This window comes from Orcinus orca, chromosome 3 (assembly GCF_937001465.1).
Source record: "Orcinus orca chromosome 3, mOrcOrc1.1, whole genome shotgun sequence".
Classification (NCBI taxonomy): Eukaryota; Metazoa; Chordata; class Mammalia; order Artiodactyla; family Delphinidae; genus Orcinus; species Orcinus orca.
The window spans coordinates 85,907,375-85,979,463 of NC_064561.1; the positions used below are offsets into that span (position 1 = coordinate 85,907,375).

The 72,089-nt window shown below is 37.0% G+C and overlaps 3 pseudogenes; 2 read left to right on the forward strand and 1 right to left on the reverse strand.

Moving 5' to 3' along the window:
- Positions 1-11,831: 11,831 nt before the first annotated feature.
- Positions 11,832-12,921, reverse strand: LOC101284905 (nucleophosmin-like; annotated as a pseudogene).
- A 19,674-nt stretch (positions 12,922-32,595) lies between these two features.
- Positions 32,596-43,402, forward strand: LOC101289707 (cytoskeleton-associated protein 2-like; annotated as a pseudogene).
- Positions 43,403-48,774: 5,372 nt separating this feature from the next.
- Positions 48,775-49,033, forward strand: LOC101284650 (bolA-like protein 2; annotated as a pseudogene).
- The last annotated feature ends 23,056 nt before the right edge of the window (positions 49,034-72,089 follow it).

Below are 72,089 nucleotides of genomic sequence, written 5' to 3' on the forward strand. Positions count from 1 at the left end.
GGAAAAAACAATCCTATGTTAAAAACTGAGAGGTACATAAACGCAAAAATACAACCTTATTTTTCAACATACCTCAATATTGTATGACTGTATGACAAGTATGGGTATTCTAGAGATTTGAGCAAAGATATAAGACTGAGTTCTAAGGTAAGAGTAAAGGACAATAATATATTGAGTAATCTGATAGATGAATGTCTTCTGAATACTTAGCATAGATATACAGAACACAAAGCAAGAAACAAAAAAGCAAACAACTTTAGCTACAAATGTAGATGCCATGTGATACAAAAACATTGTGATGATAATATATGGCCATTAGCATGAAGCTTTCAATAAATGTGATGGGTTAAACTTCTGTTTATTTCTGTTTCTTTCTATATTTAAAGGATATAAAGTTACATAGACAAAACAACAAGAAAGAAGTTGACAAAAGATATCAAAAAATGATAGCAGATTAAAGTTTTAGAAAACAGGAAGCAGAATAGCTAGAGATAGTTGGCAAACTCATATACATATAAACATCTTAAGATTTTTTCCCCAATTCCACCCAACACAGGACTACTTATCATCCATCCTGGCAGACACTTAGAAAGTCAGCCTATGAAAGTTAGATCTAGGAATTTTCTGGACTTGGGGATACTGGGCACAACTGAGTATGAGGCAGCTATAATAAAATATGATAATTCATTGTAAATCTAGATTGTAAAAAGGGAAATGTTCCAATTCCCTATGCAACTCCTAAAACAGATTTATCTCCCAGGCTGGAAAATGAAAGATTTCCAAAACATCAGAGTGACCCATAATAGAATAAAAAAATTAAAAGTAGTGTGATTATGTTAGGACCTGGCATGAGAAATTGTACCTCGTCCACTGTGACCCTCCCTATACTGTTGATGGCAATACTGACTATGTGATTTGATTTGTTCAGTAAGAAGTAACCAGAGGTAGTACTTCCCAAAGAAGTAGTTAAAGCCGTTTCTTGATTGAGCATATTTCTTTTTCCTTTGTTGTGAGATCTGGCAGACTAGGTACCACAGTAAAGACAACATTGAGTAGAGCCACCCAAGAGCAGCTTTGGACAAGTGACAGGAGTGAAAAAATAAGGATATGACTTGCAAAAACAAAAATTAAAATAAAAACAAACAAAAAAAATCCAAAAACACAGAGCCACACCAACTCACAGTACAATGATATTTCAGAATCCAATGAAAAATTGAAAGGTATAAAAATTTCCAGAGAGTAAAAAAGGGAAAGAGGTGACTGCTAAATATCATACTAATAATCAGTTTTGTGAAAGGCATCCGATTATTCAACTAACTGGAACATTGAAAGCTAGACGACAGTGAATCCATGCTTTGAAAATCTTGGTGGGAAATTATTTCCAAACTTGATGTCTATACCCAGTCAAATTATCCATAAAATGTGATAGAGAGATACATTTTCAGACAGTATCTCAGAAAAACTCCATTCTTTGGCTATTGAATAAAGCTTGTGCTGTTCCAGTCTCAGAATCAGTTTTTGTCACTGGCTCCTATGAACCATGGAAAGCTTCTAGAAGATGCATTCCACCAAAATAATATAGTAAACCAAGAAAGAGAAAGACATGGTGTTGTATAATAAAGAATTTGACCTTTATCTCTGGTTCCTGAAAGGGAGACTAAATCCTTGGAATTTCTCAAGTAATAGGAATGTCTTTGTTAATCATGAACCCTTAGATCACACCTCAGTTTATGTTAAAGAGATGAGTGCTGGGGGCTGGTCAATAAAAAGGCCAACCATGTAATCAGAGGGTTTGGGTTTTGAGACAGCCCAAACTCCCAGGAGGGAAAGAGTACTGGAAAGTGAATTCAATCATGTGGCCAGTGATTCAATCAATTATGCCTACATAATGAAACCAAAAAAAACACTGTACACCAATGCTCACTGGAATTTCCTGGTTGGCGAACACCTTGATGTGCTTGGAGGGTGATGCACACTGATTCCATGGGGAGAAGGCATGAAAGCTCTGGGTTTGGGACTCTCCCAGACCTTGCCCATTTTATCCTCTATAATTGAAATTTAATAGTAAACAAAACAAACAACAAAAAAAAGCACTTTCCTGAGTTCTCTGAGTCATTCTAGCAAATCATTGAAGCTACCGAATTTGTAGACAGTTGGTCAAAGTTGCGAGTGGCCTGGGGACCCCCAAAGTGCAACTGTTGTCTGAAGTGAGGACAATTGGGAACCACGTCCTTTAACTTTGGGGGTCTGTGTTAACTTTGAGTGATTATCAGAATTGTATTATAGTACAACATTTGGTGTCATAATGGCACCATGGCTGTTGCCCCAGAGTCACACCCCTGCCCCTCCCTTGAGTGGAAACCAATTACTCTTATCTAAGATTCAGGAGGAAGCTGCAAAGAGAATAAAACAAGAATTGGTTAGAACCAACAAGGCCCAAGATGGCAGAAGGTTTGACTTCCAGTAATCTTTGAGCCTCATTAGATGCTCCCTATAATACACTGCCCTGCCAGATGACACACCCACCAGTACCACAACAGCTGACAATTGCCACAACAACAATTGGAAAATCCCATACAAGGACTAAAAAGGAGAGTTGCATCAGTTTCTAGGTTCAAACCACGTCCCTGTTCTCAGATAACTCATGAATATTCCTCCCACTCTTTCCAATTCCCTCCCTTTTACTTTGACCCTCCTATATATTTGGTGTCTCCACCCGAATTGTGTTGAGAAGTTGATTTGTGAACTCACTTCCCACTTCTCCATTCTTCAGCCATTGAATAAAGCTTGTGCTGTTCCAGTCTCAGCATCAGTTTTTGTCACTGGTTGCATGCATCTGATTGGAAAGAGAGGCTCCCTGGCCGAGACAAAGGGTCTTGGCCCAGGCTAGAACCTCAGTGCAGGTCTAGTCAACCAATTTGGTAACAAGAATACAAAGAATTCAGAAAATACAAGAGACAACATAAGAATTCCAAGGTTGCTTATATGAGGAAGCTCCAGGGTTGGCAGCTTGAAAAAGGTTTAAAGAGAAACCATCCCAGAGCATAGGATGAAGGAGGGCTCCAAGAAAAACCAAACTGATAGATGACCTGATGGTTTGGATTATATATAGAGGATATTCTTGATTCCTTGATAAATTTTGATTGAATTGGTGAAAGTTACATTAAAAAAATTAGCAAATAATAAAGGGCAATTATTTACTCCAGGTAAATCCTAAAATTATAGAGAATAAAAATCATATTATGTGTCTCAGCTCTAAATGATAAAGGCATTAAATTTAATCATCTCCCAATCTGTTTTAGAAATATGGGGAGTAAAGCTTTGAAATGACAGAAATAAATGCCCATCTTCCACCTCTTTATTAGCAAATCAATATGTATTGTCCAAAATTAAAAATTCTATAGTATAAAGCACATTAGTTTGAAATATGAAGGTAAAAACCATAAATACTAAGTAAAAGTGCTGAAAACACCACCTCTGGGAAATGAGTCCCAGAACTGTGCTAGAGTGATTTAGAGCCTAGATCTCTGTAAAGATCCAAAATTCATTGGTGATTCAGAATTCAAAACTTAGAAATTTCCCATTTAGAGAAGCGACAAGGTACAAAAATAATAAATATTATGTTACACATCCAAAGGAGTTTTGGGCAGCATCCTATAACCATATATATTCAAACTTCTGAAATAAAACATTTGAATGTTCACAGTTCATGGATTACAAAAAAAAAAACAGGTTATAAATAGCTTCCTGATTCTTTAAGCAAGGTTTAGGTATGGAGTTAATTTTTAAACATCTTGCATTTTTCTAAGTTTTTTGAAAATTAGAATTGTAGAGAGGAATTTCTTACCTGTTTGGCTGAAACTTTTATTTTTAAAACCATGTATCAATACATCCTATCATTTGCTAACAATTCAGATCTTGAAAGACAAATAGGTAAAGAATAAATAATGATACAATTAGAAAAAATGAAAATGGTGTGACTACTCATTTTCAGATAAACATGCAGGCTTATAAAATAGGGTTGGTGAAGAAATGAAAGGAAAGGCAAAGAAAAGGCTTGAGTTTTGTGTCCTTGATGCTAAAGGAGCCAGATAAAGCGTCAGCCCATTTAGTGAGTATAAAGGATAGACAGATAAAAAAATTTGAGTGTGTAAAGGTACATTTTTAGAATAATATAATAAGTTCTATTTATCTTCAAAGAAAATATTACAATAAGTTAATTGCATTATATATATTAAACTTAAAAAAGATTCCAATGATCAATATGTACAGACCACTTGAACAACTTTACAGTGGTTGAGAGGAACCTGGTTTCAAAGAATATTTCTTTAATGATTTTAGTGTTCCTACATTAGGATAGCATAGTGTGCAGGAAAGGGTTAACCTAGCAGGCCAGAGTTGCTCAAACCCTGCACATTCTCAAGAAAGGCTTTCTTTTCCCCCCAGGACTGGCCCTTAACTGGCGCATAACTGCTGAGCTTTGGAAGATTTTGCCTGAGAACAGTGTTTTTGTATGCTTGTAGCTTTGGGCTATTCTGTACAAATTTGACCAAAGTGTTTACGCTAACAATGTGATTTATGGTAAACACCTATTTTTCTTTGAGGTTCTGGAGTCTGAGTAGCAGACCAGCTGCATATATAAGTCACAGGCAATGAATGGCTGCCTACCTGCCTGACCACTAATAAAAAATGGCTGGGCACCAAGGCTCAGGTGAGCTTCCCTGGTTGGCAACACTTCCCACATGTTGTCATACATCATTGATGGGATACACAACATCTATGGGATGATTAAGTGATCCTGTGAGACTTCACTTGGAGGATACCTAGAAGTTTATATCTGGTTTCTCCCAGCCCTTCCCCCATGTGCTTTTTCCCTTTGCTGATTTTCATCTGTATCCTTTCACTGTCGTAAACTGTAACTATGAATACAAGAGCTTCCGAATCCTTTGCGTCCATCAAGTGAATCATTTAGTCTGAGGGTGGTCTTGGGGGTCCCCGATACTTGGGGTGTTAGAGATTATCCTAAATAACAAAAATTTGGCCATGCTTAAGTGTGTGTTTGATTCCAGAAAACTAGGTTAATATGACCTCTTTTTTTTGTTAAAGTTGCCAGCTACTGTTTCTCTTACTATAAATTTCTTTTAACTTTAGATATATTTTGCTGTTGCCTTACATACTAATAGCCTACTTGGAGTCTAAAGCGCTGTCAGTAGAGTAGGAGTCACCCATGAGCTATACCTCTAAGCAGATCCATTACCTCACCAATCTTCCAGATAAAATTTATTCCCGAGTTTTGCTACGATTCCTGATAAGTAATATGTACCACACAGGAAAAACTATTAAGCCTTCCAGCTGGGTTCGAGCAGAATCTCATTTTTGCTACAAGTAAGGTGAAATTGGTAGCAACCAGTACCAAGAACAAATACACATTTCTTTTATCTAACTCATAGTGCTATTTAGAAGAGTGACCAAAATGAAGTATATGAGAAGGGCTTTGTAAACTCAATAATGTTGTTAGTTATTATCATTACTATGTGTCTATGGATTAAAGCAGTTGCCAACTTGTTCAACTGATCTCTTTCACTCACATTTGACTCCCTCTTTAGCTCCATAATGAAGAAAGGATCATCTGAGATTTGTGTTTGGATAATGTCCCAGTGACAAGGAAAAGGATTTTCAGAGTAATATCCTGCTTAAGAAGGTAGCATGGGTTTCCACCTTGTGCTAACAAGGTCTGCAACGAGGTTTCCCAGAGTCAGGGTCAATAAATTCCTCCTAAGCTGTGTGTTATCCGATGGTTGGAATGGCCCATGTTCTCAAAGGAATTTCTAATTTGAAGAGTAGTTAGAAAAAGATTCTGACTAATGGGCCTATGTTTTCAAGGTTGAGCCCAGAGTGTGGGGAGACTAAATTTTTATGTGTAAACAAAGCTGCATCTGTGTGATCATTAATTGAAACCCTTCTCTAATACATAATTGATGATTTATAATTTTTGTCTTTGAGCAGTTGTTTCTCCCAAGCATGCCCTGCCCTTTGCTGTGTTGTCTGGTCCTTCAACATCTTGTTACAGTAACAGGAAGCAAGCCTGCAGGGAGAGCATCCAGTCTTTCCTTCCTGCTGAGCTTTCAAAGCCAGCTTCTATGAAAATGTATGTTACATGTAGAAAAAATTATCGTAAACTGAAAATCATGTCTTGAAAATAATATTCTAAGTGAAATCACTGTTTTATTTTCCTAGATAAAAATAATAAATTGTAATTTGGAAAGGAAAACAATTCTAAGTTCTCTACAAAGCACCTACTCCTTTCTTTCTTTCTTTCTTTCTTTTTTTTTGCTTTACGCGGGCCTCTCACTGTTGTGGCCTCTCCCGTTGCGGAGCACAGGCTCCGGACGCGCAGGCTCAGCGGCCATGGCTCACGGGCCTAGACGCTCCGCAGCATGTGGGATCTTCCTGGACCGGGGCATGAACCCGTGTCCCCTGCATCGGCAGGCGGACTCTCAACCACTGCGCCACCAGGGAAGCCCCTCCTTTCTTTCTTTACCTTGTATCTCACATATAGAAGCCTCTTAGCGTTAAGGGGAGTAGAGTTCAGCCCACCTTCCTCAGGAGGACATAGAAAGGTATCCCTTATAAAGACAGATAAGAAAGTGCTGGCATGAGTAAAATGGAGCAACAGAGCATTTGTCTGATCTTCCTCCTCTTCCCCGTATATTTTCTCCTTTCCTCTTCCTCTCCTCTTCTATTTGCATCCCGCAGGACTTAATTTAAAAAATGAAAGGTATTATTGTGGGAGACACAGAGACTATTACCAATGCAAATTCAGTGAAGAAATATGATCATGGATTGTTTATATCACCTAGGACTATCCTATTACCATGAAGAGTAGCCTAAGAAAAGCAAAAGGAAATCAACTTTTTTCAACATGATTATACAAAGGTGAAAATCGAATGCTAAAAGCAATGTTACTGATTTTATTTTCCTCTGCCAATACTCTGTCATAAATTTAAAATCTTATTTTACTTCCAGAACAAATTCCATGTGTCAATTTGCATCCTATTTCTTCATTCAACAGTAGTGTTTTGTGTTGTGTCTACTACATGCCAGACACTCTTCTATGCACTAGGGATACAGCATTTAACAAAACAGACAACACTCTGTCATGGTAGAATCTGTGTTCTAAGGGAAAGATTAGACAACACACAAAAGGAATAAACAGGTTAGATAGTTTACTTGAAAGTAACAAGTACTTTGCAAAGAAAGAAAGCAGGTTGATGTACTGGAGACAGGAAGCGAAAGAGCAACAGGACCTGAGTCGAAGAAGTAAGGAAGCTCAGCTCACGGTGGGCTTTGCCAAGGAATCCTTATGACTCTGGCTTTTACTGTGAATCAAAGGAAACATCCATTGGGCTATTAAACAGGTGAGTAACGTTATCTCAACTAAGAATTTTTAAAAGATCACTGTGACATGAAATTACAAGAATGAAAATTATTTATAACCACAAGTCATTTTTCCTTTTAGAAGCCTCAGGATCTAAATTCTTTATGGTGTTAAGTTGAATGTCACGGAATGGATCAGCAGACTGGATTCACAAAATCTGGAGGCAAAAGTTTTGGTCCAAAACTAAAGAAGGCTGAGGCAAACAAGTTATTTAGAAAAGTGTCCCTGCAGTATCAAGAAATTGCTTGAGGAAATAAAACACCAGTGGAATCATTCCATCTCTGCTTTCTTCCTAAAAGAGTCTCCTGTATATTTTATTCCTCTCACCTCACACATCCCCCTGGTGGCTGTTGTTCATCCAGGCTTCATAGTCTGAACACACCTGTTATCAAGAACATTCTGTGGGGGGCTTCCCTGGTGGTGCAGTGGTTGAGAGTCCGCCTGCTGATGCAGCGGACGCGGGTTCGTGCCCCAATCCGGGAGGATCCCACATGCCACGGAGCGGCTGGGCCTGTGAGCCATGGCCGCTGAGCCTGCGCATCCGGAGCCTGTGCTCCACAACGGGAGAGGCCACAACAGCGAAAGGCCCGCATACCACAAAAAGAAAATAAAAAAAAAGAACATTCTGTGGTCACGCCACCTTAGAAACACATTATCCCCTCGTCTCTGCTTCAGAACAACTTAATTCATATATTGCAGTTCTCTTGGATGCAGCCATTTTTCTAAAATGCTGTTTTAGACACTTCTCTCGCTTCTATTCCACAAGTGTTTTGAAGTACTTATTGTGCCTTAACCTCTTCATAGATACTCTTTAAAATAGAGGATCTTAAGAAGGCACAATCTCAATTGCTAATATCTAAAGACATGCAGCATGCTTTTCTACCCTTCCTAAAAATGTTATACGAAATAAAACTATTTTATTAATCAACTAATTAAAAAAGCTTTTATGTACTGCTTAATAAATCTACATGCAATCACTGTCCCAGAGTTTTAGACTTAAAAATGATGCACTCCTAGCTTTTTAAAAGCTCACAGTCCAGTGAAGTAGAAAGACAATAAACATACAAATGTGGATCAGAGAGATACAGTCAGAGATGGAACACATAGGATTAGTACAAGTTCCACGAGACATCAGACAGCTTAAAGAGTCTTTGGATTAAATTGTGCCCCTCTCCAAAATTGATAGATTCAGTTCTAACCTCAAATGTGACTGTAGTTGGAGATAAGGGCTTTTAAGGATGTAATTAAGGTTAAATGAGGTCATAAAGGTGGAACACAAATATAATAGGAGTGGTGTCCTTATAAAAATATGAAGACACCAGGCACATGTGCACAGAGAAAAGACCATGTGAGGACACAGAGAGAATGCATGTCTGCAAGCCGAGGAAAGAAGCCTTAGCAGAAACCTAATGTGCCAGCACCTTGACCTCAGACCTCCAGCCTCCCAAACTGTGAGAAAATAAATTTTTCTTCTTTAAGATACAGTTTGTGGTATTTTGTTATGACAGCCGGAGCTGACTAAGACAAGGAGATCAAAGACAGCCAGGACTTCAGTAAATAAGACTAGAGCATAGGATGTGGGGAGACATTTGCAGAATGAGGACTGGCTAGCCTTAACTCTGGTAAGATGGGCAGTTGTCAAATCATGAAGATAGTCTCTAAGTTTGGGCTGAAGACTTAGAGAGAAGTCAAACTAAAACAAGTTTAGGAAAAGAGTACTAGTTAGTTGCAACTGGTTATGGATTGCATGCTTGTGTCTCTCCAAAATTCATATGTTGAAACTCTAACCACCACTGGCCTATTAGGAGGTGGGGGACTTTAGGAGGTAATTAGGTTTAGATGAGGTCATGAGGGTGAAACCCCATAATGGGATTAGTATCCTCTAAGAAGAGGAAAAAGAGACTAGAACTTGCTCTCCCAGCCCTGGGAGGAGACAACTAGAAGGCAGCTGTATGCTAGGCAGGAAGTGGGCCCTCACCCAGCACCAGATCTGCTGGCATTTCCATCTTGAATTTCCAGCTTCCAGAACTGTGAGAAATAAAAGTATTTTTTAAGGCCTCCCAATGTGTGGTATTTTTGTTATAGCAGCCCCAAAATGCTATTGTTATGTGACTGAGACACAACCATTTATAAACATAATGTAAAAAAAAAAAGTAGGTTTATTTTAGATAATTCAGTTCTATAACCTGTGCCCAAATAGACAAGATAATCAATTCCAGTTGTGTTTAACACTATACAATGTAGACTTTCATTTATGAAGCAGGAAAGATACTTCATCTCTTTGAACTTCAATTTCTTCATCTACACTAGTTATCACAAAAGCGTCATTCTTTATTATCTCCATAACAACTAAGCAAATAAATGTATCTGTATACAATGAACAGTATGATTAATATTTTGAAGAACGTGCATAAAGATACAGAAATAAACAACACTCAGACAAGACAGAAACATTAGAGTCATCTGGCTCAACTCTCTCATTTTACAGACAAAACTGAAGTTGATGTAAAATAAAAGGTTAAAGGACCTGCTTAAATGCTGTGAGGCAGCACAGTGATTAGAACTTAAGGGGCCTTATGCTTTCCATATCTGTGACCTGCTTATGGACTCCATAAATGAAAACACATTGCAACAATTCTTATAATTCTTACTGCTAAATACTAAATTATTGCATTTTAGAGACAATATTTTAGGAACTGTGTAATCTGACTCTATGTCACAGATGTAAGAATTGAGACCTATAATATTTAACTGATGGGAGTAATCTCCTTATAAGTATAGAGCTAGAACTGAGGTATATTGCCTAACAGCCCTGCTGGCTAATACAATGCCTGGTACCCAAACTAGTGGTATAGTAAGGACAGGGTGGTTAGAATAGACAATTGTAGGATGAGTTGTCTGTAGAAAAATTAAGAAAAATTAACTACAATTTGGTCTGTTTTTAATTATCACCATGTACCATTAATCCTAAACAATTTCAGTGATTAAAATATATTACCCTGAAAGAAATCTTATTTGTCAACATCCTAAGTAATGTTGAAAATAACATTTAGTTTTTTATAATGTCTATATAAGCTTCAAAATTCCACATATGTATTATTTATCCTTTAATAGTCATCATGTTCTACATAGAAGGAATTTTGGAGAAGTCCCAGTTATATACCTACAGAAGGAGTTTCTGATGCACATGGAATCATTTTATGTATCAAAAGCACTTGAGACTATGTTCAGCTATTAAGATGGTAAAAATGCATCTTGGTTAACAACTCACCTATAAAGATAATTTGAGTATATTCCTTCCTGCTTTTATTTGGCTTTCATTATGTAGCATATATATTATACATAATATATATACATAATAAGTGAGGTTGGGAAAGGAAATTCAACAAAAAATTCACCAAGATTTTGGGGATAGAACATTTTACTATAAAATATTGAAAAAAATACTTGAAAGCTTTCATAAAAAATGGTACCTAGTTTTTTTCTTCTCTGTGTTTACCACAATGGCTTAGTATAAAACCACAAGGGCTTATCTAAGCTGAGCATGGTGAAAGAAATGCCATGACTAGCAACTTGTCTTCTCCCTTGCATTCTCCATATTCCATCGAAGGATAACTTGACATAACACACACACACAACAGCCCCACCACATGCCTGCTGTGTATGAATGTTTGTGTATGTATATATATACATATATATATATGACAGTTTTTCATACCACTTGAAAAATATTTCCAGTTTGACTTCAGGATCAATAACTTACTTTAAAACTTGTTTTAAAATTACCCCACTTATTAAAAATCCCTAAGTTTGAATCTAAACAGTCCAGCGGTCTTATGTTAATACGGATTCACCCAAATTTTAACTATCTGTGTCAATGGACATCCCAAAGTCTATTCACAATGGATTATCCAGACTGGCTCTTTATAGTAGGAGTTTTTAACTTAGACTTTTGTAAAAGTCCATAAATGCTCTAACACTGTATATAAAATGTTATATATGTGCAAATCTTTCTGAGAGGCAATCCATAGCTTTCACCAAATTCTCAGATGCTGGCAATCTAGATGAGCTGAGAAGTCAAAACTACATAAGAACCATTTACTCCTAGATTCAAAGAGTAAGGAAAGTTTCATTTATTAAATCTAGGTGTTAGACACATAGGACTCGTATTTTCTCTAGTTGTCTGTTCAAAATAGTTCATAAGCAAGTTTCTACAGAATGAATTTCTTAAAGACAAAGGCAATACATCAAATTTTCTTTAAATCAAAACCTATCAGTGTTTCAGGGTAAGAGCTTTGTTTGTTTGTTTTACTGTATTAAAATACTGAGTTTATTTCACATGTATATTTTTGCCTCCACATCATTTCCATTTGTCTGACCACCACTAATACTATGCCCTATCATAACATTCCATACATACTTAAAACCAAGCAAAGGGTGGAGTTCCATCTTTAAAAACTAAACAGGTATTTTGGACAATGCATTCTTGGCAATGGAACCTGGATAACATTTATCAGACACGGTAGGGAAAGTTCTCACTCCGTATTATAAAAAGGACAGCCAGATATCAACTGTTACAGAAATGAAATAAGACAGAAAATTTTAACAAACTGTTTAAACTATTTTCTTAAAGAGACTTCCTCCACTGCCAGAGATCTTGAATAGCCTCCTGGTCAGTCATCCAGAAACAATTCTTCACATAATTGATGAATTTGGCTTCCACTTTGGGAAGGGAACCACCTTTTTCTATACTTGCTTGCATTTTTGCTTTAATGTCTTCTACAGAGCTCGGTCCTTTTGGTGATTTAGGAGTTTTTTCCTGTTTTTTTGAAGGATTCTTGACCTTTTGATCTTGGTGTTGATGGAGTCTTTTCCATTCTGGTTTGGTTGGCTGGAGAATCTCGTACAGATTTCTTTACTGTAGCTTTTTCTTCAGCTTCCTTATCATCAAAGTCATCATCATCATCATCTTCATCATCATCTTCGTCATCATCTTCATCTTAATCAGCAGCAAGTTTTACTTTTTTCTGTGGAAACTTTCTACCACTTCCAGGGGCAGAACGCTTTCCAGATATACTTAGGAGTTTCACATCCTCCTCCTCTTCATCTTCTGATTCTGCATCTTCCTCCATAGCTACTAAGTGCTGTCCACTAATATTCACAGGCCCTGAACCATACTTCAACTGTAAGACCAAAGGTGATGTTATTTCAAAGCCCCCAAGGGAAAAAAATTGGCTGCACATTTTCCAAGTTGCTAGTGTTACTTTAATTGGACTGCTTTCACAATTCACCACCTCTGCTTCGACAACGTGCAATTCATCCTTTGCGCCAGCCCCTAAACCGACCGTTCTTAAAGATAACTGGTGCTCACTTTCATCATTATCCACCTTAAAGTGATAATCTTTGTTGGCCTTTAGTTCACAACTGAAAAGATAGTTCTGGGGCCTCAGGGACCTCATGTCCATGTCCATCGAATCCTCCATGGGTTGGTGGCACGCACTTAGGTGGAAGAGAAGGTGGACGGAGATAAAAGACTACCGTTCCAGGGAACAGTTGCGGCAGGACAGAATCACACCTGGGTGAGGAGCTGTTTATTATGTAGAGTTAATTAGACAGGCAGACAGACGCAAGTGCAAAAGATTTTGTACTAAATTAAGTCCTGATCTGTATGTTAACCCCTTAAGAAAACAAAAGACAAGTGAAAAAGCTTTGACTATTTTATCACAGCAAGAGCTGTCATTAACCCCTGAGGCACTGAGTGTGGCTTTTGAGATCATTGTGAAGACTCCATTTCAACCAGGGTAGAATTGTTCTAGAGGCAGTGCTGACTGAGAGTCAGTTCAAACTCTTCAAATTAAAGATATGTTTTTTTCATAATTAATAAAAATTAGAACCATTCTTCCTCTTGTTTGAGTAAATATGCTACTGTTATTTACTTAGTACCTGGACAATTTCATTTGGTTTCTCTGAATGACTGGAAGTCAAAATAAAAGAAAGAAGGAAAGAAGGAAGACTATCATATGATGTTTTGATTAAGGGAAGCAAAATTAAATACCCTACACAGTACAATCACCCTTACTGTTCTATATTTAATCTAATCAGCATAAGTCAATTTACCAATGACTAGGTTCATACCAATTAGAGAAATATAAAAAGGTTTCCCAAATGTCAAAATCACTTAAGTTATTATAAATCTCAAATCCACAACTTAAGGACCTTCCAATTCAATAGAGAGAGGAGTTAACAGCATCCTACACATGAAAATCTCTGGTCTAAACAAGGGGAATAATGCAAAAGTGAATAAGGCATCATCTCTTCCCCTTGAAAGATTATGTTCTAGTGAGAAAAAGCAACAGGCAAGATAAAAGTTTGGTTTTTTTTTTTTTGAACATGGACAAAATGCAAATAATACAATATTCAATCTATCACTCAGATTTAACAGAGGTTAACTTCTTTCTATATGTAATTTATTTTTAAGAAATAAGATGTTAGATATTTTTAAGTCTCCCCCTCCACCCTGTGCTTCCTCCAACTCAATGCCTTCCCACCAAATCATCATCCTGAAGTTGTGCATATCCTTCTATAAATACCTATAGCAATATATAGTATTGCTTTCTGCAGATTTAAATGTACAATGAAAAGCATAGCTCTATTAATTTTCTAGAGAAAGCATCTAGCCTTCTGTTTCAGCCATTATCATTTACCTATTATCAAAATTTCAGTATTTGTTAAAATTTTCTATTTTAGAAAATGAGTTCTTTATTGTCTGAATAATTGATATGGATAAAAGTTAATCCACATAGAGAAAAGTGATTAAATAGTGAACAAAAAGATCAATTAGGATATTACCTTTACAAATCAAACTAAAATTATAAAAATTATGAATTTTAGGTTGTGATTATGATTCTTTAGAGTAATTATTTTGTGATTATGTTTTAGAGTAATTATGGTTCAAATGTTTCCAGGATGTACTTTTCTGACAAATTTTATGATAAGGTAAATCTACACTCATCACTTTGCATTTGAACTTATCCTCTTTATGATTTTGTTATTGACTTTTTATCAAATTTTCAATAAGTCTTCCTTAATCTATTGATACGCAAATCATTCTCTGTTGAAACTCAGTTATATCAATACCCATGCAGATTTTCTTTTTCAATTGTTAATTGCCCCATCTCTGCTATAATTTTATCAGTTTTGTTTGCAATTTACACTTAATAACCACTTTCATTAATTTTCTAAAATGTTTCAATTTACAATTAGTTCCCATTGTTTTTTCTGTTCTACACAAAGTATTACCACGCCGAATTATGAGGAAATGAATCAATGCAGATTATGACAGAATATATGATTGAAATTACTTACTTTATAATCATCAAATTCATCATTAAATAATTTCACAAAATTTTAAGTTATCAAATACCAAGACAGCCGAATGCTCCCCTCAGCTTGACTAAATTTTAGACAAATTTCTTCCTGACCATACGTCCCCTGACCTTCCTTTTATTAGAGCATTTACTTTTAAAAACTTACCATAGCAAATATTTACTCTGCCACCTCTGTAATGTATACACCTCCTTCAAAAGTCTCTAGCCAGCTTTAAGACTGGGAAAAGTCTTTTGCAAGTACCTGGAAACCATCTCTTTAAAATGTAATCATCCAGGAAGATAACACCTCTATCGAACAGTCTTTGGGGGGGAGGGTAGGAGCCTAACCTCAAGGGACACCTTGCTCCAGTTTGTAAAACTCCTGCTACCAGGAAGATACCAGAAAGTACAGCTTACCTATGGTCAAGGCCAATTAGCAAACTCAGGTGGCCTGTATTCTCCACACCCCACTCCAACTCTTAAAAAGTCTCCAGGCCTCAATGGAGTTAAGTTCAAACTCTCCCCTACTGTAACAGTTTTGAACAAAGCCTTCCTTGCCTGTTTAACTTGTGTGGTCCAATTTTTCTCTGACAATGTTTTTTCTATTTCATTCTCTTAACTGCTAGAACTCATAAACATAATGAATACTCAACTAACCACAAATTTCTCTATTTCAGTATTAGGCAATTTGGGAGGGTCCCACTATTTTTTTGTTTTTCTTTTTTACAAGGCAGTCAAGAAACTTTGAAATGAGCAAGGCCTCTTTATTAACATATTTACTGCTTAACTTTAGTAGATATGGTGCATTTTGATCAAATTGCAATGTTGGATTTTTAAGAGCAAGGGCCCTGCTTTACATTTTTGTTCTCCATAATGCTTAACACAATACTGACTGTGTAAAATGTATCTCAAAAATGTGGTGATGTTATATGATTATGGCCATTCGATTCCTAAATTTCTATCTCTGAAAAATAGCTAAAATGTAATCACAAGTTATATTAAATTCAGTGTATTTACTTGTGTTTCAGACAACATAGCTGCACAAGAAGTGAAAAAACCTAAATGGCCAATTACAGAGAACCTAAATGCCCAATTGTAGAGAACTGTTCAGTAAATCATAATAACAAATATATATTCAGTGGGATAACCTGCAATATGTATGTCAATATATTTGATTGGAGAAATGGTAATTACAGACCTGGGGTAGGAAATATACAAGATGAGAATGTGTTATCTTATTACAACTGAAAACAGAAACCACCAATGAATTTGGGTCTTATCCAAATGGCACAGAGCCAAGATAAAGGGGCCAAAGATGGAACAACTTGAGTACACAAATAATATGTTAATTAATGCAAATGATCCAACACACTAGTATTAAAACAAACTTATTAGCTCATAGTAATTTTTCTAAAAAGGATAAGGAAAGATAGAAATCCAAAACTCCAACTAATTTTACAAAGAGTAAACAGCACCAACTCCTTATTCTGAAAATTGACATGTAAAAGGAAATAAACATTTATCCTGACTTTCTTGCACAAATTATTTCAGTGTAACCAAATCAACTTAGTTTATAAAAGAAAATGGTTCTTGGGCTTCCCTGGTGGTGCAGTGATTGAGAGTCCGCCTGCCAATGCAGGGGACACGGGTTCCTGCCCCGGTCTGGGAAAACCCCACATGTTGCGGAGCGGCTGGGCCTGTGAGCCATGGCCGCTGAGCCTGCACATCCAGAGCCTGTGCTCCGCAACGGGAGAGGCCACAACAGTGAGAGGCCCGCGTACCGCAAAAAAAAAAAAGAAAATGATTCTGTACAGATAAATTCCAACCAATAAATGTGCATTGATCAAAGTTTTAAAATCATAATTTTATAACCACTAGTGGAATAATTGATCCAGGCAATGTTTATCAATAGATTATACTAGTACATTATACCAATAGATGTTAGCTGGGATCAAGACACCACCACCTGAACCCAATGATGAATCTTAGTTATAACAAGCAGGCATTGCACGTTGGATGACTACCCACAATATGAAGTTTAAAACACCACCACTGAAGTATTTTGCCACAGAGAAAAAAGTCTAACCTAAATGTAGTTAAGACTCTAGCTGAATTATATTACAATAAATACAAAGGATAGGAAAAGTTAACTTATACCACAAAGAATCAAACAAACCCAGAATGTAAATTCTCTGCAAGACAACTATATTAATTTTCTATGGCTGGTGTAACAAGCTATGAAAAAAAAAAATTAGTGGCTTAAAACAACACAAAATTCTTACCTTACAGTTCTGTAGAAGTCCCACACAGGTCTCACCAGGATAAAACCTAAGTATGGTCAGAGCTGAATTTCTCTTTGGAGGCTCGGGGAAGAATCCATTTCTTTGTCTCTTTCAGCTCATAGAAGTCATCCACATTCCTTGGTTTGTGGTTCCCTGCAACCACATTTCTTGCAATCACATTTCCCTCTTGCAACCACATTTCCCTCTGAACCTCTCTCTTGCAACCACATTTCCCTCTGAACCGCCTCTCTCGTCTTTCTTCCATCTTAAGTACCCTTGTGATTACATTGGTCACACCTGGATAACCTAGGTAACTCTTCCCACCTCAATGTACTTAACTTAATCACATCAGCAAATACCCTTTTTCCCTGTGAGGTAACATTCACAGGTTCTGGGGATTAGGGTGTGATCATCTCTGGGGGCCATTATTCTGTCTACCTCAACAACTGACTCATTTGCTTTATCGGATCAATGGCATTAAAAAAACATGACAGTAGAAATTGTTCTAAGTATATTTAAGAGACATAATAAAATATTATGTATGGTCCTTTTAAATACTAATTCAAATTTTAAAAGATAATTTTGGTAGGTGTGTCGTTTGCATTGTGCTAATATGAGAAAATGTCCCTATATTTTAGAAATATATACTTTATATATAATACAGATACTGAAGTATATAGGAGATTATACAATGTCTAGATTGGCTTCAAAAATACCTCAACAACAAGCCCCTCCACCTCAAAAAAGTGAGAGGTTGATACCCTGATCTCCATAAGGTAAAGGTAAGGTAAATCCCTCAGCATCATACTGTGAGCAAATAATAAATTGAGATTTAAATCCATATCTGTCAGGTTTTGAATCCAATTGTTTTTTGAAATGCCGTGCTAACACTACTCCTTTTTCCCCAGGCTTAGCACAAACAGGCTTATGTATAGATCGAACAGAAAGAGTTCAAGTCACTTGTTCCAGCTGTTTGTTGATCTGGAAAACTGGGTTGCTTCACTTTGAACCCCACTTGTGCTACGGCTCTCATAAGCTTTAACAAAATTGCCATCCACGTGAGAAATAACTATTATTTAAATGAGATTGCCAAACTCGCTCCTTTTTATTCTAGAGCAACTGTACTCCTGGGATTATTCACAATTCCCTCAGCCCTGCTTAATCTCTGCGGTTGCATTCTATACGGCTGTAGACGCTAAGAGAAATGGACAGCAAAAGCCCTCTGCTCCCTACAAGGCATCACACCTGGTTCCCTAAAGGTCTTTTTGGATGCAGAGCATCTAGGTCAATTTCATTTGTCATCCTATTGCTCAAAAGAAAAAATGGCGTCCAGTCCATTTTACATAATCATAAGAGAAAGGATGGACACTGCATGAAAAAGAAATGTTAATTACAGAAAGAAAGCAGGTTGCTTCTACTTATTTCAATGAAGCTGACCATCCTGCCTTACAAAAGCAGCTCCTATCCCCAGATTTCCATGACATGGCCCCTCCACATATCAATACCTTTTAAAAATTGAGTCTATCAACATAAAACAAGCATCAAGCCCTATCCATTAAAAGCTAAAATTTAATAGGTGGATGAAAAAAATTAATAGCAGTGGTGTACTCTGATTTAAAGATCTATTACAGAACTTATTTGAAGTGTTCTTGATCTCTTAAAATATAATAAATTCATGCCATTTGAAATCCAAATTTTCAATGAGCCTGATGTCTTTCACACTGATTGTACAATAGGAGACCATTTCCATAGCAATGAACACATTTAGCACACTCACAAATTTCTAACCTATTAGTCTCTAAGCTCTCTTTTTTCTTTTTTTGGCGTCACAACATTTCCTGAATCCACCCACCTCCTTTGCAACCCTCCTTCCAGAATTCCAGTCTCATCATTTCTCACTAGGGCTATCAAATTAGACCCCTGACCTGTCCACCTGCTTCCAGTCTTACCTCCTTCAAATCACCTTCCACAGTAAAACCAGACTGGTATTCCAAAAAGCAAAACTGCCCATAAACATTTCATTAACCAACAGATATGATCTCAGTGATTTAGCATGACATCTACGGTCCTTTATGATTTTAGCTTTGCCAACTTTTCAATTTCACCTACTACTCCTCAGCTTGTACTCTGCATTGCAATTATCCAAAACCCCTTCTATTTTCCTGAGAAAATTACGTTGTCTAAAGTCTCATAAATTACTCCTTTCTGCCCACTTTTGCAGCTTTCTCCCTACCCATAGACACAAAAACTGATCTGTTTCCACTTAGCAATGCCCCTTGGGACTCTCTCTAGACACCACTACATTCTGTTTGTTCTCCCAAATCCACCACTGTTAATGAGACTGAAATAGGTATTTGATTCTCATCCTACTTTGCTTCTCTATTCTACCTTCTTTCTTCAAATGAGACCCTGCCTTATTCACAGATTCTGTCAAAGTTAAAGTGTGATCTAGTTAAAAGAGACATTCCGCAAAGAAAACTGTTATTGCCTGTCCCAAGAATTCTCACCCCTTTCCACCATCATTGTAAGCTACAGGAACTCCTACAACACATTAAGTCTCGACCCAGATATCATCTTCTCTGGAGCAAAACCCTTGATTCTCTCTGCCTCCAAAGCACTGTTTTTATACTTTTATAATTTAGGTATGTGTTTTCCTGTCTGTCCTTGCTAGACTGTGAACACCTAGAGGTCGAAGGCCCTCTTTTATACTTGCAGAGAGTGGAACATAACTGGTGCTTTCCAAGTATTTCTGGAATTAACTTGAAAAAAATTATGACCATCTTTTGCTCACCATTCTCGTTCTCCTCTTCACCGCAAGTCCTGTGTTAGTAGTACCTTTGGTTCCAACATGAAGAACTATATTTAAATGAAAAGATATATTGAAGAAATCTCTCTGGACTGAGAGGAAGTCAGAGATTGGACAGTATTTGTTTTATAAATGACAATAAAGAGATGATTTCAGTAACTTCTATCATCATAAAAAACATATTACATTAGCATAAACGAAGTTTCCCCCTCTATGTCTCATATATGACAGAAGCCGTCCAAAATGTGGGTATTACCAATATGGAAATGTAAGAAGCATTACATTGAACTACACACAGTTAATTCAATCCTATAAATGCATAGCCCTGAACTGACGCATTATAATATTTGCACAAGAGGTTTTTGTTGTTGTGTTGTTGTTGCACGTTCAAACCTTGCCTCCTTAAAATGTATATGCTGGTAATGTGAGAAACAAATATTTACACAATCAGTTAGCAATTTTTAAATTGCTAGACTCCAGCTGAAGAATGTTTTTCATCTGTGGCATCTGTAAATTAGAGCCTGATTCTTTACCAAAGGAAAACACTTGGGAAAGAAACATGTAAGAGCACACGCCACGAAAGCTGAAAGTTTCTCCCATTGCAGAGCACAGGCTCCGGACACGCAGACCCAGCGGCCATGGCTCACGGGCCCAGCCGCTCCGCGGCACGTGGGATCTTCCCGGACCGGGGCACAAACCTGTGTCCCCTGCATCGGCAGGCGGACTCTCAACCACTGCGCCACCACGGAAGCCCAGCTGAAAGTTTTAAAGGGCTACTAATAACATCTTCACCACTTTGTTTCTAGTCATTCTATATCCCAAACAAAGCAACATAAAAGTTATCAACATTCTGTCAAATAAAGCAGCGGTCCAACCTTTTTGGCACCCGGGACCAGTTTCATGGAAGACAATTTTTCCACGGACAGGTGGTGGGGGGATGGTTCAGGCGGTAATGTGAGCGATGGGGAGCGGCAGATGAAGCTTCACTCGCCTGCCACTCACCCCTCCTGCTGTGCGGCCAGGATCCTAACAGGCCGGTCCACAGCCCTGGGGTTGGGGACCCCTGAAATAAATGGCTTAACTTTGAATTCAAACATTGGTTTGAAATTTAGTATAATTAACAAGACTTTTAAATTCCCAAAAGCCAAGCCAACAGGCTAACTTGTTAAAGTTTCCTTAGATTAAATGATCTCTCCTTTTTTTTCGGACCTCTCACTGTTGTGGCCTCTCCCGTTGCGGAGCACAGGCTCCCGACGGGCAGGCTCAGCGGCCATGGCTCACGGGCCCAGCCACTCCTGCAGCATGTGGGATCTTCCCGGACCTGGGCACTAACCCGTGTCCCCTGCATCTGCAGGTGGACTCTCAACCACTGCGCCACCAGGGAAGCCCTGATCTCTCCCTTTTATTCACTGATATGCTTTTTCCACTCTAAGTAAAATTGTTATCTACCTCTGGAACTCTTGGGAAACACGTGCTGTATACTCTCAAATTGACAATAATGGGTTTTGATCTTCTGCTGAAACAGGCCAAGTGAAAGTGCGCTCTGGAAGCAAAACGCTCCCATATGTGAGGATCACCTATACTGGGGTTATAGAGGTAGATGAGACCCAGACAGATGGAAGCATCTCTTTTCACACTCCTGACATTTTTCTGCTCTGGTAGTTTTACTCGTGCTGTTATTTCTACCAATTCCATTTCTGTGATTTCTGGGTTCTTAAGTCTCATCCATTCTACAAAATGCATCGTAAATGTCACTTTCATGGGTATGCCACTCCCAGAAATGTTTCCCACCTTTCACAGGACTGGAATCTAAATTTAGTAGATATGATCAAAGTATTCATGGTCAAAATTATACTTAAGATACCTCAGGAGGGCACCACTTTAGAGAATGAGATCATCTTTCACAAGTCTTCTCCCACGGGAACTCGAGCTGAGCATGAGTGTAGGGGTTTCTAGTACCCCTGCCCAATACAGGAGTCACTTGTTACATGTGATTACTGAGCACTTAAAATGAGGCGAGTGGTACAGGTTGAAATGATAATGTCTTGGATACATTTGATTCAATGAAATAAATTATTAAACCTAATTGTACCACTTCCAGTTTCCAGCCTGGCATGGAAGGAGCTCAGAAGTCACAAATCTGTCCCAACAAGTAAAAATCTGTTCAACTAAAATATCAACAACTCTTCTTAGATTTGTCAGAGAAGTGAGTTCACAGAACAAACCACTGCCTTCCAAATTGGAGAGACAAACAGGCAAATATAGAGAATCACACCTATTTGAACGGAAACCCCTGAGCAGTAACCTTTGCAGGAATCAGCACCAAATAGGAAAACCTAAACTGTAATTGATGAAATGTTGAAGCTCACTGTGGATAAACCTGAGTTAAAAGCTTCAGGGGCAACAGTCATGGGGAGGCCCTCACAATTTGAGTTTGACCTTCCGGAGTTGACCAGGTTCTCACAGTGAACATCTGAGAAAAATCTCCTCATGCTTCGAGGAGGAGAGGGGGAAAAGGAACCATTTTAAAATACTCCAGAGCATTCTGTTCTTATAAGCCCTGTCCTAGGAGAGATTATTCTACCAGAACCTAACCTACTAGGGTTTTATTAGAACCTAACCTACCTGGAAGGAAGGAAATAGCCAATTCCAGACAGCTCTAGCTTTCCACATATGGGTAAAAGGAAATATCCAACTCCTTGCTCCTTTTAGCCATCCAGTCCCACCTAAAGTAGTGTGTGTGTGTGTTGGGGGTGGGGGAGGGTGGTATAGAGAAGTACTGATGAAGTTCACAGTCCAGAAGCACAGACTTATCAAAATCCTAAGACCTAATCATAGGACTACAGAATGTTTTCCCTACACCCACATCTTACCACTAAATACCAAAGGCCAATTACCCTTTCACTCAGTACATTATGTCCACCTTTCCACAAAAGTTACAAGGCACATTAAAAGGCAAAAACAGTTTAAAGAGACTGAACAAGCATGAGAACCAGAGTCAAATATGGCAAGAATGTTTTAATTATCAAACCAGAAATTTTAAAAAATATATTATTAATATGCTAAGGGTTTTAATGGAAAAAGTAGTTAATGTGCAAGATAAATGATGTAATAAGAGAGATGGGAATTCTAAGAAAGAATAAAAATGAAATGCTGGAGAGCAAAAAACAGAGTGGAGCCATGAAGGATACTTTTGATGGGCTCAATAGTAGACTGGATATGGCTAAAGAGAGAATCTCTGAGTTTCTGGATGTAACATTAGAAACTTCCAAAACTGAAAAACATATTAATTATCATTTTTTAAAAAGTATAAATTCCTTGTTTAGAATGGCTATTATCAAAATAACAAATGCTGGGAAGGATGTGGAGAAAAGAGAACCCTTGTGTACTGTTGGTAGGAATGTAAAACCTGCATCGGTAAAACCAGTGTGGAAAACAGTATGGAGGTTTCAAAAAAATTAAAAGTAGAATTACTATATGATCCAGCAATCCCATTTCTGGGGATATATCCAAAGGAAATGAAATCACTATCTCAAAGAGATAGTACACCCCCAAAACACTCTCATAGCATTACTCACAAAAGCCAAAACATGGCTATCAAGCAAGAAATGGCTAAAGAGTGTGATATAATATAATATTTTTTATATATATATATATATATATAACTCAAATAGTATTCAGGTATAAAAAAGAAGGAAATTCTGCCATTTGCAGCAACATGGATGAAGCTTTAGGACACTACTCTAGGTGAAAGAAGTCAGACAAAAATAAATACTGTATGATCTCACTTATAAGTAGAATCTAAAAATGTCAAACTCATAGGAACAGAGAGTAGATTGATGGTTACCAGAGGCTGGGAGCTAGGGGAAATGTGGAGATTTGGGTCAAAAGGTGCAAACTTCCAGATATATGATGAATAAGTTCTGAGGATTTAATGTATAGCATGGTGACTACAGTTTAAAATATTTTATAATATACTTGAAATTTGCCAAGAGAGATCTTAAAATTTCTCCCCCATCACACAAAACAGGATAATTATGAGAAGTGATGAAGGTGTTAACTAGCCCTAGTTTGGTTACTATTTCCCAATATATACTTGTATCAAATCATCATGTTGTAAATCTTAAACTTACAAGATAATGTATGTCAATACAAGATAATGTATGTCAATTATATCTCAGTAAAGCTGGGTAAAATGTTACATTTAATATTTAAAAAATAAAAAGGCATGTCCAAGATTCAGAACATGGACAACACTAAAACCGGGCAAGAATATGGAGAAACAAACCTCTCAATACTGTTGGTGGGAATGCAAAATTGTACAATCTCTTTGGAAGACAGTGTGTTAGTTTCTTACAAAACTAAACATACTTTTATCATAAGATTTTTGTGTGTCACTGGATTTTTTTAAATACATATATTATTTATATTTTAACAGCCCATATTAAGATTGTATTATTCCACAACAAAACAATAATTTTTGTGTAATAATTGGAGGAAAAAAATTTTGCCACTGTGTTCTGGAAGTCCTTTGTAAAAACTAGTAACCTGTTTGAAAGCAGAACAGTTATAAGTGTAAACATATATACATTTGATATGTTAGTGGGTTGATTAATATTCTTATTAAAATAATATTTGTTCATTTAATATTTCAGTGTATAAATTAATTGAATTGAACTGCATCTGATAACAGTGAAGTAACTTGTTACAAACATACTTATAATCAAAAACAAGTAGAAAACAGCTACCAAGGGAACTAGGACTTGAGGGGGTTAGAATTCTGGAAAGAACAAAATCTCACTGAAGTGAGCTTGGCATAGAAGTAAACTATACTTTTGCCACAGGCATGTGCCAATTCTTAAGTTACATACAGCAGAGAGGCTAAGAAACCAAGAGGAAAGCATCTACTAGAAGGATTAGAACATGAGATAAGCTTCTGGCAGCCTTATGGGGTTGGAGAACCAAAAGTTGAGTTCAGGGCTACTAATCAACCAGGAATTCTGGGGCAATAATTTCTGAGAGAAAGAAAGTACACTAAGATAAACAAACAGAGCCTATGGTGTTGTTAAGGCATTCACTGATTTATAAGCAGCTTTGTGGTCAAGAGGCTAAGAAGGTAAGGAGAATGCTGGCTAAGAACGGAACTTTGGGAAGTTTCATGCAGCAGGGTTAACACAAATTAGAAATTAGAGCCTGTCAAGGGAGAGTGACCTCGGCATACACCCAAAACTTCCACATAGGACTCTGGAAATGTTACAGCTTAGGCATAAGAAGAGACCTGAACACAGATCTACCCTAACAAAAGGCTTGACCCTAACTGCACAAGTTCAATCTCAAGCTGAACTAAAGTAACTTACCTCTACTCTAGCTACATGTCAGAAAGCAACTGGAACTCCATTCTGGTAAGAAATAACATTGTCAAGTGTTTCTAACAATCTCTGCAAAGTTTCATAAACAATGTCAGGCATTCAGTCATAGATTACCAGCTATATAAAGTAAAAAACCAAATGAATGAAACCAAGGGGAAAAAATAAGATCCAAAGGTGATCCAGGCATTAGAACTTCTTACACAAGTATTTTAAAATAATAGTGATTTGGCTTCCCTGGTGGTGCAGTGGTTGAGAGTCTGCCTCCCAATGCAGGAGACACGGGTTGGTGCCCCGGTCCGGGAAGATCCCACATGCCGTGGAGTGGCTGGGCCCGTGAGCCATGGCCACTGAGTCTGCGTGTCCAGAGCCTGTGCTCCGCAACAGGAGAGGCCACAAGAGTGAGAGGCCCGCGTACCGCAAAAAACAAAATAAATAAAATAAAATAAAATAATAGTGATTAATATATTTTTAAAGATGAAAAGACTGAAATTTAACCCAGAAACTAAGTCTATTTTTAAACAGAACTACATGAAAATTAAAAAACTAAAAATATTATACCTAAAGATAACATACTGAAAAATTTGTTAATAGAAGATTAAATACTGTAGAAGAGAGGTGACAAAGAAGACGAGTAAATAAAAAATATTCAGATTGATGCATGGAGAGTAGTAAAGGATAGAAAATATATGATATAGCTGAGAGACATGGGGTAATAAAAATGTCTAACTTGAGACCCAGTAGGAGAGGAGTGGTGGGGTGGAGAAAGAAGAAATATTTGGAGATACAGGTTAAAAATTTTTTTAAGTGATAAAATATGTAAATCACAGATATAAAACTCTCTAGAAACAAAGCAGGATAAATATAAAGAAAACAACACCTAGGCACAGCACAGCAAAACTTTTCAAATCCAAATACCACGAGAGAATCTTAAAAACAGCCAGAAAAAAACTTACATCCTACTGTCAAAGGAATAACAAATAAGACTGACAGTTCTTTTTTTCAACAGAAACAATGGAAGCCAGAGACAATTAAATGACATTTTTAAAGTGCTAAAAGAAAATAATTGTCAGCTTAGAATTCTGTGTCTAGCAAAATTAGATGAAGTAAAGATGTTTTCAGGTAAAAAAATATATATATCAGAATTTGTCACTAACAGATTAACACTAAAAGAAATACTTAAAGGAGACTTTTATGCAGAAGGAAAATATTCCAGCTAAAAACAAACAAAAAAATTGCAGGAAGTAATGAACAGTATATAAAGCACATCCTTGTCTAAAATGATGGTCAGAATGATAATGGTAATGCTGATGAGATTGATTTGGGGAATTTAAGGTGTAGAATTATAATAGTTCATGTCAACAGTAACACAAAAGAATAGTGTGCTAAAAGGAGACAAAATGGCATGTTGTACAGGAAGTGGTAAAAGTACTAATTCGTCTTAGATTCTATTAAGCCAAAATTCAAACTGTAATCTCCTGGGTAATCATGAAAGATGTGTTTATTTTACAAAAAAAAAGCTAATAAAGGGCAAAAATGGAATGATTAAAAACAACAACTCAAAGGTAAGAAAGAAAAAAAAAAAACAAGAGCACAGAACATTAAGGAATGCAGGGGGAAATTTTTGGATGGTAGATGTATACCCAAATATAAGAGTACTTTTTTCATTTAAGGGCTAAGGTTTCCAATTATTTGGCAGTCCCTACTAAAGCTGAACATAAGGATATTCTACAAACTAGTAATTATTCTCATAGTCATAGTCACACATAGCCCACAGAAATCTATATATGTACCCTTGTCAAAAGACACAAAAATGAAGCTTTATAACAGCATTATTTGCAATAGCTGAAAACTGGAAACAATCCAAATAGTCATCAACAATGAAATAGATAAACTGTGTATAAAAATCTTATTTGAATTACTATGCTATGCAGATAAAATGAACAAGCCACTGCTAGAGGAATCACACAGCTGAATCTCATAAATAAAATGCTAACTAAAAAAAAAAGACATAAAAGAGTATATAATGTATAATTATACTTACTTCAAAAAAAGAGTTGAAACTAATATAAGGTGTTTAAAATCAGGATAATGGTTAATTTGTGGAGGAAGGAATGGTATTAATGGGGAAAGTTACCAGGAATTTTTTGGTGTGCTGGTAATGCTCGTTCTTGATCTGGGTGGTGGTCATGTGGGGATCCCTTTATGAAAATCTGTTGATCCCTTTATGAAAATACATATGATTTATGTTCTTTTCTGAATGATGTTATACTTGAATATATGAATTCATCTTTCAATGTAAATAGGTAATGAGAGGCTCTCAATGTAAAGCCAATTTCAATATGTAGAATTTTAGAAGTTAAATAAAATGAATTTAAAACTTTTAGCCAATATGTGAACCTCCTTATTCCTAAAATATTATTTTCTTACTTGTCATCAAAACAATAAAAAAATTAGTCAGGTCTAGTTTTCTAACATGGATGTTTTCCACCAAAATAAATGTGTAAATAACTTTCTTTTCATCTATTCCTTTAGCAAATATTCATTATGTTTTCTGTGGGAAACTTTAGGGGCTTCACAGAATACAAAAATGTAGATAGCATAATGACACTCCAGTTTATATGAAATGGACATGAGAGAAAAATGTGCTCCCAGGTTTTCTGTTCCAGTCTAGTTTAATATGTTATCAAACATCTGCTCCAAGGATGATACATCATGTCAGTCTAGGAACTTATATTCAAAGGGGTCAGCAAATTTTATGTTAGCTGTTCTTGAGTTATAAAATCACTTTTGGAGGTGTAAAAAAAGTATAAAATTCAAAATTTATTTTCTATGTTTTAAATGAATTTACTGAACCAAATCTATTATGTCTTCCTGCTAATAACATTTAAGAAGAAGAAATAAAACAAATTCATATGGTGAAGAGCTCACATGTCAGGAGAACAATCCAGAACATTCTTCATGAACTGCTTGGCCAGATTTCATCTCAGACTTCAGGGGCTGGTTCACATTTGAGTTCAAGACTAACACCTGGATGACTATTTAATGGCAGCCTGCAGGGTCTCCTGAGAGGTTGGAAGAAGTGAGGCTGCACTTCGATTGCACCGTCTTTCACAGCAGATGTTAAATCCAAAATATCCTAGGGAAACATTAAGGTCACTTGTTCCACAGTTGGTAAAGAGAAAAGGTGTACGTTCCATCTCTTTCCAAAGCTCAAGTTCAACTTTTAACCCTTGCTAAGTATTAAAGTACAGCTATATCTGCTTTCAAATCTCTCCAATCATATAATGTGCCTCTTTATAGAGTGAGGAAAGCACTATGGGTTTGTAGAAGAGAAAATGTGCTGGCTTGAAACCTAAAATCTCTTTGAAATTGATTTGAAATGCTTACCAAATGATTCCTGTAGTGAACTCAAATCTGGAAATGGGTATTTATGAAAATTTGAGGATTCATTTAGAAAAGAGGTTCTGTTACATTTAGAAAAGCATATGCTCTCACATCCTACACTATACTCTGCAAAAGATGTTACATTTCATACCTAAAGTTACTATCTTATTTTCAATAAGTCAATTGAACAACATTGGTTGAAGGTCCATTCTGTGTTGCCTCCTGGCTGTTGTATCATTTAAGAAGCTCACAAAATTTGTGGAAGTTATAAAACAATAAAGGCATTAAAGCATCTTAATACCAGTACAATCAATATAGAACTAAATGCTAGACAATAATCACCAAGGGAACCTTGGTTAAGGTAAATTCTTGGCAAGATAAAGAGAACACCAAAAGATCAAAAAATAAAAACATATCTGTAGTATTTGGGAGATAGTGATATAAAAGGCTGTTGGGAGTGAAAGTTGTATGTTTGGGAACTAAGTTGTAAAGTATAATGAAAGCATTAAGGTACAAGGGATGGCAAACCTTGAATGCCGGAATAAGCATCATGGACTCACTCTGCACTCATTCTTTGGACAAGGCTGGCAGCAAAGTATTACACAGACTAACAAGAGATGAAAGAAGCTGAAAATGGATGAGCCAGCTGGAGTTGTTGAGTTGATTCAGGCATGCAGTCTAGAATACTACTAATAAGAATGAAGAATAGAGACCTGTGGAAACTTTAAGACAAACTGCCCAGCAACTGAAAGGAAAGACAGGGATCACAGCCAAATTTACTAAAAATGCATAATTGCCCTTCATTTCTGTTCAATAATATGAATATAATTCATAATATCACAAAGGGTAATTTTTAATTCTAATGATTAATTCAAAGCATTTAACTGAGAAGACTTAGCTGTTCATGTAATTCTGTCTCTATGACCGGACATTCTAAATTACACAGATCAATAGGAAATCTCAACAGTGATAAGAAAGCAGAGAGAAACTAAATGTCTTAACTTCAGTTATTTCACAGAGATAAATGATTTTTAAAGGCACCCACTGAAATTTTAGAATGTTCTGATGATAAACAATAATAAAAAATAACAAATAATATTTATGCTGTACTTACCATGTGTCTATCACATGTTAAGCATTTGCGTAAGTCATTTCATCTATTCTTCAAAAAATCCATTTGGGATAAAATCTGTAATTATCTCCATATTATAGGATACACAATTGACACTAAGAGAGGAAACTACCATAGTCATAGAGTTACTAAGTGGCAAAACCTGAAGAGACAGAAACGGGTCTGCCTATTGACAAACTCTGCCCTTAACTATAGACATGGTCCTGAAACAATCTTTTGTTGCACTCCTTGCTTGTTAGACTTCAAAGACCACATGACAGGATTTAAGATACCTGAGTATTAAACTCTTATCTTTACTACTGTTTCTGTGACTTTGGGCAAGTCAATTCATCTTGATGGCTCACATATATAAAGCCATTCATCTTGATGGCTCACGTATATAAAATGAAGAGACTGGGGGAACTCAGATTCCTTTAAGCAATAAAATTATATGATTAAATGATATTTACCATATAATTAAGTTTTCAGAACTGCAAAGATTTATAAATTGTTCTTATTCTAATTTTGGTATTCAGATCAATAATGATTCCTTGTTTCCATTTAGTCAGAGAGTTAAGGATACTTGCTGCTTGATGGCAACCTCAATTTTAATTACTCAGCTTTGTAGTTGTAGAAAAGTACTTATTTGTTTTTGAAGCATATTATTTTGCCCTGCTCATTCTGTCTGTTGTATTTTTATTCTGGATGGCATTATGTAGAAGAGCTTAGCGTCTTTACTTCAGCATTAATACTCAATCATGAATTATCAGTGAAGCTTCTGATATTACAACAGTAAACCCATTTAGTGCATATACACATTTAGAAAGAACACATTTAGCCTGGATTACACTTGCACTCTACAATTAAGATTCAATCCCTTCCAGAAAATTATAACTATGAGAAAAGTGCATGGTGAGGTTGGAAAAAGAGTTTAAATTATGGTTTTTAGTTTTAAAATCACAGATATGCATACATACACACATATATAAAAGATATTTTTGCTACTCCACTTCTGGTAGTAATCTGAGTCACAACTTGCACTTGTTTGAATTTGGCAGTAACTGTTTTCTTAAAATGTTAAGCATAAGCTCTCTGGATATATTCCAAAAGCTAATAGCAAATATACTTAGATAAATTAATGTATAAATAAATTACTAAGATTAAAGCAAATATCATGGGATTCTGTTAGTCATAATAAAAGTAAGAACTAATATATTTTACATGTACTGATTTTTCTTTTAAGAAGAAAACAAATGCAACAACATAAAAACATACATCTGGTTCAGGTTTTTCCAAAATATCAGGAATAAAAATATTTGATTCTTTCCAAAATATGAGTATCCAACTGGTCTCATTATGATACCCCACAACACTTGTATATCTTCTTCTATTACATATAAGTTGATAGAAAGAATTTTTTTTAACCTCCTTTGAAACATGGGAAGCAAAGTGACATCAAGTTGAACATACATTTCACTGGCACTAATTCAACTCTGTGTGTTTCAAAAAGTTACTAGCAAGCTAAAAATATCTATTTCAATAGTTGGAGCAACTAATCTCTCTTTACCTAAGCTTAGGCATGAGAGGGGGGACCCAAATTTTCTGTTTTTCCTGAGTCTTCATCCCACTGTGTGTCTCAGTAGGAGCACCTCACTGGGTTTAATGCATTGTGCATGTATAAAGGTATATATTGTACAACATGTGTTCAAATAGCAGCCTAATGACTTCAACATAGTGTCAACCAAAAGAAACAAAGAAACAAACACAGTAATCTGATCCCCAGGTGAAGAAATAACTAGCTTTGTTGGAGTCACTAAAACTCTTTGTATCTCCAATGTAGTGCTCTCCCAAGGAGGTTTCAGTGGTAAGCTTGCTAAAAAGCCATTTTTTGGTTTTGTCTACTGGACTTTAGTATAAAATTTGTACTAATGTGTAACTCACCTAGATTGTGTTCTTCAGTTAGGCATGCATTTCAATTGCCACTTTATATAGCAATCTGAGCACACATTGCTGTTGATTTTCCCCCATTCTTTGCTACAATTCCATACAACTAAAATAATCTTTCTGATAAATTCTGAAGATAATATGTATAGATCTGAAGACATGAATTCTCCAGGATACAGGTGCCAGACTATCTGGTCCATTTGGATGGAGGAATATGAAATGTGGATTCGATCCTGAGGTGAAGACCACAGACTCTGTGGTTGCCTGTGAATTCCCAGCCTGTGCATGCCAGAAGACATCTTATGTGTACAGAAAATTAAAGAACTAGTCTCTCTCCTGCATTCAGTCCTTTGGAAGGCTTTGGGGAGACCTACTGGGTGTCAGGAGCTCTGATGGGCAAAATTTCCACCAGATCAAGTGGTTGAGAAAGAGTGGACTCTCCTCTTGCTTTCACCCAGAGACCTCGACAACAAAGATCTCCATGTCTCTCCACCACTTTCACAACCAACCCACCTCTAGCCTTTGCTTCTATGTAACTGAAAATTAACCAAATGGACATCAAAACTCTTCCAAGTAACTCATGACTGAAGATGAAATCAAAACAAACTGCAGATTACTTAAAATTAACACAAATAAACCTATTTCATATCAAAACATAAGAACACTTTGCCCTATGTATTTATTAAGAACTTTGTTCTATGTATTTATTAAGAACTTTGGAACTCAGCAACTGGAGCCAATGGGTACCTCTAAAGACAAGCATCCAGAAGAGAGGTCAAAGGTGAAGATTTTCATAGTCCTGAATCTGGAACATTTTAACCCCTCTTGGACTCCAAAGGAATTCTAGAACAAAGTTTGCTCTCTCTAGAGATGCTGACCAAAAGAGCTTTGAACATGGGGATACCAGGCAAAGCTGATGGAGATGGTGGAGTGCACTATGGAAGAAGATTAGGTCTCTGCATATCGAATGGTAGTCATCAAACAAGACAAGAAAAATAAATTACATACAATATGTTATATATTATAATACATATGTGAATTATACATTTTATATTTTTTACTAATATGGTTAGAGCATCAACATGCTAAATAATATTTCAATACAGTCATCTTTGGCATTGTGCTGACTCTTAGTCATATAAAATTAGACTTTACATATAGTGTTCATTTTGTCAGTATAAAGGTATTTTTGTTGAGAGAAAATATAACTTTTTAATTTAGCAGTTTATTAGCTAGATCTGTAATTTTTAAATATTCAGATTTTGAAATGTGGTCCTCTGTTTGTGTTTTTGTAGCAGGCCTTGCAAATATGAGTGGCAGGCTTGTTTTTCTTATGTTATTTTTCAATCAAAATGTATTCAGAGAAAAGAAAAATACATGTGCTTTACACATGTATTTAAACTGAAGTAAGAACTTTTTTGATCCAGCACCAGTACCAGAACACAACTCAGGATGTAAAGCCAGTAACAGATATAATAATGAAAAGAGTAGAAATCAGTACTTCATCTTTACTTTTATTTAAATATCTATTTTTAGAGTTTGTTCATATTGATGAGCTTTATCCTCTAGTTATGAATGCAGGAGGAATATTTTTAACTTAAACATGTATTTCTTCAAAAGAGAATTTATATGAATGAAACTTAATATTGGCAAATGGGCTTTATTCAATATAGATTTCTAAAATGAGATAGTAATGTTATGTATTACTCATAAAAACAATTTTACATCTACAAATAGTGTTTAAAGAAGCTGTTGTTATAATTGCCAGTAATTTTACTGTAATTGTGATATTGGTAACTTTTTAGGAAGCTGAAGGCACGCTATAAAACTGTGTAATGCCCTCTGTGAAAATGTGTGTGGTAGATCCCCTTGATATATAATTAAATGTGTCCATAAAAATAAAATCATAAAAACCTTCCTCTCCTTTAAAATCAGAACAGGCCCATATGTCAGAAGTACAGTGCTTTTCTAAGCCACATGTGGAAATACCATCTGCGCCACAAATTGTTTAACATCTCTTAAGACATCAGAAATTGCCTATGGTAAGGAGTTCAGTACACCAGCACCCATATGCACAGAGAACATTTCAAAAGGTGTAGTGACCAAGCAAATATTATATATGTTCAACAATTCTACTCCTAGAAACTTCAACTAAACTCATAATTTAGGGATGAGACAAATTCAAATCAATTTGTGTATAATTCAACTATTAATGGATATATTTTAAAAAAAGACTTTGGTTTCTTTTCATCATCACTCACTTGAGAAGAAAGAATGTGGCTCAGGATTAAATGACATGATGAATATCAATTGTTAGTTCAGGAATTTGCCTAATCACAGATTCCTTTGTGGAACACAAATATTACCTTAGGATTTTGCCCATAATTGGATGGCAATTTTTTAATAGCTACTTCATTAAAAATACTCTTTTCTTTAAAATGTTTTAGTCAAACTGGAAGCTGCATTGTTCCACTATCTAACTGTAGTATCTCTGTAATAGCATAAAGTCGAGAGAATACAGCATGCCTGGTGCACCTAAACAATAACTTTCTGTTTCTGTATTTATAGAGAGAAAGTCTCTTCAGTAGCTCCTTGCTGAAAAACAATTTGAAAGATAAATAATGGTTACCTGTTTTGGGAGAGATGGCTTTCCAGCAATACATTTATATGAAATTCTAGAAAATGAATGTGACCAATTTATAATTATATACATATAGCAATTGGAAAGAACTATGAGTAAAGACACATACAGGGTCATATCTCATATTGAAATAGTGAAAAGCAACATGAAGTCCAATGTGAACACATCATACTTCTGGAGAAGCTGATTTAATTTGAATTAACTCTTAATATCTAAAAAGTGTTTGTTCTCTTCCCAACCAGTTTCCTAGAGGCCACAAAATGATGAGTGCTATGCTCGTGTAAACGTGCACACAGTTCATTCTGTCTTCACTAAGTTCATTCTTATATTCCTGTAAATTGCTGGTAGTGTCTTTATTCTTGGTATATTTTAGTTAAGGGAATAACATATAGTTAGAGTTTTATGTGTGCCATTGTTGCAGGTTATAGCACTGTATGTTTAAAAAAAAAAGAAAAAGACAGTGAATATACTTGGATACTTGGATATGTGAACAAATATTTAAACACAGAATGAAAACATCCTTGATTTGAATCTATTTTTTAATGTAACAGAAATAAAATGGACAAATATCACATACAAGTGATAGCTCAGGCCACACTCATGATTCTGCCTGAGAAGAGCCTGTGCCTCTGGCACGAAAGATGCAACTACACAGTGAAAGGGCTCGTGGCTGTTAGATTGATACTCTTGCCACAGATAACCTGCGAGACCCAGGAAGAGAGTGAAGCCAGGACAGGACACCACAGTCAATCCTGTGAGCCTTTCTGTGAGAGGAAAATATTGGCAAGAATTTTAGAAATTGTTCAAAATAACTGGGGTTGATAGAAAAAGAAAACCGAGTGAGCTGAGACAATGTAGTATGGTTGAAAGGAAGTATTTGTAGGGGGTGTGGAGCATGTATGTGTGTGTTTGAGTCTGTGTCTCTGTTTATGGGCATGGTATGTGAGTCTGTCAGATGTGTATTTTCTGTGAATTTTCTACCTTACTGTTAAACACACATTGGGAATTTGTGGCCATGATGCTTTTGGTAATACCAAATTAGTCTTAATGTTTAAGCACGTATTTTTGAAGTCATTCATTATGACTACATGCTACCTGGAAATGAATTTCTTTCAAAAGTATTTATAAAGAAAACAGTCAACAAAATCACACATGCTTTCTTCAAACATCTGGAACAAATTTTTTCCTTTCAATTTGTTCCATTTCAATTAAAAACAAAAAAACTAAACTAAAAGTACTGTGTTCAGGATTTTCTTTTTTAGGGTTGGCATTTTCTTAGAATGGACATGAATATTCTTCAATTAAAGTTCATGCAATTAAAGTATGTGCAAAAAAAAAGACCTGAATCAATGCATTTCCAAAGTGAAACTAAAGGAAGAAAAAGAAATGGAATTTTGTGTGGTTATGCAATTTGGAAGGCAGGAACTGGATCAGAGTAGCCTAACAGAGAAAGAGGTCAGAAAGGCATTCTGGGAAGAAATGGAGACAGACCATGTGGCTGGGCACTGTGTAGAAACTGAGCTAACATAAGGAAGTGCCTGGGGACAGCAGAGGCAAAAAGGAATACAGGGAAAGTAAAATGTCTCATACAATTTTTAAGTCGATATATAAATTTCTCCCCCATTTCCTCTGTGAAACAAGTAACACTTACACACCACTCTGATGCTTTTAGAGTGAACTCACTGGGGGACACTTAAACTGGTCCTAAATTTGAAATATGAGTTTGTAGAGGATGAAAGGCAGAAAAAGGACAAGCAAATAGCAAATATCTAGAATACATATGTTCTACAATGTTCTTTCCAGGTTTATTGTGGTATAATTGACTTAAAATATTATGTAAGTTTAAGGTATACAATGAGATGATTTATACATGCATATATATATATATATATATATATATATATATATATATATATATATATAGCAAAATGTTACCACAATAAAGTTAGTTAGCACACCCTTCAACTCACAAGACTTCCATTTTGTGATTTCAATTGTTATGGTAGGAACATTTAAGTTTGACTCTCATAGCAACTTTCAAAGATGTTACCAGAAAACTACTAGAGCTCATCAATAAATTTGGTAAAGTTGCAGGATACAAAATTAATAAAGAAATCTCTTGCATTCCCATACACTAACAACAAAGGATCAGAAAGAGTAATTAAGGAAACAATCCCAGTGACCACTGTATCAAAAAGAATAAAATACCTAGGAATAAACCTACCTAAGGAGACAAAAGACCTGTACTCAAAAAACTATAAGATACTGATGAAAGAAATCAAAGGTGACACAAACAGATGGAGAGAAATACCATGTTATTGGATTAGAAGAATCAATATTGTCAAAATGACTATACTACCAAAAGCAATCTACAGATTCAATGTAATCCCTATCAAATTACCAATGATATTTTTCATAGAACTAGAACAAATAACTTAAAAATTTGTATGGAAACACAAAAGAACCTGAATAGCCAAAGCAATCTTGAGAAAGAAAAATGGAGCTGGAGGAGTCAGGCGCCCTGGCTTCAGACTATGCTATAAAGCTACAATCATCAAAACAGTATGGTACTGGCACAAAAAGAGATATATAAATCAATGGACCAGGATAGAAAGCCCAGAAATAAAACCATGCACTTATGGTCAATTAATCTATGAAAAAAGAGGCAAGAATGTACAATGGAGAAAAGATAGTCTCTTCAATAAGTGGCGCTGGGAAAACTGTAGAGCTATATGTAAAAGAATGAAATTAGAACACTCCCTGACACCATACACAAAAATAAACTCAAAATGCATTAAAGACCTAAATGAAACACCAGATACTATAAAACTCCTAGAGGAAAACACAGGCAGAACACTCTTTGACATAAATCACAGCAATACTTTTTTGGATCCCTCTCCTAGAGTAATGGAAACAAAACCAAAAATAAACAAATGGGACCAAATTAAACTTAAAAACTTTTCCACAACAAAGAAAACCAGAAACAAAATAAAAGACAACCCACAGAATGGGAGAAAATATTTGCAAATGATGCTACTGACAAGGGATTAAATTTCAAAATATACAAACAGTTCATACAGCTTAATAAAATCTTTTAAAAAATCAAAAAAATTGACAGAAGACCTAAATAGACAAAGAAGACATACAGATGGCCAACAGGCACATGAAAAGATGATTAATGTCACTAATTATTAGAGAAATGCAAACTTCTTTATTCATTTTATATATAGATGTACACCTTAGGTTGTTTCCATCTCTTGGCTATTGTAAATAATGCTGCTATGAATATGGGAGTAAAGATATCTTTTGAGTTAGAGTTTTTATTTTCTTCATATATATTCTCAGAAGTGGAATTGCTGGATAATACGACAATTATATTTTTAATTTTTTGAGGATCATCCATATTGTTTTGCAGGGGCTATATCAATCTATAATCCCACCAAACCCTTTTCTCCTCATCCATACCAGCACTTGTTATCTCTTTTATTTTTTATGATGGCTGTTCTAACAAGTGTGAGGTGATGTCCTATTGTGCTTTTAATATGCATTTCCTTACTTACTAGTAACGTTGAGCATTTTTCCATGTGCCTGCTGGCCTTTCTTATATCTTCTTTGGAGAAAGGTCTATTCAGGTTCTTTGCCCATTTTTTAATTGTTTGGTTTATTTGCTACTGATTTGTATGAGTTCTTTATATATTTGGGGTATTATTCTCTAATCAGATATATGGTTTACATATAATTTTTTCCCATTCCATAGGTTGTCTTTTCACTTTGTTGATGATTTGCTGTGCAGAAGCTTTCTAGTTTGAAAACTTCTAGGGAAGTTTTCAACTATAATCTCTTCAAATATTTTCTCAGTCCCTTTCTTTTTCTCTTCTTCTTCTGGGACCCCTATAATTTGAATGTTAGTGCGTTTAATGTTGTCCCAGAGGTCTCTGAGACTGTCCTCAGTTCTTTTCATTCTCTTTTCTTTATTCTTCTCTGCAGTAGGTATTTCCACTATTTTATCTTCTAGGTCACTTATCCGTTCTTCTGCCTCAGTTATTCTGCTATTGATCCCTTCTAGAGTATTTTTAATTTCATTTATTGTGTTGTTCATCATTGCTTGTTTCATCTTTAGTTCTTCTAGGTCCTTGTTAAATGTTTCTTGCATTTTGTCTATTCTATTTCCAAGATTTTGGATCATCTTTACTATCATTATTCTGAATTCTTTTTCAGGTAGACTGCCTATTTCCTCTTCATTTGTTAGGTCTGGTGAATTTTTATCTTGCTCCTTCATCTGCTGTGTGTTTTTCTTTATTCTTATTTTGCTTATCTTACTGTGTTTGGGGTCTCCTTTTTGCAGGTTGAAGGTTCATAGTTCCCGTTTTTTTTTGGTGTCTGTCTCCAGTGGCTAAAGTTGGTTCAGTGGGTTGTGTAGGCTTCCTGGTGGAGGGGACTAGTGCCTGTGTTCTGGTGGATGAGGCTGGATCTTGTCTTTCTGGTGGGCAGGTGCACGTCTGGTGCTGTGTTTTGGGGTGTCTGTGGACTTACTATGATTTTAGGCGGCCTCTCTGCTAACGGGTGTGGTTGTGTTCCTGTCTTGCTAGTTGTCTGGCATAGTGTGTCCAGCACTGTAGCTTGCTGGTCATTGAGTGAAGTTGGGTGTTGGTGTTGAAATGGAGATCTCTGGGAGATTTTCGCCATTTGATATTACATGGAGCTGGGAGGTCTCTTGTGGACCAGTGTCCTGAAGTTGGCTCTTCCACGTCAGAGGCACAGCACTGACTCCTGGCTGCAGCACCAAGAGCCTTTCATCCACACGGCTCAGAATAAAAGGAGAAAAAGAAGAAAGAAAGAAAGAAAGAAAGAAAGAAAGAAAGAAAGAAAGAAAGAAAGAAAGAAAGAAAGAAAGAAAGAAAGAAAAGAAAGAAAGAAAGAAAGAAAGAAAGGAAGGAAGGAAGGAAGGAAGGAAGGAAGGAAGGAAGGAAGGAAGGAAGGAAGGAAGGAAAAAAGAAAGAGGATAAAATAAAATAAAGTAAGGTAAAATAAAATAAAGTTATTAAAATAAAAAATAATTATTAAGAAAAAAATGTTTTTTAAGTTAAAAAATAAAATAAATAAAATGGACAGACAGGACCCTAGGACAAATGGTGAAAGCAAAGCTATATATACAAAATCTCACACATCAAGTTGATTGTGGAGATTTAATCCACTGCTCCTGAGGCTGCTGGGAGAGATTTCCCTTCTCTTCTTTGTTTGCACAGCTCCAGGGCCTCAGCTTTGGATTTGGCTCCGCTTCTGCGTGTAGGTCGCCTGAGGGCGCCTGTTCTTCGCTCAGACAGGACGGGGTTAAAGGAGCAGCTGATTCGGGGACTCTGGCTCACTCAGGCCGGGGGCAGGGAGGGGTGCGGATGTGGGGCGAGTCTGCGGCGGCAGAGGCCAGTGGGACGTTGCACCAGCCTGAGGCGCACCGTGCATTCTTCTAGGGAAGTTGTCCCTGGATCCCGGGACCCTGGCAGTGGCGGGCTGCACAGGCTCCTCGGAAGGGAGGTGTGTAGAGTGACCTGTGCCCGCACACAGGCTTCTTGGTGGTGGCAGCAGCAGCCTTAGCGTCTCATGCCCGTCTTTGGGGTCCGCGCTGTTAGCCACTGCTCGCACCCGTCTCTCAAGCTCCTTTAAGCAGCGCTCTTAATCCCCTCTCCTCGCGCACCAGGAAACAAAGAGGGAAGAAAACGTCTCTTGCCTCTTGGCAGATCCAGACTTTTCCCCCGGACTCCCTGCTGGCTAGCCGTGGTGCACTAACCCCCTAAAGGCTGTGTTCATGCTGCCAGTCCTCTCCCTGGGATCCAACCGAAGCCTGAGCCTCAGCTCCCAGCCCCCGCCCGCCCCGGCAGGTGAGCAGACAAGCCTCTCGGGCTGGTGAGTGCCTGTCGGCACCGATCCTCTGTGCGGGAATCTCTCCGCTTTGCCCTCAGCACCTCTGTTGCTGTGTTCTCCTCCACGGCTTCGAAGCTTCCCCCTCCACCACCTGCAGTCTCCGCCCGCGAAGAGGTTTCCTAGTGTGTGGAACCTTTCCTCCTTCACAGCTCCCTCCCACTGGTGCAGGTCCCGTCCCTATTCTTTTGTCTCTGTTTTTTCTTTTTTCTTTTGCCCTACCCAGGTATGTGGGGAGTTTCTTGCCTTTGGGGAGGTCTGAGGTCTTCTGCCAGATTCAGTAGGTGTTCTGTAGGAGTTGTTCCATGTGTAGATGTATTTCTGATGTATCTGTGGGGAGGAAGGTGATCTCCGTGTCTTACTCTTCTGCCATCTTCCCCCTCTCGGCTACTGATTTTTGTATGTTATTTTGTATCCTGAAAATCTACTGAATTCATTGATTAGATCTAACAGTTTTTTGGTTGAGTCTTTAGGATTTTTTTATCTATAAAATCATGCCATCTGCAAATAGAGACTATTCTATTTCTTCCTTTCCAATTCTGATACTTTTTTTATTTTTTTCTTGCCTGATTGCTTTAGCTAGGACTTCCAATATTATGTTGAATAAGAGTGGTGAGAGTGGTTTCCCTACCTTAGTGGAAAAATTTTCAACCTTTCACCACTGAGTATGACGTTAACTGTGGGCCTGTTATAGACAGCTTTTATTATGTTAAGAAATGTCCTTTCTATGCCTAACTTGTTAAGAGTTTTTATTGCGACTGGATGTTGAATTTTGTCAAATGCTTTCCCTGTATTTATTAAGATGATCATATAATTTTTGTATCACGTTCAATATCAGGTCAGAGGAGATTGGACATAGACATAGAATGAGAACATTTGTAAAATGTAAAAATATCAGCTGGAGAATGGATAAATAACTTGTGGTATAGTCATATGCTACAATAATATACAGTACTGATATAAATAAATCATGCCTTAACATCAAAGTGGATGAATCTCAGGAACAGAATGGTGAGAGAAAAAAAGCAAGTTAGAAGATACAATATGGGCAGTGTGCAGCTGCGCTGGCCTGAGGGAATCTGTGGTGGTTGAGCTGGAGACGCATTCCCCTGCCTGGAGCTGCGATAAGCATCCCAGCCGTGCCCCAGGACCTGCAGCTGCCCCCGAGTCAGAGGGCCCAGTCTGCTGTTCAGAGAGCAAAGAAGACAAAAACTCAAGGAGCATCTGTTAAAAAGAAAAACTTTTTGCATACAAACAGGAAAATCAGATATTGTCCAGTGGTAGAGACCAGAGAGTGAAGACATCTGAAGGCCAGATTGAAGAAGAGACAAAAGTTCTGAAACTTAAGGCAAAAGTGGTTGATAAAGAGAATGTGGGTAGACTTACAGGGATCAAGAATAATATAACAATGGAAAAAAACTGTATTCCTTTAAAAGCTTCTAATGGATTAACCAATTCAACTATAGCAATTGATACACCTAATTTTGAGGATAATAATCAAACTCTGCCATTGTTACCAATTAAAGATGACCCCCAAAGTCAACATATGATGTTTAGCCAAGCATTTCACCTTAAAAACAACAGTAAAAAGAAACAAATGGCTACAGAGAAACCAAAGCAAGGTGCTAACATGCCCAAATGCCCAAGAAACCTGTGCTTGGATCTTATCATAGCCAAATTGTTCAGTCTAAGATCAATTCCTTTAGAAAACCTCTACAAGTCAAAGATGAGAGTTCTGCAACAATGAAGAAACTTTCAGCTACTGTCTCTAAAGCCACAAAGTCTCAGCCTGTACCTGCCAGCAGTGTACCAGTGAAAAGTGATAGAGCCTCACATATGACGACTGCCACTAAATTTGTGAGCACTACATCTCAGAGCAGTCAACTTGTACAACCTTCTATTAGCAGTCACCACAGTAATAACCAGGATGCCATGAAACAAGGCATCAGTCTGCCAGTGTTACAGTTTGGAAAGGGCCTCGAGAGAAAGAATTATTACAGTTAAATACACTTTCGTCTATTATCAAAACCAGTTCTTCTCAGGACATAAAAAGAAATAAGACACTATCAAGAAGCATGACATCTGAAATGGTAGCCAGACCTGCTTTGTCTTCTAATACTAAACTGACAGAAAAGTCAAAAAGCATTGACCACCACAGACATACCATGGTGAAAGCAGCTATTGATAGTAGATGGACTCAGCGCAGAGAAACTGCAGAGGAGAGGAAGGCTCGTCTGAGTGAGTGGAAAGCTGGCAAAGGAAGAGTGATGAAAAGGCCTCCGAGCTCAGTGGTTACCCAGCCTGAGCCCGAAGCACAAAATGAAAAACTAGTTGGTCCTTCTGGACTACCATGGCAGAAGAAGATGAACAACGATTGTTTACTGGAAAAGTAAACAAGACATTTTCTGAATGCCTACACCTGATTAATGAGGGATGTCCAAAAGAAGAAGTATTGGTTACACTGAATGACCTGATTAAAAATATTCCAGATGCCAAAAAACATGTTAAATATTGGATATGCCTTGCACATATTGAACCATTTACAAGTCTACTGAAAATATTTTTGCAATCTATGAGAAGGCCATTCTGGCAGGAGCTCAGCCTACTGAAGATATGCGACATGCCATTGTTGACATTCTGACAATGAAGAGTCAAGAAAAAGTTAAATTTGGAGAAAATATTTAGGAGGCTTGTGCAACCAAGGAACAAATCCAAGAAAACACCATTGATGATATAAGTGTTAATCTGGGGTCAGAAAAACCAGAAATAGAAAATAAGCATCCTAGGAATGTGGTATTTCAAGGTTGTGAAAAAGAGCGAGATGACAAAACAAAAGATCCAACCAGTGATATTAAAACCCCCAATACAGAAACTAGGGCAGGTTGCTTAATTAAATATAATGTGTCTACTTCTCCATACTTGCAAAGTGTGAAAAAGAAGATGCAGTTTAAAAAAACCAATTCTGCATTTAAAGAGCTAAAGTTTCTCACACCAGTTAGACGTTCACAACGTCTTCAAGAGAAGACTTCTAAATTGCCAGATATGTTAAAAGACCATTATCCTTGTGTGTCTTCACTGGAACAGTTAACAGAGTTGGGAAGTGAAACTGACGCTTTTGTGTGCTGCATGTACTCAGAGAAGTGAAGCTCTGATAGGAGTGGGGTTGTATTATTCCGAGGGCGTTTGGTTGGTTGGTTTGTTGTGTCTTTGCATGTCCCTTAGGTCAGGAGTTGCCTAGTACCTAAGTATTCACAGCAGTCAGCACTCTTACTAATGTCCACTCTAAAGCAGGTGTTGCCTTCTGTGAGTCGGAAAGCTAATCCTACCTTGTCAATCTCAATAGACTGACTTTTTCTCTAACACAGGTAAATTTTGTGAAGACAGAGTTAGCTTGTTTTGTCACCCAATTCTAGTAGCCCAGACTGCTGTGGGCTCCTGTGTCCCTGGGACTCTGCCCCTGGTTCTTCATTGTCACTCTCCAGCAAAGCCAGTGAGTCTGCATCTGTGGTCTCTTGGCCTCTTTTTTATTGTAGCCGAGGTCCCCGAGAGGGATAGTTAACTAAATACTCCATTTCTAAGAGAAGATACTTTGTTGGAAGAAAGAAAAGGTGCCAAACCTAGTGGGCATTCAGAACTTTAAATCTGAGTTCCTTTCTTTAGGTCCTTTTCTAACTTGACTATCTAAAATATTAAAAATTTTAACTTCCATTGCTTCGCTTGATATAGTTTATAGACTAATAGAAGGGAGTTAGAGAAGGAATATATAATATTTCATAAATGTCATCCTAGTTTAGGTAGTATTTCTAAAATAACTAATACTTAAACTTGATCTCTTCCTTGTAATATAAAAACTTCATCATGTTTCCTAAAACATGATAGTCATACACAGTAAGTAGTTCTCTGCTCCCCACAATAAATACCACCAGTAAAATTGTTTTGTTAAGTCTCTGAACTAATACTTAAATGGCATACATCCTTTACCAACTCTACAGTTTCAAGTAAGGATTTAGTCATTGTAAAAGATTAGATAGTTTTAAAACTGAATAATATGAATGTGGTTGAAAATCACATACTTATTTATGTTCACTAATTCCATTTGTATAATAGGGACAATCTTTGTTCTATTTATTGTCTTATGTTCTAGAGAGTAGGGTTTTTATTCCTTTTAAACTGTGTACCTAATACGTATACAATAAATGAAAAGATCTATATAACAATAAAAAAAAGAAGATACAACATGATTCCATTTTTGTGAACTTCAAAACCGTGCAAAACCAAAGAATATTCTGTTTAGATGTACAACCCTATGTGGTAAATGTTTCAAAAAGTATTAGTTAATACACTTAGTGATTTTTTTTCACTGTGAGTAGAGGAGAAGGATGGGATCTGGAATGAACCCTCAGAAACCTCAACGTTTTGGATTATTTTCTGTGTTTTTTTTTTCCTTAAGGTAGATAGTGAATAAAAGGGTGTTTGTATTTTTATTCTTTATACTGAATCATATGTTATAAATACTATTTTGTATTTCAACTTTCATACTAGCAATTTTGAAAAAAGAAAAAGAAAAAATTAAGGATAATCATAACTAGAAAATAATTAATATGTAGATTTTTAAAAAATCATTGGAGAAGGGAGGAAGGTCAAAGGAAGAACTCAATCCAAATTCAAGAAAAGGAAAGCTAAAGGATGAATAGATAAATAAGATCTCAGCAAGTAGAAAAGGAAAATATACAAAGTTCCCTTTGGAGAAGGGAACAGCTGCCAGGGAATGGCAAGGAAACTGGTGGCTTTACTGTGAAACTGAGAAAGCCAAAGATGTGAGACAAGCCTGAAAATAGAGATAGTAACCCGAAAGGACTTCAGTGCTCAGTGGATAAGTTTGTGAGGTTTGTTTTTGTTTTCTTTTGTTTTATGTATAAGAAACATTGGAAGTCTGTTAAGATTTTTAAAATAGTATATCCTCAATATATTATGTTTGAAAGCCAATTGGTTGTCCTGTGGAAGAAGAATTGGAAAGAGAAGTTCAGAAACAGGAAGAACTGTGAGGGACTCAAAAGCATTGTGACTTGACTTACTTTTCACATTTAATGCAAGCACTGTTTTCTAGCATTTATGCTTAGACCTTCTGCAGAAAATGCACTTCTGCAATGTGACTTGCTCAATACCCTGGGCTCTATGGCTCGAGGCATTTCCTCTGCATTTGAAATTCTTGCAGTCTAAATGTTTACTGTAGTAAACATTGTTGGTTTCTTTCCTCAGAAAATACAGAGGAAAAAGCTAAGATGGAGAAACAAACAAACAAACAAAAAAATCAGGTAAGAAAAAGAAGAAGAGTGAGTGACAGATAGCCCAGTAGGGAGGGCAAGAACAGGAAGGGACTGGGAACTACAAAACATAGCTCAGAGAGGCTGGCTGGCCTTAAGTAAAGCACTTAACCTCTGCTCCCTTCAGTTTCTTCACCTGTAAAAAGAGAAGTTCAGCTAGATGACCCAAAGTCCCTCCAGAAAAATAAATGGATGATTTATTCTGTAATAGCATGATTCTATTACATCATATGATTCTACTGAAAGGTCCAAATTCATTCTTGAAGAGCTTTCCTTGTGTTTAAGATATTAAAGCAAGTATTAAAATAATGCTAAAAATATATTATATGATTATATGTCTGAATTTCAACTTTAGCTTCATAGTTTTATATTTTTCAGGGGTTTAATTTGGATCTAGGAACAAAATGAAACATTAATAACTGCCACAGCCTCCTGGCAAGTTATTATTTTGTGATAGAGAGCAAGAGGAGGAATGCAATGATCTGCTCAGCACTGCTCATCATCACATGTTGTTTTCGAGACCAGATTTCAATGATATTTTTTTTCCCTTTGCTGCATTAAAATGATGGCATTTTTCTTAAAACATACAGGGCTTTTAATTCTGTAAAGATTGGCCTATTTAAGGTGCCAACTATTTCAAAAAGAACAGTCATTTTAAAAAGCAGCAGAGCAACTGGAAGACTTTATGAATAAAAAAATACAAATGAATCAAAATGAATACCATTAATAAAATGGTAATGGAAAGAATTACTATTATAGTCATCACAATTATAAAGGCTTGTGGAGTAAGAAAGCTATACTTGGGAAGTATCTATTAAATTAATTTATTTTTATATTTTCTTTCCAACTCAAAAGCAGAAAAATATTTGTCAATTGGCCTAGTGTGTTTTTGTTTTTATATTTTATGTGTCCTTACTGTAGTAAAGTCTTCTTTTGTACTGTGTCTTGTTAATAAAATTAAAACTTAAAATTGCTTTTAATTGAAATTTTAATTGCTTATAATTGCAAAAAAACCTTAAAATTACAAAATAAAATTTAATTGCTAATAAAGTAAAAATGGCAAGTGTGATTTAAAATAGCTAATATTTGAGGTAGCTTATCTGTATCAGACATTTAGGTACATTATTCTCTCCTTGAACAAACTCTAGCTAGGCTCCTCTGACCCCTTTCTCAACCAGACCTCAACCTTGATCTATAAAGACTTGAATACCAGCATAGTTTCTAACAGCTGAAGGCCACATCCTTAGGATGATCCTGGTTCCACTAATAGTTCATGCCTGCCAAAACTCAAAGCTGCCAACAGAATTTAGTTTGTTCCAGCCAATACCTGAAGATAGGGCCCCTGTCTCCCAGTCTCCATGGGAGGATAGGAGCCTAACTTCTATAAACTCTAGTTAGCAAAACCATATCGGTTTCATATAGACCAACCCCCGCTTCCTGCTTCTTGTAATTTTACACTTCCCTGGCTCTACTGAACCCTGCCCACCTCCCTCCTTATTCCCTCATTCTCCCTTTAGAATGCTGGGTCACCTCTGTACAAATCAAAATTGAGTTCAATTCATACTAGTCTCTTTTCCGTATTTCCCTATTGCTGATTAAAATCTGTCCTTACCACTTTAGTATCTAACATTTTTTATTTTTGACCCTAATAAATTCTTAGGGCCAAAAATAAACAAATTAGAAGAAATTAGGCCAGAAAAGTAACTTACCTGGCAAGACAACATAATTAGTAAGCGATAACACCGTAATTTCAATCCAGCCCTGTTTGATAATCACTGTTAATTACCTTTCTTCTCATTTGGACAAATATAGTCAACTTTTCTTAAAAATTGAGAATAAATCTTATATTGAAGGTTAATCAACTATATAATACTTAAAGTATGAGATATAGGCTTTTGAAAGTCCATTGCCATTAGAATTCACAATAGAGAAAGCTACCTTCTGTTAAAAATTGCATTAAAATAATTAATTCATAAAGGAAACTATAAAAGCCTAAAAATAGATCTATGTAAGATAAAAAAGACAATATGTTAAATAAAAAGAATATTGACATGTTTTATTTCTGGATTTATTAATGGAATTGATAATTATAGGAAATGTTTCTTTATAAAAGTTCAGCTAGATGTTTACAAATTCCTTCAGCAGAAGCTACAAACAGAAAGAATATAGGCTTGAGAACCAGAGAGACTGAAGTTCTAATCATAGTCCTGCATTTACTGATTATGTAACTTGAGCAAATTACTTAATTCTCTGAGCCTCAGTTTCTTCAGCTACATAATAAAGACAACATTGTGGTAGACAGAATTCTAAGATGGTCTCCAAGATTTCTGGTTCATTCTGTACATGCCCTATATGGTTTTGTGGTTGAATGTGCATGAGACCTATAAACACGATGCATTCCCATAGTTAGGTTCCATTATATGGTAAAATGATCATATTTTGGGCTTCCCTGGTGGCGCAGTGGTTGAGAGTCCGCCTGCCGATGCAGGGGACACAGGTTTGTGCCCTGGTCCAGGAAGATCCCACATGCCGCAGAGCAGCTGGGCCCGTGAGCCATGGCCGCTGAGCCTGCGTGTCCGGAGCCTGTGCTCTGCAACAGGAAAGGCCACAACAGTGAGAGGCCCGCACACCGCAAAAAAAAAAAAAAAAAAAAAATCATATTTTACAGATGTAATTAAGTGCCCTAATCAGCTGATTTTTATTTAAGCAAAGGGGATATTATCCTAAGTAAGCAGGCAAGCTCTTAAAAGAGGGTATAGATGTCAGAGAGATGTACTTCTGTTGGCTTTGAAAAAGTAAATTGCTATGTTGTGCAAGGATAATAAGTAGGTGACCTCTTGGAGTTGACTGCAACTTCCAGCTGTCAGCCAGGAAGAAAATGAGAACCTCACCCGTACAACCACAAGGAAATGAATTCTGCCAATATCTGACTCATCTTGTAAGAGGAACTCTAGCTTCTAAAGAGATCACATCAGCGGCTGACAACTTGATTTTAGCCCGGTGATACTATAAACACAAGACCCATCTAACTCATACCCATTGCCCTTTGCATTGCTGAATCACTCCTCTGGTATAAATGCAATTCCAGGTTATAAAGCATGAATTTTTTTAAAATGTCTCAGCTAGTAAGGGTGGAAGCAGTGTGGCAGAGGTCCGAGCTGGGCTGCACTCCCCCCACCCCAGGCTACCACGATGGAACTCAGCGTTGAGTACCTCCCGGAGAAGCTGCAGTGGGACCTGGAGGTGGAGCACATGGAAGTGGAGGACACAACTCCCACGTTGCATGTCCAGCTTCCGAGTCCTTGTGGTGTCAGCCAAGTTCGAGAGGAAGCCACTGCTTCAGAGATACTGGCTTGTGAACACTTGCCTAGCAGAAGAGCTCCTGCACATCCATGCCTTTGAGCAGAAAACCCTGACCCCAGAGCAGTGGGCCTGTGAGCAGCAGAAATAAGGGACCCAGACCAGCACACCTATTAAATTATGAATCAGGCCCCCCAAAATATAAATAAAGTAAAATAAAATAAAATGCTTCAACTATTTCTCTTATAACAGAGGCAAGAAGGAAATAATAAGGTACCACTTGACTCACTATCACTTCCTTTATTATTTTCAAGACTATTTGGGGAAAAATAAACCTTCACAATTGCTCTAAATTCCTCATTTTCTCTTTTTTCTCTACTCCAAATTTTCAAATCCAGTTCCTAAATATGGGATAAAGGCTCCTATACAGTAATCTTTTTTCTAAAACTGTAGTCACTGGGTGGGTCATCTTTGTTGTAAGGCAGCTATTTCAGTTCGAGTCTCTCAGTTACAAGTTAAAGGATATTTGACTAAGGTGGTTTAAGCAAGAATCATATTTCTTTATTCCGTATAAAAAAAAGAAGTCCACAATAAACTTTGGTTTAGTGGTTGAACAACTGGAACCTAGATTCTTTCCAGTTTCTATTTTACCATTATCAGGTGTTAGTGATGGGTTTTCTGAGCAAAGCATAGCTGGTGTAGTACCAACTATCATATTCTTAACAGCACACCAAGCAGGAAAGAAGTAGATGATGCCATATAGGGCCTTTACCTTATACCATCCTTTCTTTTATTCATAAGATAAACCTTAATAAAAAGCACTCCAGTGAGACTCCTTTTTAGCTACCATGGGCTTCCATGACTGTTAGCAAAGGATCGTGGAATTGCTATGGTTGGCACAGACCAATACAGCTCATTCCCTGGTGATGGACACATCACCATCCAAACACACTAAGAAGTCTCTTAACACAAAAAGCCAGAGAAATGGCTAACAGATAGCCTAGCAATGATGACTACCTTACTAGGGATCTTTTCTCAATATTGTGCAAGATGCTGCTGCTTTTGGTGACCATTTGTCTTACACTAGGGCTTGGGGCAAATTCCATAAATCCTACAGTATGGATTAAGAAATGACTTAACTGGGAAAAGGGGAAATGTACAAAGCTATAGAGCTTATAAGAGAAGGTAATCATCCTCCATCTTCCAATTATTCCACAAAGAACAGTGCTGGGGCCTGGGAGATTTGCTGGAACAAAGTGTGTGTTTCTATTTCAGTGAAGGGACCCCAATCCTCCAATACTTTTCATTCTTGCTTATCAGTTAAAGGATACACAAACTGCACGGACACCAAGATTTTAGTGCTTCGTATTTATAGGAGCTTTATGGGAATGATAGCTGACTAACACCTGAAAACAATGGGTTCTATAAGAAGTTGCAATCTTCTTGCAAAGAAATGAAGGTTACTATTACCATGGAAACTTTTGGATACAGCCCTTCCACTAGAAAGCGTTGAGTGGACTTGTTCCAGCTGGCTTATTTCCCCAGCAATCCAGAATGAAAACATAATCATTTTCAGAGAAGTCTTCCCCATGGTCTCATCAAGTAAAAATGTTCCATCTTGCGAATTAGCCTGTCCACATGCTGAATAGGAAAAGAGTGATATTATTTGTCATTCCTTCATTCTGATCTATTCCCTGTTTGACTTTGGCATCCAAATTGAAGTTTATCATTCTCTTTGGAGGCATGTCAAATTGCTCTATTTTAAAATTTTGTTCTGGCATTGCATAATAAGCTCTGTGAAGATAGAAAAGTTGAATTTTTTTTTTATCACCATTGACCTCTCTAAGAACAGGGGAAGTGAGAACCACCCAATGCAATCCTAATTTCTACTTGGGTCCATTCAGATACAACCTACCATTTTCCCACTAAGGTTAAAGCAATAAAAAGAGATTTATCATGTCTTCTTATCCCTTATTCACAGATTTCCAAGTATCTGGGAGCCCTACAAAGACAGTTTTAGCTCCTCCCTTCAATTTATCAACTGGCAGAAATCATTAATTTTTTTTTTTTTTTTTTTTTTTTGCGGTATGCGGGCCTCTCACTGTTGTGGCCTCTCCCGTTGCGGAGCACAGGCTCCAGATGGGCAGGTTCAGCGGCCACGGCTCACGGGCCTAGCCGCTCCACGGCATATGGGATCTTCCCAGACCGGGGCACGAACCCATGTCCCCTGCATCAGCAGGCGGACTCTCAACCACTGCGCCACCAGGGAAGCCCAGAAATCATTAATTTGATCCACCTCAAAGTTTCACTTGTTGGTGACTACTGATACAGGGGGTGATTTTCTCAAGTCACAATTAGTGCTGGTAGTTTCAAACATTGGCGACAGTGCTGTGTCTGGATCACCTCTAAGCTCCTCAAGCATTGTAAGTACTGTGAGTATGGATGGTGATCCCAGCTCCTGAGATGCCAATGGCCACATTGTAGCTATACATGCAAGGTTCAGGTACTGATTTCTACACAAAAGCCAGTGACTCCACTTGCTACTGAACTTCCCCACACAAATTCTACAAATTCACTGATGCCTTAAACTTTAAGTCTCTTTAGTTCTTGCTCTTCTTTTTTCCTACAATTCTACTGCCTTATGATTTTGTCATGTTGGGCAGGAAGCTAATGTGAGAGAAATTACGTTACTATAATTGTAATACTTTCTCTATATCACTGACCTGTCTGCTTCAGTTAGCTGGCCTTATAATTAATTCTTTATTAGAAGTCTCCTCATTCTCCCACATAAATTGATAAATACCTGCCCTAAACCATTAGTTTTCCAGACATGCCTGAATGCTGGGATGAATACAGCATAGGCTCAAGCTAGTGACCTCCCCCCCACTTCCTCCAACTCCCAACATTGGAATCTTAAATACTTATGCCTTTCCAATATTTGCTATTTTTCATCTGTTTCCCTACGTAGGTTGTCAGTAAATTTCCTTAAAAGTAAATAAGCCCGAGTGACTATTTCTAACAACATCAATCAAATAATAAATTTACTACTCTCCCATATGTATTTCTGCATTGCTCAAAGGTTTTTGAAGAGTACACTGTATTTCTATACTTTTAAAAAATATAAAAAATAAACAAAAGCTCAAAGATAGAATAGTTAGAAATAGGGAGGAAATGTATCTTCAGAAGATAGGCAGATTGATGACAGATGCTGAGTGAAAAGAAAGGAGGCTGAACTTTGGAACTGAATATGGCAATCCCTATGGATCTGAGCAGAAGTCTGCAGTGATGGACGGAAATGAGCCTGCACCTTCCCCCACATCTCCTTCCCCCGACCCATAACCTCTTCACACTCTTTTCAGATCAAAATCCCTATATTCTGCATCTAGAAAGGATTAATTATTTTGTTCTTTTCTGTTTAAACAAAAGGCCTGCATCTGTGTGAACCCTGAAACCATATTTACAATGAAGAGAATGTAGTGCTCCAACCTCCTATGAGATTGTCCTTTAATATCTCCTTCTGGAACAATGTGTTCAGGGAGCAGCAAGATTAACATATAAAAAAACACAGAATGGCAAGATGACCTGAGTTTTCTGCCCTTCCGTGAAATCCTATTTGCCTTAGGCAACTTTTAAAACATTAAGAAAGTAAATGAGGAAAGAGTAAACGTAAATTGGAGGAAAAATCACAACATGCTAGAGCTAAAAGCAATCTTAGCAGTTGAAGTAGATGGCATTAATGTCCTCAGTTCTTTACCCTGCCCTTATCCACATCCTTCACATATGACCTGGCAGTACCTTCTCCCAGGAAAGAGACAGAAGATACTTCCCTACCCCTTGCTTTCGGGTTTGCCACATGATCTGCTTAGGTTAATGGAATGTTAATAGAAAATAGTTTGTGCTATTGTGCCTGCTCTCCTTCACATCTGTCAGAGCAGGAGAGTAAGCCTGGGCTAGCTGAGGAGAAGGATTAGAGACCTACAGGGCTGAGCCAGCCAGGGATGTACCCAGCCTAGAACAGGAGACCCTCAGGTGACCTACAGATCTGTGAACCAGGTAAATGCCTATTGCTGTGGGATACTGAGACTATGTGGTTGATTGTGCCATATATTAGTTGATACCATACCCAACAACTTCAACTCCTTCAATTTATAGAGAAAACCAGACCCCAAAAGTGGAAGCAGATGGATAGTAGTGGAAACAGGGCTGGAAATTAGGCCCTGAAACAACCTTGAAGATCTGAATATTTACTCAAGGTTCAGATATGAACTTGCCACATGGACACTGGAAAGCCAATTAGTTTCTCTGAATCTCAGTGCTTTGTTTGAAAATGAAGGTAACATGTATCCTAAATAAAAACTGGAAATTGTCTGGTCTAAATAAGGTATTTGATGTGAAGACACTTTGTGAAAAAGAAAGAAAGAAGCTCAAGTGGTTAGTGCTTAATGAATGCCAAGTGCATGATGTAACCTTTGCTTATATGATGTCATTTTATCTCACTTTATCTTTTAAATACCTACCTATTGGGACTTCCCTGGTGGTGCAGTGGTTAAGAATCTGCCTGCCAATGCAGGGGACACAGGTTTGATCCCTGGTCCAGGAAGATCCCACATGCCATGGAGCAACTAAGCCTGTGTGCCTAGACTACTAAGCCTGCGCTCTAGAGCTGGCGAGCCACAACTACTGAACCTGCATGCCACAACTACTGAAGCCTGTGTACCTAGAGCCCATGCTCCGCAACAAGAAGCCACCATAATGAGAAGCCCACGCACCACAACGAAGAGTAGCCCCTGCTCGTCGCAACTAGTGAAAGCCCGTGCACAGCAACGAAGACCCAATACAGCCAAAAATAAATAAATAAATTAATTAATTAAAAAAAATAAAAACCCTACCTATTAATAAGGTAGGTGTGCACTTACTTGTTGAAAAACAGGTAATTACTGTGTGCTTATAGAGCCAGGTCTTATATACATTTAATGAATAAACAAATTCAGGCTGAGGGAACTTAAGTAACTTACCAAAATAACCTCAAAGAACTTGGCATGTTTTTATTAGTCAGTAGGGATTCTGCTGATTGTAGCTCAGGAAAACTGTTAACTACTGAAAAATAACTTTCTGCTACTGGTCACCCAGAAACATGTTACAAAGTTATTCAAATTAGAGTATCTGCTTTTAGAGCTTTGATCTGAACATTTTATTAGAAACACCTTTGTTCTTACTAACCAAATGTCATGATATATTTGACATGCCACCTGCCATTAACAGTCACCCTGGTCTCTAATTACAACAACATTCCATCTGCTCTGGAAGATGACTACCAAGGCCTTGTCACTGGCCACTTGTCCCTGGTGGTCTAGTGGCTAGGATTGAGTGCTCTCACTGTTGCGGCCTGACTTCAATCTCTGGCCAGGAACCGAAATCCTGCTTCAAGAGGCTGTAGGCCAAGACGACCTGAGACCATACCCATTTGCATTTTGTAAACTCTATGAAGTACGTGCTTATCCCCTGCCTGTATTTCAGACAACACGTAACAGTCACTGTGCCAGATTTAAATCATAATTTACATTCACCAATACAAAAGTGCTCCTGAAAAACAAATCATATTTTTCAGCATAACTGAGGTATAATTGAGAGATGAAACTGTAAGATATTTCAAGTGTATAATGGGATGATTTGATAAAAAATATTTCCTTTAAATGGAACCCATTTATGGGTAGGAAAGTATTTATTATGTTTAATCTCCACCCAAATCAACTTCCATTTTATTTGAGGTTAAGGAACATAAAAAGTAAAGCATGGGCTTTTATATCTTCTAAGTGGGTTTCTACTTAAAGATAATAAAAGATAGCATCTACACCAAAACACCTTGTTCAGTCAGTATTTATGTCAATATGTATATGGTGGCACAATATTTTGAAATATCAGCAGAGGTTTCCATCTTTTAAGCTTTTTCTTTCTTTTTCTTTTGTAAGACTGTGGCCTTTTCACCATTCATGCACACATTGTGAGACATTCATTGCTCAATGAAAATAATTTTACAGCAAAATAAGCCACTTGGGATTCTAAAGGCAAAAACCTGAGTCTGAATGGATTTGAAAACAGAGAGTTAGAGATAGATTTCCTACCATGACACCATGACAGCCAAAGATTCTCCTGAGTTGATGGCGGCAGGCAGGGGACAGGAAGGGCAGTAAAGAGCCCAAATGGAGAGGAAATAGGGAATAAGTAGAACTTACAGTTCCCTAAGAAAGGTGAGTCCTGGTCTCTGGCCACAGTAAGCTGAATAATTGAAATCCAGATTGTCTGCGGATGGTTATAGATGCACCTAGAGATCATTAAATCTATTTCTAGTTACCATTAAAGGCAGGTGGGAAGGCAGCAAAGTATTCTAAGGAGCCTCTATTCCCGAGGCCAGCATGATATTGAGATCTACTTAGGTGAAACCTGAAGAAAGAAGCACACTAAGGCTTGGATGTTAGCCTGCACTGCTCCAGAAATAGTTCTCAGCCACAGAGACCACAGCAAATAAAAAAGGAGAGGACACGGGGTAGAAAGTGAAAGGTTTTCAGTTCTAAGGTTCTTGGAAACTGGTCTGCAATCCACAGAGACCCACCTTGGTGTTGGGGTGGGTGGAGGGATAATTTAATGAGAAAGGAAGAAGCAGGCATTAATCATCAAATATTAAAAGAGATATTTGCATTTTAAAGTGATACGTAGGGCAGCAAGCACAGAACTGAAATAGGTGGAAGCACTATAGGCTGGTCTGTGTTATGCCTCCTTTGAGGGTGACTTGGAGACTCAAAAGTGCCTGACAATTGGGAATGTGATGGTTACTTATGCTAATTCTTGGCAAGAGCTCAGAGTTCACTGCCCCAGAGAAGCTGCTGAATAAATACAGTTACTTGCCTCTCATAAAGCACAGCTGTGTGAGATAACCTGCAGAACCTGATAAAAGTTTAGGGAACTAAAAGGGAACAACTTTCTATTTTTCAGTCTGCCCTTTGATAATACTGTTTTTATATTTAAAAAAGAATCCACTGACTAAGCACATTTTAAATGATGCCAATAAGCAGAGAGCAGACAGCAGAAGCAAGAAGAATTACAATCCCACAGGATGTGGAATGAAAACCACATTCACAGAAAGACAGACAAAATGAAAAGGCAGAGGATTATGTACCAGATGAAGGAACAAGATAAAACCCCAGAAAAACAACTAAATTAAGTGGAGATAGGCAACCTTCCAGAAAAAGAATTCAGAATAATGAGAGTGAAGATGATCCAGGACCTTGGAAAAAGAATGGAGGTAAAGATCGAGAAGATGCAAGAAATGATTAATAAAGACCTAGAAGAATTAAAGAACAAACAAACAGACATGAACAATACAAAAAATGAGATGAAAAATACACTTGAAAGAATCAAAAGCAGAAAAAAATGAGGCAGAAGAACGGATGAGTGACCTGGAAGACAGAATGGTGGAATTCACTGCCGCGGAACACAATAAAGATAAAAGAATGAAAAGAAATGAAAAAAGCCTAAGAGACCTCTGGGACAACATTAAATACACCAACATTTGCATTATAGGGGTCCCAGAAGGAGAAGAGAGAAAGGGCCAGGAAAATATTTGAAGAGATTATAGTCAAAAACTTCCCTAACGTGGGAAAGGAAATAGCCACCCAAGGCCAGGAAGCAAAGAGAGTCCAAGGCAGGATAAACCCAAGGAGAAATGCGCTGAGACACAGAGTAATCAAACTGACAAAAATTAAAGATAAAGAAAAATTATGAAAAGCAGCAAGGGAAAACTGACAAATAACATACAAGGGAACTCCCATAAGGTTAACAGCTGATTTCTCAGCAGAAACTCCACATCCAGAAATGAATGCCATGTTATATTTAAAGTGATGAAAGGGAAGAAACTACAACCAAGATTACTCTACCCAGCAAGGATCTCATTCTGATTTGACAGAGAAATCAAAAGCTTTACAGACAAACAAAAGCTAGGAGAGCTCAGCACCACCAAACCAGCTCTAAAACGAGTGCTAAAGGAACTTCTCTAAGTGAGAAACACAAAAAAAGGACCTACAGGAACAATCCCAAAACAATTAAGAAAATGGTAATAGGAATATACATATCAATAATTACCTTAAATGTGAATGGATTAAATGTTCTAACCAAAATACACAGGCTCGCAGAATGAATACAAAAACAAGACCCATATATATGCTGTCTACAAGAGACCCACTTCAGACCAAGGGACACATACAGACTGAAAGTGAGGGGATAGAAAAAGATATTCCATGCAAATGGAAATCTAAAGAAAGAGCTGGAGTAGCAATTCTCATATCATATAAAATAGACTTTAATATAAAGAACGTTACAAGAGATGAGGAAGGACACTACATAATGATCCATGGATCAATCCAAGAAGATATAACAATTATAAATGTTTATGAACCCAACATAGGCACACCCGAATACATAAGGCAAATGCTAACAACCATGAAAAGGGAAATCAACAGTAACACAATAATAGTAGGTGACTTTAACACCCCATTTACACAAATGGACAGATCATCCAGACAAAAGAATTAATAAGGAAACACAACTTTTAAATGATACAATAGACCAGATAGATTTAATTGATATTTATAGGACATTCTATCTGAAAACAGCAGATTACACTTTCTTCTCAAGTGCGCACGGAACATTCTCCAGGATAGATCACATCTTGGGTCATAAAGCAAGCCTTGGTAAATTTAAGAAAATTGAAATCATATCAAGCATCTTTCCTGACAACAACACTATGAGATTAGATATAAATTAAAGGGAAAAAAATGTAAAAAACACAAATACATGGAGGCTAAACAATATGTTACTAAATAACCAAGAGATCACTGAAGAAATCAAAGAGGAAATCAAAAAATAGAGATAAATGACAATGAAAACATGATGATCCAAAACCTATGGGATACAGCAAAAGCAGTTCTAAGAGAGAAGTTTATAGCAATACAATCCTATCTCAAGAAACAAGAAAAATCTCAAATAAACAATCTAACCTTATACCTAAAGGAACTAGAGAAAGAAAAACAAACAAAACACAAAGTTAGTAGAAGGAAGGAAATCATAAAGATTAGAGCAGAAATAAATGAAATAGAAACAAAGAAAACAATAACACAGATCAATAAAACTAAAAGCTGGTTCTTTGAGAAGATAAAAAAAATTGATAAACCTTTAGCCAGACTCATCAAGAAAAAAAGGGATATTACTCAAATCAATAAAATTAGAAATGAAAAAGGAGAAGTTACAACAGAGACCACAAAAATACAAAGCATCATAAGAGATTACTACAAGCAACTCTGGATAACCTGGAAGAAATTGACAAATACTTAGAAAGGTATAACCATCCAAAACTGAAGCAGAAAGAAATAGAAAATATGAACAGAACAATCACAAGTAATGAAATTCAAACTGTGATTAAAAATCTTCCAACAAACAAAAGTCCAGAACAAGATGGCTTCTATCAAATTGAATTCTATCAAATATTTGGAGAAGAGCTAACACCCATCCTTCTCAAACTCTTCCAAAAATTTCAGAGGAAGGAACAATCCCAAACTCACTCTATGAGGCCACCATCACCCTGATACCAAAACCAGACAAAGATACTCCAAAAATGAAAATTATAGACCAACATCACAGATGAATATAGATGTAAAAATCCTCAACAATATGCTAGCAAACAGAATCCAACAACACATTAAAAGGATCATACAGCAGGCTCAAGTGGGATTTATCCCAGGGATGCAAGGATTCTTCAATATGCACAATATGCACAAATCAATCAAGATACACCACATTAACAAATTGGTGTTAAAATTTGTTAAAATACACCACATTAACAAAAAATAAAAACCATATGATCATCTCAATAGATACAGAGCAAGTTTTGACAAAATTCAACACCCATTTATGAGGAAGACTCTCCAGAAAGTATGCACAGAGGGAACGTACCTCAACATAATAAAGACCGTATATGACAAACCCACAGCAAACATCATTCTCAGTGGTGAAAAACTGAAAGCATTTCCTCTAAGATCAGGAAAAAAACAAGGTTGTCCACTCTCACCATTATTATTCAACATAGTTTTGGAAGTCCTAGCCACAGCAACCAGAGAAGAAAAAGAAATAAAAGGAATCCAAATTGGAAAAGAGAAGTAAAACTGTCACTGTTTGTAGATGACATGATACTATACATAGAGAATCGTAAAGAGGCCACCAGAAAACTACTAGAGCTAATCAATGAATTTGGTAAAGTTGCAGGATACAAAATTAATGACCAGAAATCTCTGGCATTCCTATACACTAACAACAAAAGAACAGAAAGAGAAATTAAGAAAAAAATTCCATTCACCACTGCAACAAAAGGACTAAAATACCTAGGAATAAACCTACCTAAGGAGTTAAAAGACCTGTACTCAGAAAACTATAAGACACTGATGAAAGAAATCAAAGATGACACAAACAAATGGAGAGATAGATCATGTTCTTGGATTAGAAGAATCAATATTGTGAAAATGACTATACTAATCAAAGCAATCTACAGATTCAATGCAATCCCTATCAAATTACCAATGGTGTTTTTTACAGAATTAGACCAAAAAAAAATCTTAAAATTTGTATGGAGACACAAATGACTCCGAATAGCCAAAGCAATCATGAGGGGAAAAAAAATGGAGCTGGAGGAATCAGGCTCCCTGATTTCAGACTATACTACAAAGCTACAGTAATCAAGACAGTATGGTACTGGCACAAAAACAGAAATCCAGATCAATGGAACAGGATAGAAAGCCCAGAGATAAATCCACACACCTATGGTCAACTAATCTATGACAAAGGAGGCAAGGATATACAATGGAGAAAAGACTGTCCCTTCAATAAGTGTTGCTGGGAAAACTGGACAGCTATATGTAAAACAATGAAATTAGAATACTCCTTAACACCATACAAAAAAATAAACTCAAAATGGATTAAAGACCTAAGTGTAAGGCCAGACACTATAATACTCTTAGAGGAAAACATAGGAAGAACACTCTTTGACATAAATCACAGCAGGGTCTTTTTGACCCACCTCCTAGAGTAATGGAAATAAAAACAAAAATAAACAAATGGGACCTAATGAATGTTAAAAGCTTTTGCACAGCAAAGAAAACTATAAACAAGACAAAAAGACAACCTTCAGAATGGGAGAAAATATTTGCAAATGAATCAACAGACAAAGGATTAATCTCCAAAATAAACAGCTCATGCAGCTCAATATTAAAAAAACAAACAACTCAATCAAAAAATGGGCAGAAGAACTAAATAGACATTTCTCCAAAGAAGACATAGACATGGCCAAGAGGCACATGAAAAGCTGCTCAACATCACTAATTATTAGAGAAATGCAAATCAAAACTACAATGGGGTATCACCTCACACCGGTTAGAATGGGCATCATCATAAAATCTACAAACAACAAATACTGGAGAGGGTGTGGAGGAAAGGGAACCCTCTTGCACTGTTGGTGGGAATGTAAATTGATACAGCCACTATGGAGAACAGTATGGAGGTTCCTTAAAAAACTAAAAATAGAATTACCATATGACCCAGCAATCCCACTATTGGACATATACCCAAAGAAAACCATAATTCAAAAAGACACATGCACCCCAATGTTCGTTGCAGCCCTATTTACAATAGACAACTCACAGAGCCAACCTAAATGCCAATTAACAGATGAATGGATAAAGAAGATGTGGTAAATATATACAATGGAATATTACTCAGCCATAAAAAGAACGAAATTGGGTCATTTGAAGTGACGTGGATGGACCTAGAGACTGTCATACAGAGTGAAGTAAGTCAGAAAGAGTAAAACAAGTATTTTATATTAATGCATATATGTGGAATGTAGAAAAATGGTACAGATGAACCAGTTTGCAAGGCAGAAATAGAGACACAGATGTAGAGAACAAATATATGGACACCAAGGGGGAAAGCAGAGGGGCGGGGGGCAGTGATGGTGGTGGGATGAATTGGGAGATTGGGATTGACATATATACACTAACATGTATAAAATAGATAACTAATGAGAACCTGCTGTATAAAAATAAAATAATATAAAATTCAGAACAAAGAAATAAATAGAAAGAGAATATTTTAAAAAATAAAATAAAATAAATGATGCCAATAAAATTTACCTGGGATTCTCTGTAAATATCAGACAAGTTGCCTATTTTTCTATCATAGAGACAAGATAAGGCAGACTATCTAATAAATGGTCAAAGAATTTGACAGCTCAGAGCCACCTAATGTTTGGAGCATGAAATACATACTTTAAGAGGGGTGTGAATACAGATTGATATTGCCAAAAAATTGGAATTGGGGCAGTGTCAAAGAAAAACTGCACTGATGGAGTTAAACAAGCAAGGAAGACTTAATTCAAGACTACTGCTTAGGGGTCAAGACTACTGCAGTCATGGAGAGAAATCGAATTCAACTGTGGAAACAAAAGGCAGGAGAGAACATTAAAGCCACCTTGGTCAGAAGGTAGAGCTGGGTTTGGAGAGAATTCGGAAATATGTTCCCCTCCTAGCGGAAGCACAGTCATAGGGAAATGAGAACTCAGAACATGTAGTATCTTATTTTGTTACTGGGAAAAGAAAAAAGGCTTTTCTCTCAATCTCTGCCTGGACTCTTGGCACTAATGTGCTAGTAAAAGGTTAACAATTTTTTTTTTCCCCTTCAGAAGAAAACAGAGCCTTTTTTTGTAGGGTTTGTTCATTTCCATGCTGTAAATTTTCCCAGTATGACCTACTTCAAGCTATCAATTTAATAATACTGCAACGTGAATTTGGGAAAAAAGGCTCACAATCAGGTTTTCAGAGGTAGAATCAGCCAACTTAAGCACATCACACTGCTTTTATGCCATACACACAGACAAAAAATGAGAAGCATCTAGAAATAATAATAATAATATATGCTAAGGATCCAACTCCTCATTAATGAGACTTTAGACAAGTATATAAAGAGAAGAAGTTTAGGGTAGGAATAGCTTAAGAATTATAACACAGACATCAACTCATAACACCTTACAAATTGCATCTGACTTAATTCCCATTACTGAATTATGATGAGAAAAACCAAGGGTCTCAGCTTCACATAAATAGTAAATGGCCAAGCTGGAAATGGATCAGAGGACTAACTGCTTCCCAAACCCTCTCTCTCCATGAGCTCAACTCTGAACAACATTCACAAATCCTTTTCTCAAGACCTACATCTTCAAAAATATGTCTCACCTAGAGCCCACAATTCTCACAGGTTGATACACCTTTTAAGCACAAACACACCCCAGGATGTTGAAAATATGAAAATTTGTGAGGGAAATCCTTAGTCCATTAGCATCCCTTGCATATAAATGGGAGATATTCTGACATGATCCAATGGAAGAAGAAAGGAGTAACTTTTTGATTTGGAAGGAGACAGTTACAGAAACTTCAATAGTTTGAAGCCCTATTGTGATATATGGGAAAGCAAATGTTAAGTCTAAAATGAGAAGAGAGGCAAAAATCAAGGCCCCTGGAAACAATAATCGGCTGACTTATTCATCTTTGTATCCCTCCGGGTCAGAATGTGGCTGAACTCAGAGCAGGTGCTGGATACTAGTTTGAAGAAACGAGAGAGAATTGGAGGGAAAGCCAGATGGAAGGAAAGGTAGAAAGAAAGACAAAAGGGAAAGAGAAAATTCAGGAGGGAGCGAGGGGCACCTGGTGGGTGTACTTTTAAAAATGTGAAGAGTGTCCAAAAATGGAGTAAAAAGGCTGTCACAGCTAGGAAATGTGGCCTGACTTTGACATTCACCTAAGCACTGGCTTCTGCAGGCCCACAATTGACTAAATGTTATTTGTAATCTTCACCTTTTCCACCTTGTCACAACATGGAACTCTCTTGGTCACACCCATTTATAGGACATAGTTATTAAATATTGTGCAGGACAACAATGCTACCCTCACTTTGCCCCAGCTTCACTCTCCCACCCCATGTCCTCAAGTCCATTCTCTATGTCTACCTCTTTATTCCTGCCCTCCAACTAGGTTCATCAGTACCTTTTTTTTTCTTTTAGATTCCATATATATGTGTTAGTATATGGTATTTGTTTTTCTCTTTCTGACTTACTTCACTCTGTATGATAGACTCTAGGTCCATCCACCTCACTACAAATAATTCAGTTTCGTTTCTTTTTATGGCTGAGTAATATTCCATTGTATATATGTGCCATATCTTCTTTATCCATTCTTCTGTCAATGGACACTTAGGTTGCTTCCATGTGCTGGGTACTGTAAATAGTGCTGCAGTGAACATTGTGGTACATGTCTCTTTTTGAATTATGGTTTTCTCAGGGTTTATGCCCAGTAGTGGGTTTGCTGGGTCATATGGTAGTTCTATTTTTAGCTTTTAAAAGAATCTCCATTCTGTTTTCCATAGTGGTTGTATCAATTTACATTCCCACCAACAGTGCATGAGGATTCCCATTTCACCACACCCTTTCCAGCATTTATTGTTTCTAGATTTTTTGATAATGGCCATTCTGACCAGTGTGAGGTGATTCCTATACACCAACAACAAAAAATCAGAAAGAGAAATTAAGGAAACACTCCCATTTACCATTGCAATAAAAAGAATAAAATACCTAGGAATAAACCTGCCTAAGAAGGCAAAAGACTTGTACTCAGAAAACTATAAAACACTGATGAAAGAAATCAAAGATGACATAAACAGATGGAGAAATATACCATGTTCTTGGATTGGAAGAATCAATATTGTGAAAATGACTATACTATGCAAAGCAATCTACAGATTCAATGCAATCCCTATGAAACTACCAATGGCATTCTTCACAGAATTAGAATTAAAAAATCTTACAATTTGTATGGAAACACAAAAGACTCCGAATAACCAAAGCAATCTTGAGAAAGAAAAACTGAGTTGGAGGAATCAGGCTCCCTGACTTCAAACTATACCACAAAGCTACAGTAATCAAGACAGTATAGCACTGGCACAAAACAGAAATATAGATCAGTGGTACAGGATAGAATGCCCAGAGATAAACCCACACATATATGGGCACCTAATTTATGACAAAGGAGGCAAGAACATACAATGGAGAAAAGACAGCCTCTTCAATAAGTGGTGATGGGAAAACTGGACAGCTACATGTAAAACAATGAAATTAGAACACTACCTAACACCATACACAAAAATAAACTCAAAATGGATTAAAGACTTAAATGTAAGATGAGACACTTTCAAGCTTTTAGAGGAAGACATAGGAAAAACACCCTTTGATATAAACCACAGCAAGATCTTTTTTGACCCACCTCCTAGAGTAACGGAAATAAAAACAAAAATAAACAAATGGGACTTAATTAGTCTTAAAAGCTTTTGCACAGCAAAGGAAACCATAAACAAGACAAAAAGACAACCTTCAGAATGGGAGAAAATATTTGCAAATGAAACAACTGACAAAGGATTAATCTCCAAAATATACAAACAGCTCATGGAGCTCAATATCAAAAAACAAACAATCCAGTTAAACGTGGGTGGAAGACCTAAAGAGACATTTCCCCAAGGAAGACGTACAGATGGCCAAGAGGCACATGAGTAGATGCTCAACATCACTAATTATTAGATAAACACAAATCATGTCATGTCTTTATATATGTATATTTAACAATTAAAAAAATGAAATCAATAAAATATGTATTTATTTGTATTGCATAGGTAATGTACATGTTTTTATTTTCTATGAAAAATAAGGGAGATTGTTTTATTCAAAGCACACAGCAATAAGAAGTGAAATAAAAATGCTAGAAAATGCTCCCTTTTTGTTCAGTTAAGTAAATGAACTTTCTACCTGGAAGATGATGCTCTCATTGGCATCAGTGTTATAGATTAATGGCAGCTTTTTGGATGCAACCATTGATAAAAGATTTTTTCTGGTCTTTAATAAAGTACTATTCCATGAAGGATATTATAAGCTCCCAACATGGTTCTTTTGTAGAGTGGTTCAATTTTTTTCCACTTGCATAATTTTCTTTTGTTATCCAAACAATAATACTCTCTGAAGTACACCTAGATAGCAGTGTAGACTTAGGATTGTTAATGGATTTTTAATTGTCAAAGTTTTTTTTTTAACTTAGTAATTATCAAGGGTTAAGTATTTCTCCATTAGTAAGTATTCCTTGACCAGAGAAAAACATTTATGTTATGAACACTTTTATTATAAAAGAATGTAATACCTCCCAATTCCCTGTATGACTTAATGTTATTAGTTGATCATTTTTCCAAACCCTCAGTAAACCATGCTCTACTACAATTGAAATCATCAGAATCAGCTGCTCATCAAGTTTGAGAAACTTATTTTTAAAAGCAGAGCTATTTTGATTGTATAAGGTGGACACTGTCATTTGTTCTTTAGTTTAAAATCAGTAAAAAGTACTTTTCATGCTCTTTTGCCTTCTTTCTCTCTTTATCTGTTGAGAAGAAAAATGATTATTGTCAGTAGGCGCTAAGTACCTCAGGAAAAGTAGAATCCCTTGACAGAATGTGCTTCAGCCAGATAAGGGGAGATGATGGACTAAACTCATTTTACAGGGTGAAGCTCCCAAAATAAACCAGAGGAAGGCATCTGGGATCTGTTGAATGAGCTGCTGTGAAGATAAGGCCACAGCCCCGTGCCTTAAAGGAATGAGACCTGGTAGCAGCAGGCAGTTGCCAAGAGAATTTAATGAATTTAATCACCTCCTACTTTAGTAACCCTGAATTCACTGAAAGGACACTAAAATAGATTTATTCTATTAAAATTTAATTTAATAAAATTTCTGAGGCTTTTGCTGCTTACAGAGAGAAGCTATGTTTAAACATTCATGCACATGAGAGGTGATGATCAGTATGACACTCATCAATCAGGAAGAACACTAGTGACGGCATTAATTCAGGGTCCTGGAGGTGCCCTGAATTATAGGCACTAATCCTTCAGATACTGAATCATGGAGACTTGGGAGATCCCGGATAGAAAAGGTTAGTGAATATCTACCAAGTTCAGTGTTTATTATCAGTGTCTTCTAAATGAATATAAGCCACATACAGCTTTTAATTTTGTGCATATTTATTCCTTTTAATAGATAGTATTCCTATTCTTTTTGACTAATGCCTATTCCTTCCTATCCTCCTAACCTTGATACATTTTTAATCAGGCAATATTTCATCCTGCTATCCAATCACAGTTTTTAGATACTGCGCCCTTATGTTTTCCTCTCACTTCATATTTCGAGAGTAACTCGCACAATGACACAGTTGTCATGAAATATAAAGTGATCCCCCTGTACGTTGCATTTTCATCCCTCATTTCACTTTTTCTCACCATGGAGTTTGCAGATCACCCCCATTCTTCCTCCTGCAAATGCTGATCATTAAACTTGCAGGGAATGTTTAATCAACTTACTTCACAAACCAGAAATTGACTGTCATATGCAGAAATACATACAATGGCCACAAAAAATCAATATGAATATTTACACTCCCATCCTCCTCCCACACTCACCTTCATCTTACCTCATGAAACATTTTGCTAAGAATATTTCTCCTCTCATCTGCTTAACTGCAAATAAAATTAATGGGGATAGTATTTGGGGGCAGGGAAGAGAACCAGAATGTGAATACTCATATCATAATTCCTGTTACACACATACATCTTGAATGTGATTATCTAAACTAACTGAGATAGTAATACCTGAGGGGTCTTGCATGTCATAGATGTTGAACGTGGGCTTGTGGGGAAAAAAAAGAACAGAAAATAGCTCTGTCTAGGAAGAGTTCTCCATTCTCTAGATACCTCTGCCCTTCCCAAGTTATCGGTGCTACGTCACATTGTGTAGTCAGCCACGAGTACAGCCAGCTATCAGAACTGGAAAAGAAACATTAATGAACCAAATTCCTTTAGACTCACAGATGTTTGTTGCAATACATTCTAGCACTCTTTTTTCCTCTTTTAACTCAATCTCCTAGGATGACAGAGTCAGTGCAAAGCTGGAGGAAAACAGAGCATTGTTAAATTCATTCAGTAAATGCTTTTCAGTACCTACTATGTGCTGACACTGAATCATTCAAAACCCTTTTGAGAAGTAGGTAAAGAAAGATGTACCAGGCACTGGTCAGCCATTAGAGATGCTAGATAGGCAAAGATGATTATAATACAGTATTGATAGGCACCAAGATGGGGATAAATGTTTGGGGTATTAGCTATCAGAGCAACACAGGATGACAGCCATGCAAGGATAGGGGATAACTTTGGAAGTTTTTTGGAGGTACTGATGCTGAGCTGAGTAGCAGTGAGCCCCTCAAAGGGAAGAGGGAAAGGGTGCTCCAGGCAGTGGTGGTTTAAACTAGTTATAAAAGTAACAGGCTGTAAAGTTATAAAGGGCGAAGGAGGATCGGAGCACTTCCTGGTTTAATAACTATTGGGTCTGGGCAGATGATTTTTCTTCTAAGCACCTATCTACTCATGGGCAGCCTTAGAGAGAATGGGAGAGTGGAAAAGAAAAACAAAACAAAAAAGAGCACTTAAGTACTTAATAAATTGCATTTTATCTGCAAAATTTTGGTGATACACTGAGGGAACTCTATTTCTACAAATCTGGAGTGAAAAATATTCAAGTTAGGTAACAATCTTTGACGCAGAAAAAAGAGTTGAGGGTTAAAGGACCTTCTGCTAGAAATTACTAGTTGTTGCAGGTTGTAATGTCCAGAAGCAGATACCACGTAGAGTATGGGATACAAGATGTTCATAAAGGACCAAAACGTATGAAAGAAATGGTGAAACAAGATAGAGGAAGAAGTCAACTGTGAAGCAAGCACAAGGAAGGCCTGGCCACCCCAGCAGGGAGTCCTCGAGTGAGCAGTGCCTCTTGGAGTTATGTGCATGGGCCAAAACGGCCATGTCTTTACCCCCCTGCCTCACTCAGTTACAACTGGGCTACCCCAGGAAAGGTGTGACCTCAGACAAGGCAGCTCTCACCTGCTGAGACAGACAAATTCTCTGCAGTTGGGCAGCAAGACCTTCCCTGAAGGGGGATCTGGGAGGCACATCTCTGGATCTATTACAATAGTGTTCCCTAAAAGTATGTCCTCCTCCCCTTCTGGGTGAATGCAAGATGGTGCTTCTCAGACCCTTATAGATGGGCTGGGCACCTCACTCTTCATGGACAATGGAGACCCTCCTTGGGAGTCTTCTGTTTCTCTCCTCCTGCACCAAGGGGACTGCATGTTCCATATGGTGGAGCTGAAGGACAGAGGAGCCTCCCTCCACATGCATTGAAGAACAACTACATGGACATGATTCTGAAGAGTTCAACCTTCAGATGTAATGCAATGAGGAATTGTGATAAGCTCTTAAGGAAGATGGTGACATGATTAGATCTGCCTTTAGAAAGATCAGTCTGGCTACGATATGCAAAGTTTTTGAAAATCGATGAGGCTGGAGGCAGACAACTCATTAGCTACTACTTTTTGAGACAAACAGGATGACAAGGGAAAAGGATTTATAGTCAAGGAAAGAAAGTAAAGCTACAGCTAAGGGTTAACTGTACTATTTGATGACAGGTTGGATGGCGGTCAGAATACGTAGTCTGGGGTGTGAGGCTGGGCTCTTCTATTGTATTTCCCATAAGAGCGGCTTGATAGGACAATAATAGCAGCTAATATTTATTAAGTGCATTTGGGCACCAGTCACTCTGCTAATCACTGTGCAATGCATTGCCCCCTCTTCTCAGTGGTCACAGTTATCCTTTCTACTCTGCTGACAGAAACCCAGCTTTATTTAGGAACTAGTTTTTTGTGTATCTTTAAGGGGCTTCCCTACCCCCAGGGGTAGATGCTCATCAGTCTATGCCAGCCATTATAATTTCATTTCCCTTATCAGTGATTTGTTACACATGATCATGTATTAGAAAAACAAGACAAAGAGGAAAGTCTAGTGAGAGGCCTCTGGGATTGTTTTCCTCATAATTAGAAAAGGAGAAATAAAATAGGGACTCGCTTGTTCCTGCCTTTGGCACTGCCATGTGAGGCCTCTATGTTAGGAGCTACTTGTATTCTTTTTGTGCCCCAAAGGGGAAAGTCAAGAGACTCCCAGAGAGAGTGACAGGAGCCCTCACATCATGGAGCTGAGCAGGTAACCAACTCTGATAGAGCTGACCTTGGGACTTCCTGTTATGCGAGGTTGCGAATTATTCTTGTTGTTCAAGCCACTTTTAGTTTATTCAGTGACTTGCACCTAAAGGATCCTCGCTGATACACCTGTTTTAGTGTTATTATCTATGTTTGAAGGAGGTAGGAGAAGGAGTGAGGGGATAGCCCAAGCTCTGCAGATCTACCAGCAAGAGTACGAGATCCTCTCACGATCTTGATGGTCACCCCCGTGGAAGTAGTGGAAGTACTAGAAGCTTAAATGCCAGTATTGGGGAAAACAATTTGCTTTTCTCACTTTCTTTTTCCCTGAGATCTGACCTTAGGCTTTCACAATCTCAAGTTTTCTTCTCATTTGTAAGACATCCTTTGTTTCCAGGGATTTTGAAGCCACAGCTTTTTTCTTCACTTCTTGCTCTGGCCCTTAAATATTTCAATGGCTCTATTCACCACATTAGATGATGAATGTCATTAGCTCCGAATGATTGTTAGTGGCTGTTCAAGAACTGACTATAGAAATTCAACCTTGCCCTAGTGACTGGTGTGCAATTTTGTGACACCTAACAGGGTCCTATGCTCTGTAGATCACAGGACTGGGAATGGCTGTTACTGTGGCTACAGATTTTTCAAGAACTGTATTCTTTTGAACAGAAGACCCTGTAACCAAATTCTCAGATTCTGTCTTTTGTTTCCACAGTCTTATTTGTGGCTCAGGTGAAACTATGTTTTCCAACAGGATAAAATTGTTTATATGTTTTCTTCCTTCAATAAATACAACCTCAAATAGTATAACCTTTAAAAAATGCATTCTTTTCATTTTAACTTTATAGTAGTTATCTAATGAAGGCAAGATATTCCTGAAGGATAGACAAAACAGGGAAAATTGTGTGTTCCAAACCAAAAAAGAAATCAGAGAATGTTAACCAAATCTTAACTTGATTGAAATCTTATTTTGCTGAGTTTTATTTTTTTTAGTTCTAAATTGAATATTAAAGCATAGAGCACAATGATATCAATACATTCTCTTAGCATAATATTATGTATCCCAAAATGAAGTACGGTATTAAATATGTATTATATTCCTCCACTTGGGGTTTGCATCCCATGTCTTCTCAAAGACTTTCCTCAAACACTCCCTCTCTTGCATCAACCAATTCTCAGTTCTTGATGGAATATTACCACCACCATACAAACAAGCACTAATATTGTGTTTTTAAAACAAGCCAAATAAAACCTTCCATGACCTTGACCTGAATCATCTTCCTACCACTGTTCCATTCCTTCCCAGTTCATTGTAAATTTTCTTGACAAATAAAGAGTCATGTCATATGATCTTCTACATCAGTCCAATCAAGTTTCCATCCCTTCTTTCTCAGAGAAAAATCTTGTCAGGGTCACAAAAAAAAATTATGCAGTGGTTGCCGTTCTTTCCTTAACTAGACCTTTCCATTGCTTTCAACATAGCTGCTCACTTTTCTTCCTAAAACTCTCTTTATCTCTTAATGTCTACGACCCCATGTGCTTGTACCTGAGTGCCTGCATTGTTAGCTGCTTCATCGCAGTCTCCTTTGCTGGTTCCTTTTCTCCTCCTCAACTACTAAATGTCCTGGGCTCTCTAGGCGACATTTTTTTAAGCTTCAGCTTTAAATAGAACTTGTCTGCTATGACTTCCACATCTGTACCTTAAGATCCAAACACGCCCTGCAACTCCAGAATCATATATCTAACACCCTGCTGGATATTTGTCTTCAGGTGTTTTAAAAAGCATCTTAAAATTAACACAGCCAAGATAGAACTCTTGATTCTCATAGAACTCAACTACCAAACTAGCTCCTTTCAGATTAACTTTTTTGAATAAATAACTCCATCCAATTTCTTAAGCCAAACTTTCAGGGATTTTCCTTATTTCTCATTGTCCATCAGAATCCCCACTCCCAAATGTACACATATAAATTATCCACATATCATGTAAAATTTGCCTTCAAAACATATCCTAAATCTGTCTTCTTCTTTTCCATTTCTACTATTTAAACCATGATTGCTCAGATTATTCATGGCACTTTAGCTAGTCCCCTGTTTCCATTCTTCTCCCAACACAATAGTTTTTTTGTTTTGTTTTGTTTTTACTTATTAAGTTTATTGAAGTGTGATTTACATGCAATAAAATAGCATCTATTTTAAATTTACAATTTGGTGAGTTTGTCAAATGTATACACCCATATGATCATCAACCCTATCAAGATACAGAATATTTCCATCACACCCCACCCCAAATTTTCCTTGTATCCATTTGTATTTTACCCACCCTCACCTCTGGCCTAGGCAACAACTGACATCCCATTACTATAGATTAGGTTTACCTATTCTATGATAGTATATACATGGGTTCATATGGTATGTGTTCTTTTGTGTCCTAGGTAGCTCAGCACATTTTTTGAGATTCACAAACATTGTGTCTAGTAGTTTGTTTCATTTTATTGTTTGGATATACCACAATTTGTTTAAGAAAATAGAGAAAATCTTTGTGATCTTAGAGGATAAAACTACTAAATAGGCTATAATAAAAAATTAACACCATCACAATGAACTGCCCAAAATTAATGTTAACTTACAGCCCACGGAGATGTTGCTAGGGAGTATACCAAACAAACCATCCATTCTAAAAATCACATAATCAAGAGGATGTATATGTCTAAGCCTGTTCTTCAGTGGGGAAGTAGTAAGGTATAGTAATTAGTTAAACATAATTAGTAGATAAACAGTGAGTTTTAGGGAAAAGAGATTATGTTTTCTGGGATAATTACACACAGGTGACAAGCTAAAAATGGCATAAAATCCCTTGAAATTCTTACATAAAATTACAAGGTATCCGAGGCATCCACAGTGGAGACAATATTCTCCTCCAGTTAAGGAATGGAAAATTAATTATAGGG